The sequence below is a fragment of the Pollicipes pollicipes genome, unplaced genomic scaffold (assembly GCF_011947565.3).
Source record: "Pollicipes pollicipes isolate AB1234 unplaced genomic scaffold, Ppol_2.1 Scaffold_6686;HRSCAF=7923_pilon_pilon_pilon, whole genome shotgun sequence".
Taxonomy (NCBI): domain Eukaryota; kingdom Metazoa; phylum Arthropoda; class Thecostraca; order Pollicipedomorpha; family Pollicipedidae; genus Pollicipes; species Pollicipes pollicipes.
Window position 1 is genome coordinate 5,686,195 of NW_023596921.1, and position 70,357 is coordinate 5,756,551.

General features: G+C 52.3%; 4 protein-coding genes and 1 long non-coding RNA gene across 5 annotated transcripts; 2 read left to right on the top strand and 3 right to left on the bottom strand.

The window, feature by feature from the left end:
- Nucleotides 1–10,168: 10,168 nt before the first annotated feature.
- LOC119107348 (fucose-1-phosphate guanylyltransferase) lies at nt 10,169–16,499 on the bottom strand. Its single transcript, XM_037230774.1, has 8 exons — nt 16,325–16,499; nt 14,778–15,300; nt 14,020–14,268; nt 13,180–13,377; nt 11,805–12,008; nt 10,742–11,064; nt 10,551–10,684; nt 10,169–10,283 (listed from the first exon to the last, which is right to left on the bottom strand). The coding sequence occupies exons 2-8, from the start codon at nt 14,839–14,841 to the stop codon at nt 10,169–10,171; spliced, it is 1,287 nt and encodes a 428-aa protein (XP_037086669.1). The 5' UTR covers nt 14,842–15,300; nt 16,325–16,499.
- Nucleotides 16,500–17,093: 594 nt separating this feature from the next.
- On the top strand, nt 17,094–23,102 carry wrm2 (wurmchen 2 transmembrane micropeptide). The gene is made up of 3 exons (XM_037231298.1): nt 17,094–17,210; nt 19,986–20,172; nt 20,991–23,102. The coding sequence occupies exon 3, from the start codon at nt 21,180–21,182 to the stop codon at nt 21,570–21,572; it is 393 nt and encodes a 130-aa protein (XP_037087193.1). The 5' UTR covers nt 17,094–17,210; nt 19,986–20,172; nt 20,991–21,179; the 3' UTR covers nt 21,573–23,102.
- Nucleotides 23,103–24,132: 1,030 nt separating this feature from the next.
- SmF (small ribonucleoprotein particle protein SmF) lies at nt 24,133–25,929 on the bottom strand. The gene is made up of 3 exons (XM_037231297.1): nt 25,779–25,929; nt 25,127–25,255; nt 24,133–24,334 (listed from the first exon to the last, which is right to left on the bottom strand). Exons 1-3 carry the CDS (start codon nt 25,782–25,784, stop codon nt 24,203–24,205), a joined length of 267 nt encoding a protein of 88 aa, XP_037087192.1. The 5' UTR covers nt 25,785–25,929; the 3' UTR covers nt 24,133–24,202.
- An 8,413-nt stretch (nt 25,930–34,342) lies between these two features.
- Nucleotides 34,343–41,812, bottom strand: LOC119107349 (ras-related protein Rab-7L1). Its single transcript, XM_037230775.1, has 4 exons — nt 41,750–41,812; nt 40,187–40,310; nt 35,265–35,477; nt 34,343–34,593 (listed from the first exon to the last, which is right to left on the bottom strand). The coding sequence occupies exons 1-4, from the start codon at nt 41,810–41,812 to the stop codon at nt 34,343–34,345; spliced, it is 651 nt and encodes a 216-aa protein (XP_037086670.1).
- A 9,489-nt stretch (nt 41,813–51,301) lies between these two features.
- LOC119108457 (uncharacterized) lies at nt 51,302–60,583 on the top strand. The gene is made up of 3 exons (XR_005095294.1): nt 51,302–51,628; nt 60,028–60,170; nt 60,481–60,583. It is a non-coding gene; the product is annotated as an uncharacterized LOC119108457 (long non-coding RNA).
- Nucleotides 60,584–70,357: the final 9,774 nt, after the last annotated feature.

Here is a 70,357-nt window from a genome sequence, read left to right on the forward strand (position 1 = left end):
CTCAATGTAACCAGAGCAGTTTTATCCTGCATATCCAGTGGATAACTAGGGGGGAGTGAGAAATTTAGAAATCATAAGATGTTTGCTCATTGTAATTTCTGGATGGCCCCAATCACCAGGGAATAAAAGGACAATCATGAGATTGCACACTTTGGTACTATTACAGTCATGAATTTCCACAATTTAGCTTTGTTAAGTTAATGCATTGCTAAAGTAGTTCTCAAGCACTCATCTGCCCATATGAGGCATCTATCAAATGAACATTCATCTATTGATCATTAAGTGTACTTGAATAAGAAAATACTTTTGTGGTATCATGCTGTTAATAATCATGTGAATTATTTGCAGCTATAATGGCTGCCACTGAGCAAATTAAAAACTTCATCGCAGCTGCAGAGGCATATAGAAAAACAGAAAGCAGCAAAAACCTCACACACCTGCAGAGACATATTAAGGTAAATGTGATAACTACCATTGTCCACCTATATAGCTTGTTCATGCATGAAGGAGTATTCATTGGCATGCTTCTAATTCATTAAAAGTTGGAAGCTCATGGCTCCCATAGGGTATGTTTGTTTTATTCAGGCTAACATTTCCAAGCATTTTGCTCTGAAAAACTTCTTTCAGTTTACTGTGGCATTGCTCAACTGTCTGATTTTTGGTAAGCGATTAGTTATTGAGATTAGTGTTAAGTTATTTCACTCAACACTATCTGTTACTGCATTTTGTCAAGATATGTTTTCAGTGGTGTGTTGCTGACTGTCCATTTTTTTGGTAAGCTATTAATTATTATGATGCATATTAAGTTATTTCACTCAACACTATCTATTACTGCATTTTGTGACTGGATGTTTTCAGTGGCCTGCCAAGTGTCCTCAAGATGCCCATGCTCATGTTCTGACTCGCCTTTGCATACCCCGTCCCAGATTCTGTACGTGGTCTCGGACCTGGCCGTGTTCTCCGGCGACGACCAGCTGACGTGCGACTTCTACCTGAGCTTGCACCGGCTGCTGGCCAGCCTGGGCGTGACGTCACCGGTGACGTGGCTGCTGGTCCGGCTGCTGGAGCACCTCTGCACGGACGCGGACGCCCTCAGGATGCTGCGGGACCGGTCAGTCGCCCAGCCCAGCCCGGCCCGGACCGACGGTGTCTGACCGGGCGTGGTCATGATCACGCCGAGCCGACCCGTCTCTTGTCCCACTATTCGGGAGGATGCGTAAGGTCGAAGCTGATAGTGTTCTTGTGGGATCTAACACGTGTGTAGAGCTTGCTCAGTCATTGGTGGATTCAGGTAACGGGAGGTCACATGACGGTGCGCAAAGGGTGGGCGGTGCGCAAGTTTATACGCCATGGTGCGGACCCTTCACATTGTGAGAGATGTGCGTGCGTCGCGCCACACGATATATGTGCGTTGGACCAATTTGAGAGATGTGTGCGGCCTCCCCCAAATCGTCCACACCGACTGATGTGCTCACACTGCATTGCACCAGGCAATGCCACTGCTGTGTGGTAAAAAAGCCTGGCCTGATATGGCATGCTGTTGGTTCTTCGCCTACCCTTGCAATAGTAGCAAAGACTCTGGTATCCTGACCAGAAACCCTGTTACATGTTGTTTTAAGAGAGCTTGCCGATGCGTTGTGTGTGCTGCCGTCGCCGTCAGTGTATGGGACTGCTGGCTTTTGACTGTAGTCAGTGTGTGTGATGTGATGGGCATGTGTGATGGCAGGTTCTGTTTTTTGCCGCTGGTGGCCGGCCTGCTGACCTCGCGGCCCGAGGGGGACCGGACGGCGCTCCTGCTCGGCGTCACGGAGTCGCTCACCGCTGACCTCCGCCTGGACAGGTGGGTATTACCCAGACCCAGACCTGGACAGGTGGGTCTTACCCAGACCCGGACCCGGACCCGGATCCGGACCCGGACCCAGACCCGAACCCGAACCTGAACCCGGACCCGAACCCGGATCCGGACCCGGACCTAGGCCTGGACCGGGCCCTCCGGCCGACGTCACCGGGCTCCCAACTCAGACGCTGAGGCGGCTCCGGCTCTATGGTAGCATTGGCCGCCAGCTGCCGCCGGTTGTTCCCACCGAGCACCATGTATCCTACGACGGCCCCGTCTGCCGCTGATCGCGACTACGCAGAACGGCGCCGAGCCACCTCACTCAGCCACCAAGCCCTTGGTCGCCTTTTCAATGTGGGTATGCGAGTTCTTCGTGTCAGGTTAACCGCTAAAAATGTTCGCCTGCTCAACCTAGTGATTCGCCTCAGCATGAGGTTCAGTTGGTACGAACCGTGGGTTGTTGATATCCGGACCGAGCTGTCTGAGTAATAGACGGCACGATGGGGATCGCGCAAATCTGGCCACTCGACTAACTCTTTAAGCTGCATTACGCGCCAGAGTAATTTAATTGTTAATGAAACACTGCACCTTTGGTCAGAGCATGTTGCCACGCTCACGCGCCGTGACTGATGCGATATGGCAGCGTTCCCTCTGTGGTGCTGACTGCTCCGCCGTGTCCGTGTCGGCGGTCCCGGGCGGCCGATCCTGGAACGCATGTCTGCTTCGTGTCCCTGACACCGGTCTGGCCGGCCGGCGGTGCCGCAGGTACGAGCCGTTCGTGCGTCCACTGCTGCGCACGCTCTCAGACCTGCTGTGCGAACGGGGCGAGCCGGCGGCGGCCGCGCTGCGCGTGCTCTGTCAGCTGGTGCGCGCTGGCCCGCTGCTCTCCGAGTCGCTGCTGGCCGCCGGCCACCGCAAGCGGCTGGCCAAGGCGCTGGTCAGCACGGACGCCGACCTGCTGCAGCAGCTGCACGCCGCAGAGCTGCTGCTGGCCGTGCAGCCGCGCCGCCAGCCGCTGCCGCTGCAGCAGCTGCACAGCTTCGTTGACCTGGTGTTCTCAGCGCTAGGCGGCGGACTGGCGGCTGGCGACGCGCGCCTGATGGCGCAGGCCGGCCGCTTGCTCACCTCCGCGCTCAGCGAGCTGGCCGCCGACGGCTACGCGCGCCTGGCGCCAGCCGTCCGCGCCCTCCTCGACCAGGTTAGACACCGCCTGCGGGTGTCCCGGCCACCGCTGGCCTGTGGACTATGACCGTCATCTCACTTTATGGTGCTTTGAGCATGGATTTTGTATTCAAGGGTCCATGAGGTATTAATTTGCGTCCACAACGCAATGACGAAATGGGCGTGGAACAGCCTCATGTGAAATACCTCGAAAATGACCTTGCTTCTTCCAGTGTGTTTTGCTCACGTTCGCGGCAGATGCTCCTGTTCGTAACTCCCGATCATGGCGGTGTTGACCCTCGGATGGCTATAGAGGCTATGTTGGCGGCGACACCGAGCGTTGCTACGTCGCTTCCGCAGGTGACGCCCGACCGGTATGGCAACGCAGGCTTTATCTTTCGACCGCTAGAAGCGCTGGTGAGGCGTGGAGCCGGTGGCGTTGACATCTGGAAGCCGGTGGTGGCGTTGGCGGCGAACCTGCTGGACAGGTTAGGCCATGCTCCCTATCGCCATGTTCTGCAGACAATGTGCATGGGCTCATTCACAATTGGTGTCAGTTTGTCGCGCTCTGTGCTAGGTTGACTTACCCTGCCCGATCCTAGGTCGGAGACGGTGGAGTCAGCGGCCGACCTGCTGGAGGCGGCGCTGCAGCGTCAGCTCGTCTCGCCGGATGGGGAGGAGGTGGCGTCGGCTCTGCGTGCGCTGCAGACCTTCCTGGAGACGGCGCTCAGCCCAGCTGACTCGGAGACGTCCTGCCGACGGGCGCGCGCCGTGGCCGTCCTTCTCAGCAGTATCCTCTGGTCAGGCGGTGTCGGTTGTCAAGTCTACGCCGCCAGGCTTAGTTAACGCATCGGCCAGTGTACTCGTGTGATGGCAGTCAAGAAAATGTCCCACCATGTCGGGGTGGTCAAGAAAATGTCCCACCATGTCGGGGTGGTCAAGAAAATGTCCCACCATGTCGGGGTAGTCAAGGAAATGTCCCACCATGTCAGGGTAGTCAAAGAAATGTCCCACCGTGTCAGGGTAGTCAAGAAGGTGTCCCACCGGGTCAAACGCGAATAAAAGTTTCCGCGGTAGTCTTTAAATCAAAAACTAACATTTAGCACTTTGAACCACAAGCTAACATTGTCCACCACATTTCGAAGGGACTGCGATATATTTTGCTTGGTCGGGCGTTAGTGGATCGACCCCGACCCCAGAGCCAGCCAGACACGGAGCTTGTCACGTCAGTGTGTTTGATGATGCGTGTATTTCGTGGACACTGTGAGTGGCTTGATGTGAATAAGTGTAGTTTGATAGTAGCTTGATGTGAATAAGCTTAGCTTGATCGTGATGTGGCGCACGGTCATGGCACGCCCTCAGCTCCTCACTTATGTATGGGACGGGTACTGACGGATCCCCAGAGCTAAAGCCGGACTGGATTCCCATCATTCAGAAGTCCCCTCAGTTTAGTGAGATTAGTGGTGTGCAGCACGCAATCGCCGTGGTTTGTGCCTAAGCTGTGGCCGCCAGAAGGCCGCCTCTCGTCTGCTGTGACCGTTCCTTGACCGGAGAGCAGCCATCACCTCGCACTCGGCGTGCCGCGCCACGCTGGCCGAGACGTGGCGGCCCCAGCTGCTCTCCCAGCTCCTGCGGCCGCTCCCCAGCGCCTCTAGCGGGCGGCCGACGCACTGCACGGCCGCCGAGGCCGTGCTTGCCACGCTGGAGCTGGCCCGCGCCCTGGGCGCCGAGGTGGGTGGGCATGCTCTGCCTGCGCGCAACGATGGCGCCAGAAGGCGGTGTGTAATGAATCAGCTGGCGAAGCCGGCGTGCGTGCAGTCGGCCGGACTTAAACGTTTCAGAAATGTGTCCGCTCCAAGCATGCCGCACCGTGTGGACGTCGCGTTGGTCAATTGCCGTCGTGTGTTCTGTGCCCTCGCCCTCCGGAATCATTCGGTCGGGCTGCCGAACAGCGCCGCCAGTCAGTGATGGCCGCGGGGCGCCTGCCGCAGAGCGCCTCCTGGCTGGAGGCGCAGCTGGAGCTGGTACGCGAGGAGCGCGTGCTGGCCTGGCTGGGACACGCGCTGGCCGTCGACGACCGGGACCTGGTGCAGCGCGCGCTGCGTATTCTGTGCAGCGGCGGTCTGCCCTCCGACAGGTCAGCTAGCGCCGGACAGTGACGTCACGTCCCGCCCCGCCCCGCCCCGCATGCCGTTCAGACAGCGCGGGGAGTGAGGGGGGGGGGGGGGGGGTACGCTGTAGAGGGTGGACTGCAGGATGCGTGGTCTTGGGCTTTGTGGAGACTTGTGTGCTTACGGCTCTTGTGTGCAGTTTGCGCGGCTACTGATTGGCTTACTGCATCTGGTTGGCTAGTTCACTGACTGGTGGACCGGCATATGCTGCGGTTCAACTGTCATGGTATTCATATCCCTACAGGTGAAGTCGTTTTGGGTTGGATGCCAGTCCTGTGTCGCGCGAGGGTTGGTCGCGTGGGTACGCCTACAGTCCCAAGGCCGCTCGGCGGGCCGAGCCCAGCCGGTGTGTGTCGGCCGTCCCAGCCACTCCTCTCCACCGTCCGCCGTCCGCCGGCAGTGTGCCGCAGCTCAGCGACACGCTGGCGGCTCACCACCGGACGGGCCCGGTACCGACGGCGACGGTGGCGCCGCCGCACCGGCCGGCAGAGCTCAGTCAGGCCACCGCCGAGCGTGTGGACGCCGTACTGACGCGACTGCAACAGGACGCCGAGGTTAGGGGTCGGAGCAGGGAGGTCAGGGGTGGGGACGCCCACGGTAGGTGCGGGGACGCCGGGGTCAGGGATGGGGAGTGGGACGCCAGAGTCGGGAGCGGTGAGGGTGGATAAGAGCAGGGGACGGCAGGGTCAGGGACAGACGTCGAAGTCAGATGCAGGAGATAGCTAGGTCGGGGGCTTGCAACAGCGAAGCAGTGGCTTGGTCACCGACCTTGGACGTACTGACTTGCGCACATCGTGCATCAATGGTATCTAGTATCGCTAGCTTTGTGAACTTCAGAAATAGTCATGTCGTGCTGCGTGCCTCTAGCCCCATAAAGAAGTGCAGTGACTGGCAACGCGAGGTGGTGTTGCGACGTGCGTGAGTGGATCGCGGTCACAGCTGTGTCTGAGGGTCCGTCTTGTGGCTCGGAGCGGCGGCTGACGTCCGCGCCGCCCTTGTGCCGTCAGTTGAAGGACAGCCTCTCTCTCGTGGACGTGATGGAGCTGTACGAGTTCAAGGTGGCCTCGCTGACGGAGACGGTGGCCGAGCTGGAGCAGGCCCTGGACTCGGCCTCCAGTCTCCATATGTCGCTCCGACTGCAGGGCGCTCAGGCCAGCGCCGAGGTGAGCGCCCGTCTGACGGCGCCGGGCGGCCGCGCCGCTCAGGCGTCGCCGCTGACGGCTCCCGGCGGACAGACAGTGCTCTAGTGACGGCACCCCGCCCGAAGAGCACCCGATGTCTTGAGCGGCTGTGGTTTTCTCCCGGGACTGTTGGTATCCCGAAGTGGACGGCTGCCGGACTCGGGACGTACTACGCTGTCGTGTGGAGATGGCGTGGACCCGCGCACTGCCGCGCCACTGCTGGCAACTGTCCCCGCCTCCCGGCATCAGCCCGATGTCACGCCTCTCTCGCCGGCAGGGCGCGGCCGTGCGGCGTCTGCTGGTGGCGGCCGAGCGCCGTGTCGAGGCGCTGCGTGCGGCCGGCCGCGCCAGCGAGGCGCGCGCCGCCACCGCCGACTCGCAGCTGGCGCGGCTGCGTGACGAGCGTGCCATATGCGAGCGCGAGACGCAGCAGCAGCACGCGCACGCGCAGCGGCTGGAGCGCGAGCTGGCGGCGCGCACCGAGAGCCTGCGGGCGGCGCAGCAGGCCGTGGCCGAGACGGAGGCCCGCCACGCCCGACTGGCCGAGCAGGCGGCCGCGCTCACCACCGCCAACGAAGGTACGCACAGGGCCGCCCGGCCGGCGCCCCAGTCCGGCCGAAGTTGCAACGGCTGGGCGCACGGACACTGTGGTGTGTTTTTGAGCCATGTGTATCTCCATTGTTCATACTGGCGTTCTTGTCTGGTTTGCCAGTATGAATGCAACGTTTCTGCTAGTTTTTTTTTTTCTCCGGCTGCCGTTGAGTGTCATTGAGTTCTGAGGACTAGATGGTGGTCGGCTTTCAGCCTTGGTATCGTCACAACCCCCATTTATGTTCTTGCAATGGCTAAGATTCGAACCGGGGTTTTCTGTGTCGAACTTTTTACCAGCCGAGCTGACTTGGAAGGACAGTTGGTAAAGCGCTAGACTCGTCATGGGCCAACCTGGTTCGAATCTTATCAATTCCAAGAGGAGGGTTCGGATTTTGAGGCGTACGTAACTAAAAGCCAAACAATGTTCATTCGTTTTCAGAACTCATAAACACCACACGATAGCCGGAGAATTAACTGGCCGAAACGTGGTGTACACACTATCGCACCAGACGAGGTCGATAGTCTGAAGAATCATTCCATACGGGATGTATTAACCCCTCGTCCTCGCCCTGTAAAAGTCTATCGTCATTTACTTCCTCTGTTACTCTACGTCATTTTCATTTTGAATAACAGGCAAGACTGCGAGGAGGTGGAGACTTCTTTTGTGTCTGACATATTTTAAATGACAGGTTTTTCTGATGACTGATTAGACAAAGTCCAGCCCGGGTCAGGCAGAGCTCGCTGCCGCGCGATCGGTGGCATGATCGGGCGCCCCCCGCCCGTCGAGGACGCCACCCCTGAAGCTGAGCTCGGCCCGCGTTTCCAGAGCTGCGCGCAGCCGGCCAGCGTCAGGAGGCCACCCTGCAGGAGCGGGACGGTCGGCTGCAGGAGACGGCGCGCGCCCTCCAGCAACGTGAGCAGGAGGCGGCCTCGCTGCGCAACGAGGTCAACAACCTGGAGCTGCTCTGCAAGTCGCAGGAGCAGAGCCTGGCGGAGAAGGAGCAGGAGTGTGCTGAACTCTTGGACGACAACCGCAGCCTGCGCAAGATCCAGGACATGATTCACAGCATCAGCTCCAAGAACAAGGAGAAGAAGTGAGCGCGCTGGCGCCCTGGGATGAGACTCGTGGCCAGTGCGGGGAGAGGGAGCCGGGCCGCTGCGTTGGGGCGGACCGATCAGCAACGAAAATGGCGTCCGCCAGCTGGCGTCGTCATGGCAACGACCACGACCTGTCTTGGACTGGGCTGTCACGATCTGTCTGAATTGGATTTTGTTGATGGAGGACTAAGTGCATTGTCCGAAGGAAGCCTGTTACTACGGTCACTGAACTGGCATTCAGACGCGTTTGAGTGATGCAATATGCCTGCGGTCGTAGCCTGTCTAACGGTCATCGATGCGGCTTTCTAGCTGTCAGTACGGCCGTCACTGCCTGGTAAATGGTAGTAGTAAGTGGCGCTCGAAAGTGAAGGCTTCACGTGTAAAAATCTGCGCACAGATGTGAGCAAGCGAATAGTGACATTCCATGTGAAGTGTGTTCCGGTCAACCCCTCATACGGAGGTGCAGGTTTTTAATATCGCTTCATCAGGTTATTATGCGGGCTCCGGATTAAACAAATCTGTGCTGCCTCTTACTGCATTCAATAGCCTGAGGGAGCTCAGTGCACAGCGCCGCCCGCACACGGTCGTAAATCGTGCGCGGCAAGAATGAAAAGGAAAGTTGATGTTATCCAAACGTCGCGTCACTGCGATCATCCTGAGTCTGGAGCCTCATTCATGGAGTCTGGAGGCTTTCATTTCTGGGGCCGAGCAAGCAAGCCCCTTGTAAGCATTACAACATATACGATCCGCCATTAATATGCTGAGGCGATATACCGAATTCCATGGCGCTGTGAACTCACTGTGGCGAGCAGTTATGAAAAAAAAACAAGCCGCTGCGTGGCCATGGAAAGAACCGGCGCGCGCCGTGCACACGTTTCGGCCACGGACCAGTGCTTTTCATGGCGGTTGTCGGAGTGCGGCAACTCTCAGGTACGTGACAGTCGGTCTCCGGTGCCAACTGTCAGGTACGTGACAGTCCGCCTCCGGCGCCAACTGTCGGGTACGTGAGTCCGTCTCCGGCAGCAACCAGAGGAAACACACGCTGGAGGTCACCCGCTTGAGATACTCCCGGCCTTTCCAGAGCCACTGCCGCGACACGACATGCAGGCTGTCAGCCCCGCCGCTCCACAACCACGCGCACTACAACCAAACGAGCGAGCCGGAGACTCCCTACCAAAAGCGTGCACCCAACAGTGTGCGTGACCTCCAACCGTCTGTCGAATGCGGGGCGGTTGGCGCGGCGTTCACTGCTCGAGCCACGTCAGCTGACGTTTCGCCACCTGAGCCGACACATGAAGTTCAGTTTGTTAAAGTGACCGCCAGACCCTTTGGTACCGTGTCTTATGTTATCCACTTAAACGAGGACTTGCTCGGGACTTGCCTGGCCTCGTTAGGACAACCGCGAAGAAGTGATGCTACTGGTGTTGACGTCATTTTGGTGTTGTCATCTGTTATCCTTGCGGGCTGCGCGTGCTCAACAGACACGACCAAAATGGAACCTGCTGTACAATCCAGGTGCGTAACAGGTACAAAAACGCCACACTGTGATGTGCGTGTGGCAAAACTAAACTCTGTCTGCCAGGCCGACTTCTGCAAGCCAAGCAACCAAGATTATTTCAGAGCTGCTTAGTTGGGAGCTGGCCGCGACACCAGAAAACGGGGGGCTGTAAGGATGGTGCCAAGCAACTGCAACACACAACACTCAACTCAGGTCAGCCACCACTTGTTTATAACCATGGAGTCCATACATGATGCATTAATGCCCTGGACGCGCCACCTCCATTCTTGTAAACTATGCACTTCTCGAATATTCGGGTCTATCGTAAAGCAATAACTGCGGGTAATGAGACGCGTGTCCGCATTCGCATTTCGCACACGTTCTAACAATTCAGACTAATACTGACCACACGTATAATACGGGGAAACAAAATCCTACGAGCAGCATAAATAACCTCAGCTCACATATCAAGGGACGCCGCCACCTGGAATACGCGGTGAACAAAAAGTGTACCAAAGCTAATGTCAGAGACCACAACCAGAGCGCAAACAGCCGCATTGAAGAACACTTCTTTGGTGGTAACCCCAGCACCCCGCTGCGTCCCCAAACCCGCCCTTGACGGCGACCCTGCCTAGCCCCGGTCACCGACTTCCTCCGCTCCCGCCGCGGCGTCCAGCTCTTTGTCAATGATCTCCCGGAACTCGAGCATGGCCAGCGGGTCGCGGTGCTCCATGGCATCGGCCATGCTCCAGCGGGCGGCGTCGGCGCGGTACGGCGGCTCGGCCAGCAGGCGGAGCGTGGCCGCCGCCGCTTCCGCCATGTCGTCCGCCGCCGGGAACAGCCGAGTCGTCCACAGCGTGCCACTGGCCGACTCCACCGGCCGGCCCAGCAGCCGCGCCGGTCCCGTCTTCACCTCGTCCCACACGCCCACGGCCAGCGCCACGTGCTGGCGCCGGCCGCGCCACGTGACGGCCGCCGTGTGCAGCAGCACGTGCGCCGGCACGTGGGCCGGCCCGGCCACGTGGCAGTGGCTGAGCAGGGCGCCGTCGCCGGCCGTGACGTGGCCGTCCAGCCGGCAGAACTCTGCCAGCGCGCCGGCCGCCAGCCGCGCCTCGGCCGACAGTAGCGAGCTGAGCACGGCGGCCGGCTGCGGCGGCCCGAGCGCGCGGCAGCGCCGGCGCAGGCCCAGCGCCGTCGACAGCGCGCCGCCGCCGCCGCTCAGGTGCTCCAGGTACTCGGGCAGCGTGCCCAGGTGGAAGAACCGGGAGCGCGGCACCACCAGCACGCGCAGCGGTACCCCCTGCAGGGCGTCGAAGGTGAGCGCGCGCGCCGAGTCGGCCGCCAGCTGCGGCAGCACGTCCGACTGGTAGTGACTGGGCCGCCGGCGCCCCAGACACGGCAGGAAGTCGCGGTACGCGCTCAGCTCCTCGGTCAGCGGCAGCAGACGGACGTACAGCTTCTCAAGGCGGCGCTGCGCTGACGGGCTGATCCAGAACGCGCCGTCAATGTGCACCGTCTCCTGGTCACCTGCCGCGAGACGGAGACGACTGATGACGGGGCACGGACCGGGGCACCTGCCGGCGGCCAGCCAGGGATAACTCAGCGAGCTCGTCCCTTAACGTCTGTACAAAACCACGCCAATTCATCCCATCAGGAGCGAGAAATACAAAATGCTGCGCAGCAAAGAATTGGGCTTCTGTCCGCGTTTGATGCAGTCACAAGTTCAAACACATGTTTTCCATAGCCTGGCACTAAGCGGAACACTATCATGCCCGTGACAACTACGGGGTGACCAGCTCTGATGACGGACAGGGGCGCAGCCAGGATTCCGCCCAGGATGGGGCCAAATCGTGACATGGGGGCCGCGTAAGCCACGGGGCCCCGCTCGTCACCATAAGTGTCCTACTTTTGGATTGGAGACATTTTTAACTCAGGAGCCCACTTTGGTGCAACGGGGGGCTCGTTTCTGATGATTCGGACGTGTTCGAACAGCCAAAATGGACTGGGACCATTGGGTCCCGGGAACTCCACCTGCAGTGAGAGGGATGTGGCTCCAAAGAGCTGCCCTCCTCGGCTGCGGCGCCGTGAGAGGTAGCCGGGTATGTCACATGTACTGTGCTCGCCAGCTGAGCGCACCTGTATATGTGGATACTGCACAGATGCTCTGCCTGCACAATCCACAATGACCTCATCGCAATGGCAGCAGCTGCAATGAGTCCAAACTGTGATGGCACAAGTGGAAAGTGAACGCTCTTACAACTGCCCACCTGCCACGAGGACTGCTCCTCGTTCTCGCATCAGCTGCTCGCTGGGTTTCTGCAGCACCTCCTCACAAGGCGATGTGTACAAATGTTCATTCCCGTGCTTCTCGTCAGGTGGCAGCACGTACACGCCATGGTTGACTGCCACTGACACCGGGGCTGGGTGGGCCAGCGCCACAAAGCCTTCCATGCCGTCGGCAAACAGATCCTCTGCGGGCGAGAGAATCGAGGCGCATGGACCTCTGTCGCACAACAGCACTGAGGCGGACTTAATACAACATGCCAGCTACCAAAATTGTGAGACACGTGTCAATTCATATTTCATATTCGTAAACGCGTTCAGCGCTTTGCTCATATTGCGCAGCAATATGATACCTTCGATCTCGTGGGCGCTATGAAAATCAGCCATGCCGGGGAGGGGAAAATGCAACGAAATCGTTCACTGAAAATATACCAACTTCGAACCAACCTGTGTACGCAATGAGCGACCAGCAAAACACGAAACGACAAATCAAAAGGCTTCTTCTGCAAGTCAATTGAACTGAATGTTGACACCATATCTGGCGCAGTTAAGCTCGCATATCCTACCGTACCGTTTCATTTCCATGATGCGCCATTTTCACTACTTCATAGACTATGAGAACATTCACATATGACACTACGTTCGCCATTGGCATCCTAACGCTCTATTTATACAAGGTGAGCTTAACGTCTCGGTTTCCCGAGAGCAGCATTTGTTCACGAAAAGGATTGTTATATCTACCGCTACTCGCCAGTCACAATGGGTGACTGGCGAATGTGTATATATATATATATATATATATATACACACACACACATATATATATATATATATATATATATATATATATATATATATATATATATGGATGCTGCACGATCACCACACAATCCCCGCCCTCCCGTTGCAGTTCGTAACTGTCAATGGCCGGAGCCATGGCCTGCGGGTGCATGAGCCGTCAATCGTACAGGGTGGTGGGAGGAGCGGGAGCTGGCGGACGGTGGGAGGAGCGGGAGCTGGCGGGCGGTGAGAGGAGCGGAAGCTGGCGGGTGGTGGGAGGAGCGGGAGCTGGCGGGAGGTGGGAGGAGCGAAGGCTGGCGGGTGGTGGGAGGAGTGGAAGCTGGCGGGAGGTGGGAGGAGCGAAGGCTGGCGGGTGGTGGGAGGAGCGGAAGCTGGCGGGAGGTGGGAGGAGCGAAGGCTGGCGGGTGGTGGGAGGAGTGGAAGCTGGCGGGAGGTGGGAGGAGCGAAGGCTGGCGGGTGGTGGGAGGAGCGGAAGCTGGCGGGAGGTGGGAGGAGCGAAGGCTGGCGGGTGGTGGGAGGGGCGGAAGCTGGCGGGAGGTGGGAGGAGAGGGGGCGTACCTGGTAGCCGTGGCGGCAGCCAGGCTAGCTGGATGTCGTCGCAACCGGTGAAGAACATGCCAGCCGGCAGCAGCGCCGCGTACGGCAGGTACATGGTCAGCTTGACGTCCAGCATGGTTAGCGAACGGCCGCCCACCGGCAGCGGGCTGAAAATCTTGCCCAGCACGGCATGGTGCACCAGTCGCTTGCTGAAGCCGCCTGGGGGCGCCGGACGGACGCGGTATGCGGCTGACCCAGCTCGTCAGAGCGTGTTACACGGCTGGATACCAGAGATCAGAGTGGGCGGGTGGATCAACACACGGGCAGGCGCGACACAGCATAGAAAAAAGCCACGATAGGAAGATGTCAGGGTGCCAAGCATGCATCGTGAAGTGAAGATATATCCCAGTGTGAGCTAAATACACAAACACATAGGATTACGGATGACAGCAGGACACAATAGATATCAAAACACTGCAGTACATGCTTCAAGAGATCTGCCAACCAACTGCAAGGACTAAAGCTTCTTCAGTTTTCCAAAATGGCACATAAAAGCTACGAAGACGAAGAAGGCAAAAACTTTGCGCTGGACCATCACACGACGGTATCGTCAACTTTTTCATCGAGCTTAAGTCCCCAAACACAAGCATGACACCACGGCGGAAAACGCAGCGGCACAGGAGGGGCGGCGTGACTCGCGGCTGTGCGCCGCTGCACCAGGCGGGGAACGCAGCGGCACAGGAGGGGCGGCGTGACCCGCGGCTGTGCACCGCTGCACCAGGCGGGGAACGTAGCAGCACAGGAGGGGCGGCGTGACCCGCGGCTGTGCGCCGCTGCACCAGGCGGCGTCGGCTGGCTGACCTGCGTGGATGACCAGCACGCGCAGCGAGTCGAGTTGGTCGCCGAGCTCGGCGCGCAGCGTCTGCAGCAGGTGGAGCGTGGCGCCGCCGCACTCCACCTTGGGCCCGGGCGGGTCGGCCGCCACCCGGTAGGAGGCGGCCGGCGGCAGCGCGTGTCGCGCCAGACAGCGGCGGAACGCCGCCTCGACGCGCGCTTCGTTGGTGCAGCACAGCACCACCAGGTCCCAGAACGGGATGGAGTCATCGCCAGCTGTTGGCCCAATGGTAACGGGTGACCGAAGGCCGGCGACGAAACCGAGTTTAGTGGGTGAGGTGAAGAACAGGACCTGTGGGGGGGGGGGGGGGGGCAGCCAGCCTACACTGCAGGCGCCCAGCGTGGACAGCGGTGTCAAGTACAAACCACAGTTGATGGTATAGACAGCGCGTGGTAGCTGTTCTGTGTAACTAAATGCTTCCCACGCATTCTGGGAGATACTGCTAACAAGGGTCATATTACTGTAACGACACTTCGTCCTTTGAACAGTCGTTCAGTGTTACAATTGAGTAGAGATGTATGCGCAACATGCACAAAATGGATACTGCATGGACATACAGGTGCATACATATTGCAACAGCACACAGATCACAGCGTTCCACACGCACACCCGGACGTCCACAGGAAACCACATAAAAAACGAAACATAACTCAGTTGCATGTTAAAAGTAGCTTAAGACTGTGGCCTCTATTACAACGCCTCGAAGGTAGGAAAACAGTCTCACCTTTGAGCCGTTCATACTTCTCGAAAAGCTCGGCCGTGTACTCGGCTATGAGCTCCGTGGTCATGTCAGGAGTCGTCGTATGACTGCATGGGGTGCCAAGTCCCTCTAACGACCAGGCCGGCGTCGACTCCGACCGGCGCCACGTGGCGCGGTCGGTGGCCTTCAGTTAAGCAGCCACTGGCAAGCCGGTTCGTCGCGATCGATGGCGTTCAGCGCCGACTCATGCCTGCTGCCGTTGCCGTCGCACTTTCCCGGCGCCTGGACGAACGCTCTCGGCGACTGATCGTCTCTGGCCGACCTCTTCCGCCGCGGGGTGACGCCGTTCAGCGCCGAGCGTCGGCGTCCGCGCGCCCAGTCCGCTCCCGCCGCCGCTATCAGCGGCCCAGGCGGGAGTTATCAGCGGGAGCTGACGTGGCGCTGATACGGCAGCCGACAGCCGACAGGGCGTGCTGGCTGATGGCGCTGAGCAGCTGGCAGTTGATATGGCACACTGGTCGACGCCGCGTCTGTCTGCGTCACACACCTGCAACAGAGGTGACATGGTCAAAGGGCTGCACACTGACCAACAGGTGGGGGGGGGGGGGGGGGATCTGACATCTCTCACAGGCATAGATGTGGACTGGGAGTAGGGAGAGGGTGAAATTGCAGTGGTTACCATCTTAGACTCCCATGTGGGGGACCTGGTTTGAATCCTGGTTGTGCCATGGCCTCTGAGCACTACCATACCCAATGCTGCTGCTGGTGTGTCATAAAGTGGTGTGGCAACATGCATCATGCTGCCTTGTTATAAACAACACAAAGAAAGAACTGTGAGAAACATGGCCAGGACAAGTTAACAGTTAAATGTTGATATATTTTTGCATGCAGGACAGAAAAAGAAGTTTGACAAATTTACATGTGGCTATTGTCAAGAAATGCTTATCTAAATGTTTTCCTTGACATCTTTAAGGGGTTCTTGATGAATGTGGATTAAGGGACTTCCCAACCCTTTGGATCCCTAAAATGGCAAAGTTAATGAAGATATAATTATGGTTAAACTGATATAATTAAAAACTACACAAGCCTAGCTTCATTGGGTACCATTTAAACACTAACATCATATGCTACCGAAAGTTTAGGCCTTTCCAGGAGATGACTCAAAAGAACAAAAATATAGCTGGCCAAAATATGTGTGTTTTATCTGTTTGGAGTCTGGATGCACACATTTGGGGTGAGGTTAGGGTGTCAAGCCCTTGGTTCTAGCCTCAACTATGTATGCAGATCTATATCCCTGCTCTGAATGGCAAAAACAATGCATAGCTCAGAGCATCAGAGCAGAGCAGGATGTATTATGATGAACCACTCAAGGCAGTTTTGAGGGTCAGATGAACCATTTCTCCATTAAAAATGTGATTATTTGAGGTTTAGGGCATGCTGGCATCAGCAGTCATTAAGAATGAGGGTGTGAAATCTGTTAACACAGTTCAAATATTAAAATCCATTCAACAACAGCCATCTAGATATCCTTCTCTTGAGACAGTAAATTTCCCACCCCAGCATGGATGTACTTTGGTATATCTCGAAAATGCAACATATTCCATGCAGCAACAACCAGTCGGCATCGGCAATCAATATTAGTTTAACTATCCATGAATAAAAAATGGTGCGAGCAGACACGTGCCAAGATAAGAAATCATCATCGCCTAAATACAGCTGCAAGCTACTTTAGCATATCATTTCGAATATAATTGCATTTTTACTCTAACTGGCCTTGATTACATCGAAAAGCTTTACGATTTATTGCAACAGCCTCACCATAAATGCCGTTAGTTAGGCGCTACCAATTTTGGGTTATAATATTCTAACCCTAGTCTTACTCCCCGACTCTAGCATATTTATTGCATGTTCCAGCATATACTAGTAGATGCGTAGGAGCACGCAGCGTGTGTCGTTGCACTTTTGTCCTGCTTCTGGCAGTGCGGCTGTGGTGTTCAGCACCAGATGAAATTATAGCATTCAGATGAAACTATAACTGGTTAAAAAACCTCAGCTGGATTACGTACCGTTCGGTCTTGTTTAAAACAGAAACCACGCCTAGGCCTAGTACGAGAATATTTACTGAACCTCACCGTAACTTGGCTTCGCTAGGCAAAGAACAGTCAATCAATCTGTGTAATTTAATCACACAACTGTTTTATTGCGCCATGGCCATTGCAATCAGGAAAACAAAAACCTACGACACACCGAAAAGTCCATCACTTGCGGAAACGCTTCGGGCTAGTTGGAGACGCACGAAGTCAAAAGGTAGTGCTGCCAATTCACTGTTGCGAGCCTATCTTTACCTTCCCACCTGCGTCACCTGCGATGGTCCGCGCTCAAACTGGTGCGAGGCCCTGAGCTGTTGGTGGTCGTTGGGCTGGCGGTTGGGGTGATTGAGTGAACTGTTTGGGCCAGGTAAGAGATTGTGATGCGTGTGCAAAATGTGGCAGTCACCAAAAATTGAAGGGGCCATCGCGCCTGTATAGGCCGAACATTCCGATGCCCGATGCTAGTTGTTCCATTAGAGGCGCAAGGGCGTCGCCCAGGCAATTCAAATGGTAGCTGGAACCGACATCTATGAACGCCAAACGGCAAAAATACACACTGCCCCCAGTGTGTGCGGTGTGGCGGCAACATTGTGCAACACTTCTAGTGCATATATGCCATAAATCAGTGAGTGTTCAGTGTCCATGTGCTGTCAACATGAATGTCATTGCATGGAGAGCCAATGTTTCAAGTGATCTGCTGTTGCAAAGGGGTTGTGTCTCCTTCGATGCAAAGAGACAGGTGTGAGATGAAGCAAATTTTTAAGAAAATAGGCTTAATTTGGACATGTTAGTCATCTGGGTAGTGCATTTCTCTTAGACTAACTCCTTTGTTGCACTGTTGGCTATTACTTGTGCCTGGTTTGATTCATGGTGATTGAGGTTAATGAGGGACATGTGGAAAGAACATAAGGATGAGGGTCAGGATATAAGGGTGTTGGAAGCACCATTACAAGTTGGTTGAGGTGTTGGCCGATATGAGGGGTGTTCAGATAGTTTGGTTGGGTTTTGGTCAGCCATTATGAGTGCTACATTTAACAAGATGTACACACAATGACTGTGACAGTTGTTACACTCCTAAACAGCAATAACCAATAAGAGGACATGTGCAAAGAGAGATGAATAGGAATGTCTAAACTGAAGTTTGTTGACTACCTTATTTTTACTCAATATTCCATAGTCATGTTCTATTAATGTTGGTGAAGATTTTGATGTGGGTAGGTTATGTTTATTTCCCTGCCTTGAATCAAAATATATGTAGGATAGAAGCAGCTACCCACTGGGATGGCATCAAGCTAATAGGATAAAATATGATGTTCTGTGAAGCAAATGGCATATTCCTTTGTACATCCAAAGTATTACAATGATTTGAAAAACATTGCCACTTAATGTACTTGTTCTCTTCCTGGTTTAAATAAATGTGAGCTTTCTAGTGATCTAGTGAACTTGGATGTCATGTGGGTTGTATCAGCCATGAAGACAGCACTTTCACAGCCTGTAAACTGGGCAACTACTGTGCTCATGTGGCAAAGAAAAGAGGCTCCTTTGCTTCATTTAAATGTTGTGTTTTAATGGAGTCATTCTTAGCCAGGTAAGTATTCTCATGCTATCACAAAAGTCATGTTGTCTTTTGTGTATTAAGTATTAGCCAGGTTTTAAAAATGTAATCCTTTGTTCTTAAAAGTTGTAGTGTTTCATGCCCTTGAATCATTGAATCATTCACAGCTAAAAGAATTAAAGGCTTAAGTTGTATGTATGTGCTGTATTAACCTGTGCCCTGATGGGGGTCGCAGTCAATGTTATCCTGTCTTGTTTTTTTTCCTGATACCTGTGATATATATATATATATTTTATGTCTGTGGGCATGGCATGCCATGAACTCACCCCTAGATTTCCAGTAGCCCCTAGGGCACAACCAAGTATTTTGACACCAAAGTAACCAGTGATGTTTTTAGTCTTTGATCAGAGAAGGCTTTTTAAGAACACTGCACAGCAGTCTACTGCCTATGTGGGTGGCTGCCATGAATCTGGGAATCCGCGGATTGCAGGTGTCTGGGAAGCCACTGTCACATTAACAGAACCCAACATCCTCGATGTTTGCTCGAGATGTGCAACACAATGTATAAATATACTCAAAATTTAACAAAACACACATCTGTTGGAGTTTCATGTTGCGTCGCGTGGTTTCATATGTTTTGGGATGTGACGTCGAAACGGTTCGATTTTCGGGAAATGTCGGCGTTTGACCTGGCATATTGGGATTTATTATTGACCACCAACTGCAAAATGTAAGCGATCGGGAGGTCTCTCAGAGATGAATTCAGTGTTGTTTTTGCGTACGCTTATGATCGGGAGATGGCGGGGTTCGGGTCTCGAGGTTCGGGTTCGAAAAAGAACGGCGAATCTGGCCAAGGGTTTAGATATCATTTGTCGCAGTTTCCTCAGAAAGTTATGGCCCAGCTATTTCTGAGCCAGCCTGTGTGTCCGAGCATGTGAGCATGCTGGCACAGGCCTGAGCAGACAATTTTTAAACGGGTGGAATATGTGTTCGTTCGATCGTCGTATGCACCAGTATGTAGCACACTAAGTTTTGGCCAGGTACGTCTTAGGCCGCCATGTGTTGTTGAGTCTTGATAAAACTATGGGCGTTAACCTTTCAGACATGTCTGCACCCAACCATTTTTTCTTGGAATAGCTGGAGTCACGTGCGTGTCACAACCTGAATGTTCTTGAAAATGCTGGCACTGGAATCGCGCCCGCTGACTGCAAGTCGAGCGCTCTACCACTGAGCTAACCGCGGAGGGCTTCCAGTTAGTGCTCTTCCCGGCTTACCCAGTGGTAGGGCGCTGGACTTGCATTCAGAAGGCCCTGGTTCGAATTCCAGCAATTTCAAGGAGAAAATTCAGGTTGTGACGCGTACATGACTGAAAACTGAACAACATTCAGTTCTTCTCAGGACTTAATTACACCCGACAACGGCCGAAGAATTAGCCATCGAAACGTCACGTATGTGCATGCACTCCACACGGGGACGATTGTCCGAGCAGCGATTCCATGCCGCAGCCGCCTGTTGCACTAACTGCGGGTGCTGTCGAGGAGGTGGAGCTTGCGAGTGCGGTGGGTGAGCGTCTAGGTGCGTTGGCAGGACGTGCTGGCGATGTCAGCATGAGCGTGGCACCTGGCAACTTCACCGTCTACCCACCTGGTCATCCCGCATACGCGCCGGCGGCGTGGTCCGACTTCAGCGGCTTCTACATTGGTCTCGGCATCAGCCTGACGCTGCTCGTGCTGCTGGTCTGCACCAACTTCATCTGCTGCTGCTGCTGCACCAAGTACGGGTGCCTTTTGGCGGATAGTACCAGGGGTCAACACTCCCCAATGCGCTGATATTTTCATTCGATGTGATCTATAATAATGCTTAAGAAATTTAAGAAAATGAGCATCGGGGAAAACCGTTTGCATTGTCAAACAATATCTTTACCACCCTCCCCCCTTAAAGATTGGTAGTGTTAATTGGTTCCATCTTGTCACATGTACCCTTAAAGGGAACGTTCCACATTTGCGTGAGGTTTTGAACCAAAAAAGCTTCTTGAAGAACATTCGGTGCAGTTCATAGCCCTGTCCTTTAGACCTAATCCCTCTAGTTTGTCAGCTGCACGCCCGCGAAGATGCACAGACTATTTCGGGCTGACTGATTCAAGGTTACCCGGGCATTCATGACGTCATAATAACGTCGATCAAATCCTGTCATTCCATTGGCCATGCGGCCATGAAGGCCAAGAAAAATACTATGGTCGAGTCGTTTACATCTGGTGTTCGTGTGCACGACTTTCACAAATACCACCGTCAGCTGACCCTCAACCAGTGTTGTACAGGGTAGAATGACGAAATCAAACAGTGACACATTGAGGAGCATATTTACATAATAGAGAAATTGTGTTGTCTAGAGCAGCCTTTTCCACTTAAAAGTACACCAATAGTTATAAGTGCTTATTTCATCGTATCTGATGCTTGATTCAATATCATACAATGTGGAGCATTCCCGTTAATAAAAGTGCAAAAACAATGTTCCCTTGGGTCCAGGAACGCGCCTCTGCCAGATTGGAAGCCTCACCTAGGTGTGGTTTACATCGTTCATTATTATTCGCAGGTACAAACACTACATTAGGGACCCGAAGACGGGGAACCGCTGGGCCTACCCGCTGTTTATTATGACGCCGAAGCACGCCGAGCCTCTTGACATCTGATCACCTGATTGGCGTCGCGTCTCTTGTACTGCCGCTCAGCTGTTGAGGGTCTGCAGAAGCGCTGACCGCAGGCAGCTCCTCCCAGCTCAGCGATGCTGCACGCCGCATGGCCTCCGGTGGCCTGCCTGGCGCTGCTCGTCGTCGTCGTGATCGTGCTGATCCTCAAGTACGGCCACAAGTGCTTCGGCGCGCGCGTGACGACACTGCCGCAGCCGTGGGAGCGCCACGGCTCGCAGTACCAGTACCAGATGGACGTACTGGACACGTCAGCGCGCCCCGAGGCCGAGACGCCGCTCAAGCAGCCGCTCGACCCCAGCGACCTCATCGACACGCGCCAGCGCACGCTGCAGCCGGACGACTCGCCCGAGCCCGGGTACGGCCTGCCCGAGCCCGCCGACCTGCTGGAGGTCAGGTACGGCTCGCGCGAGCGCATGGAGATTATCGAGCCGACGCCGCGCTACGCGTCGCGCGAGGCAGCCGTCTGAGGGCGCTGGCCACGGAAGCGCCTTGCAGTGGCAGCGAGGCGAGCCGTCTGGCAGCAGAAAAGGACCGGACGGTGTGGAGTTTGGCCGCGATGGGATGTGCCTGACCCGTTGGTGACGTTTAGAGGCTTGAATGCGACGGTAGCGCGTGCAGCCGTTGAGGCGAGAGCGCGCGTGTTCTTCGGCGGTGTTGGTTTCGTCTGTCAGTCTTGTTAGACATAGATTCCCGCGCGTCCTGGTCTCGAGAAGGGCGTTTGACGGTGCCGAATGACGCAAACTTAACAACTTTCCGAGAGATGCTGCCCTATGGGAATGGAGTAGTTAACTTTTCTTGCACAGTCATTGTGGCGCTAGCGTCGCTTGAGATGGAGACCTCGAAGGACACTAGATCGGCCTTGTTCGCTGGCCAAGCACTTGCACGTACATATTCATGTTTACCCGCGCTGTTCGTATCCCCCCCCCCCCCCCCACGTTTGGTTTATGCTAATCCTGGGTCATTAAGTCCCTTGTGCCAAGCTCGCACAACGATTCAGCTGTTGCATGTTGTATCTAACCAGGTGTATCTGCAGGTTCGAGGTCATTTGAAGGCTGCTGTCAGTTACGAATTGTATCTTAAATGCGGTCTTATTCAGATCGTTTCGGAGAAGCATTATTTGCGTGTCAGCGACGTTAATTTTTACATGGGTAATGACAATGACCTTAACGGCATTTATCCGACATGTAATTTCGGCCCAGCGATGTATGTGTCATCACGTTATGGTGCGTTCATGTTTGAAACATTCCATTTGGATTATTCCGTCCACGAAATATCGTCCAAGCGGTGGTGGGTGTTGACGCCATGTTGAAATCCTGGTCCATTGGGTCAAAGGACCGAGCCCGCCCCTGCTACTGTACAGGAGTTTAACATTGCATTGTGTTACGCGAGTCCATGGTAACAAGAGTGCGACTATTTTAACAGCCCATGCGTACGAGTGTGAGCTCGGGTTCTTGGAAAGCGCGTTTAGTTCGAGCCGTTATCACGGTCTTCCACTTTTTGGCCCGAGCCCGTTAGTTTCCAAAAGGATCGCACAAGCCGGAGGCGGACATGGGGAGTCTGCTGAGTGGCGGAGTGCTGTGTCGTGGATCTTTTGGGCGCATGACCGTTTTGTGGCAGGTGGCTTTGGAAACAGCCGGGGGACGCATGCGGACATTTCGGCTACGGCTCGTCTTCAGCGCCTCTCTAGGTGGCTGCTGGAAGCGCTTCGCGGCCGGCGGTGTATACCGAGTCCCCCTGGTAGCATCCGAGAAAAGTCATGAAGGAGGCCCAGAACCGAACTGCCTTTATCCGGGACCCAGAGATGATTATTGATATAGGGTCAAATCACACGTAACCAAGGTCCGAGACCGCCCGGACTCGTATCCATGCATGCGAGACAAGCCCGTGTGTTAAAGTCTCGTCCGTCGTTAAGAATCTCATCCATCCGTCCGCACTCACCTGTGATGCTTTTTTGTACGAGACGTGCCGAAAATATATTTTGAACTCAGAGATGATAACTCTGGTATGTTTGCTATGATTTTGGACAACTTATGGCGACTGGCGAACCCGTCGGCTTAAGTCCAAGACAGAGCAACCTGGCCTTTTTGCTATTCCAGGGTTAGCTTTGTAGCTGATGTGAAGTTCGCAACTCCGTCACGAGTCCTGTCGGACACGGCCTTACACCAAACCTAGCAGCCTCGCTGATGCTTTATAGATACAGGATGTGCTGTAGCCCTGATACTCGCAGGCTTAAACGCACCATGACACGCGACCCTTCAAACACCTGGTACGTCACGACTTGTGATGTGTTGTGGCCTGCCGCGTACCTTCGTCTGCCGCGTTGCGTGACGCCTCATATTTGTAATGGCATTATCATGTGTGTGTGTGTGTGTGTGATTGGGGCTTTACGACGCACTCGGCTGCTGAGGCTATATGGCGTCGCCTGCCTCTCACCCTGCCAGGAAGGGCGGGCACCGCGGGGAATTGAACCCCGTACCTCTGGTTTCCCAGACGCGCAGTGGTTAACGCAGACGTGTTAACCACTACACTACTGGCACCCCTAATGGCATTATTATAAAGCATTTCATTGCTTGATGTCGGCACCCCTAATGACATTATTATAAAGCATTTCATTGCTTGATGTCGTCAGGGAATTATCCGTTCACCTGTTAATCCTTAAACGCTGTAGCCGGCGACATGCGCCTGCTGATTCTGCAATTGATGCGTCAGAGCTATGGTACGAATATGGCGGCAGTACGCTGCGGGGGGGGGAAAGGTCTGTTCCTTCGTGACGTCTAAGGCCACCTTTGCGGGTCAATACTCCTCATGGTCGAGCAATCAAGCAGGGCCAAACAAACATGCTTTAAGCATGAAAGGCCACAAACTTGTGGTTGCGCAGCACGTCACATTTCTTTTGTCTCCTTTGTCGCATTTTAGTTACTTCACAGCGCCAAAGCTCGTGCCCTCATAAGCCCTAAAACGTGTCTGTTTCTCCGCACCATATCCTTGGAACCTCGATTCCACAACGCCACTGCCAAGCTAATGAGCACAGGGTAATGTGACACGTATATTAGCAAATGGATGGGGCACACATGTGAAGCAATGAAAATGTATGAGGTCACTCGCGCATCTCGCCTTCCTCGTCGTCGTCCTCGCCGCCTTTGACGTACAGCACATTGTTGCAGCGGATCAAAACCTCGCCCAAGCTCCCTGTGCAGTTGCCGTCGATAAATTCCTCTGTGTTGGCCAACTGTCGACAAAAAGAAGCCCTGCATTAGTCAACATCCACAAACATACCACGTTGACAATGGCGCTGTAATATCTGAGCAGCTTACACGGCTAGGCCTCCTCCAACCTGCAGACGACTTCCTATCCACACCAAATCACCACATTGTTTGATCAGTATTTTGAGAACACAATTATTAAAATAATGTCAATTTGAGCTTTGTCTCCTGCACAACAAACTGGATTCAAATGCTGACATGCCAGTAGTAATTACCACCCAGCACACCTGTGCTAAGGCCAGGCAAAGCCAAACATAATAACCACATGATGGGATAATTGTGGTTTTGTGCTTAAGGTATGAAAACATTTTAAAAAAGTAAGCAGAAGTGATAATTAGAACCCTTTGCACCTTTAGCATGCCAATGGTTTGAAAACAAGTGGTGGCTGGAGGTGAGCAAGGTGAGAAGGGGTGGCCAAATTTTATGCAAACTGGATGTGCTGCAGGACTAACAAATTAACATGTGCATATGTGGCAAACAAGGTAGTACATGACACCAGTGGAATCTCACAAAGAGTATTAAAGACACCACTACATCAGCTTGTTCATCATCTTAAATATGGGTTGCTTCTATGACACCAAACCGAAGCTCAGCAAATGATGACCTTTATTTGTTGGACTGTAGATGATAAGTAAAAATCTATCTCACATGCACCCCAAGCAGAAGTGGTCTGGTGCCCATTTATCCCCAACACAAATATGAGCAAGTATGTGAAAAACACTGGTCTGGATATTCCAGAAGTAGACGATAGTACTTGCCTGAAGATTCATGTAGCCATCCACAGATACCAGAAATCCTTTGTATTCTTGTCCCCACTTCAGTTTTACAAGCACTGACTTTCCAGTTAGGTTGTTCAAGAAGGGCTTGGGATTGATGGGCATAGGGGCCTGCAAAGACCAAGTACAGTCAACAATGTGGCCAGCCTTGATCAGATTGATGAACAACACATGACCAGACCAACTAACAGAATCCATCAGGTCACACTGCATGTGTTGCATGTCATAAGATGCATTTCCTCATGTTGCCCATCCAACTCTGTCTGTCTGATCCCATCCAGTCCAAATTGTCAAATTTTCAAGAAACATCTGCTTGAAATGAAAAATGGGCTAATTGGCCTTGGAATATATCAAGCAGTGCCCCAGGTTTTTTAAATTGGTTCCTCATTCTATGCATAGAAATTGGTAGTGACTGAGCATCTACCCAAACAGCCCCGCACATACTATGTGCACCCTGACCTTGTTACCACTCATTGTTGAGCCAGACGCGTTGGTCGTAGCATCTCCTTTTGTGCAGTCTGTCTCACAACTATCTGTGTCAGCCCCTGAACCATATCACGCGAAGCATATACAGAACCCATCATGTCTGTTGTTCTGCACATTCGGACAAGCCCATCCTCGCTGCCAGGCTTACCGCCATCTCTTGTCCTTTTCGTAGATTTTCTGGGACGAAGAAGTGCAGAAATCAGACGAGTACGATCTTCACGGCTCGTTACCAATACGCCCAACCAATCCCCTAACCAAGGCTCTCGCGACTAACCAGCCGTACCGGCGATGTTCGAAACGTTTCACCGGTTTCGCCTAACCAGGAAATGGTGCGCCATTTACGAAACACAACGTGCCCGCCTTTTACTAAAACACTGTAGTGGTCTGAAGGAAAAACGAAAGAAAGCTTTTTGAAACATACTGGAGTCTGATGGCAAAAATCAGCAACGATGACGGGTACTAATTAATTCAGTGGTGACCAGTAGCATGAGCAGGGTCAGTACAATGGCACGCTTCTCTCTTAGGTCCCGAGGGGCTCGAAGGGCCTACGACACCGGCGATATAAGGCCCGATTTGGGAGTTCGAAGGGCACTAAGAGATACTGGAGGCTCACCGGGTTCAATTTTGGGGCTGGGCCTCTTAAAAGTGTCCATGTAGCTGACAATTCACACTCCAGAACCCTGGTAGTATAGGGTTTCTCAAACTTTAATCACACTGCCCACATCGCATCTGGTTGTGATCTGTGACTCTTCTCCGACAGATTGCACCAACCTTAGGGGATAATAGATCGGTCAGGTGCCGGTTCCGTGTATTCTTACCTTAATAAAATGACTTATGGCTATTTATGCTACAAGACCTGTTCACCATGGACTCCACGACCGCAAAAAGGACGCCATAGCCACAGCTCGATAGCCACGCATAGCCACAGCTCGATAGTTCACCGAAACACTATATTATCGCATACGGTACACATCATGCGGTACAAATACGCATGGGTGTAGGAAGAGGGGGCCAGAGGGCTATGGCCCCCACTTTTCAAGGTGGGGGGGGGGGCAGCAATGTTAACTGCCCCTCCCCACACACACACTTTTCAAATTAGGGTTGCGTTTAGCTTACCTTTGCACTACATCAAACATCCATGTCGATTTGCCCACTTCACCAGTCATCCTTCTCAAGACGCGTCATCTTTTTCGTTTGCCTTTTGGCCATCGCTTAGTATCACGGCCGCGGGCCGACGCCCCGCGGCCTATGGAGACTGCAACGCCGGGCGTCGAGGCTGTCGTTGTTGACTTGCGAGCGCGCATGTTCAAAACCATACGACATAGTTAATCAGTTATCGATTCTGACAGAATCTTGAGCGTTTTAAAACGAACATGGACTAGCCACGTTAACACAAATTTGGGACCCCATCTCATCTTCAATATACGTCCAGGGGTCCTCCATTTCTCTGAAAAAACATGGAGCTGGAGTCTATGTGACAATTATTGGACCACCTACGGCGATCAGGGATGCTGTCGCGTCAGTGAGGGTTACTGTGCTAATCTGGGGCCAACAGCGCGGGTCGGAAGGCATTCCGTGTCGGGAAACGCTGTAATGTGATATATCCTCTAATGGCCTCCAGATTGACCAGAAGATCCCGCCCAGTGTCGCTAGAATGACAGCCAGAATGACATTCGCGATGGGACGGAGCGGCCCTTCGGCCCTTGACCGGAACCGGTAATGTGCCCCTGGTGTTCTACTCAAGGGGCCCCTTGCCCAGAAGGAAATAAGGGTTGCATTATTGTTTAGTGGAGTGGTGGTCTCATTATTGTTCAATAGGGTGGGTCGAAATAACATTTAAAAAACGAGCAAGGCCATTCCATGTTTTCCTGAGAACGCTCATTTTTCAGAATGGCTCGGTGAGCAAAAAAAATTATCACCAGGTTTGAACATGCCCGCCCCCAGCCTCGAGAGCAAGGACAGCCTGGCTTGCAGCTTCCGTAAAACGGAGCGGCTTCGGCCACTGCAAGTGCCACGAGACGGCGGGCGCCGTGTTAATCTGTCTCCTGGACAGATTAATGACTACAGAAACACGAAAAATAGAGATTCTACCTTTACTCTCCCAGTCCCATCGCCAGATTCCAGCACCCCTTCACGGTGATTTAAGGGCCGATCCGTCCTATCTGTAGAACTATATCTGTAGAACCCAGATAAACATTCAGTCCAAAAATCGCACACGTAAAATATGCACCCATACTGCCTTTCAAATTAAAATTTGATGTCCTGGAGCGCTCAGAGGTACTTCTTTCAGAAGGGTCTTCATTTTCATCCGACCGTTGGCCACGACCCAATATTTGCTGCTGGCCACCGCTGCAAGCCCTACGGAGACTGCGACGTCTGGCGTTGAGACCTTTGTTGCTGAGATTTGCGAGTGCGTATGCCCAAAACTACGCCACATAAATCGTCATCAGTTTCGTTCACCGGTGGACCACGGCGAAGAGTTAAACACTGAGCTAACGCTCCGTGAATAATGGAGACTGCCACCCACGCCTGGTGTCGAGGTTTTTGTTGTCAAGATTTGCGAGCGATGTTAAAAAGTCGTGTTACAGTAAATGATATCACCTATCGATTCTAACCGAATGCTGCACATTTCCAGACAAACATGGCTTGGCCATATTAACACACATTGTTGACCACTCGATCTACAATCAAATTTTCTTCTTCAAATTTCAATCAAACATATCGATCTACAATCAACCTTCGCGATGTTCTTAATATCTGTAGAATCTAGATAAACATTCCGACAAAGCTCCTGAATTACCTCCATCTATAAAGAATCCACTACGTCATTGTAAATTACGGGCACCGGTGATTTATTCCATGCGGTCGTTCAACGCCTGGTTTCTGCAATTTATCCACTGCAAAACACAAACACAATTGATCTCACGCTAGTGTCTGGTTTCTGTTCTAGTTACAAGGTAAAAATAGCAATGAAAGGAGGAAAATCACGTCCCTTGTTCACAAACAAGCTATATCCAGGGATTTTTTTTTGGGGGGGTCACCATAAGAGGGCTTTTTGTCAGCCACGCCCCCGCCTACAAACAAAAGCAGATCAAGCTGTCTACATTGAATGATGGGCAGTTGTCCGTGGTCCGTTGGGCCAATTCATATCTAAGGCAGACAGATTCCCGGAGGCTTTTTTCTGGGGTAGTGTGGCGTAAGAGAAGATAATTTGGAAAAAATACTCTTGCAGGTGTCCAGCATATATTTTACACACTAATTAGTAGCAATGCCGATCCAGAAATATGCGACAAAGCAGCCATACGATCAGTTTGCAGTCAGTCACGCGGGAGGCGGCCAGGCCAGGGCAGTGGCCGTCGCCGACGGCGGACAGGAGCAGTGACCGGATAAGAGTTATAGGGCAGAAGGACTTTCATTCTGGGGCTTGATTTTTAAGGGAGAATCTTCAGTTTCATGGTTCTTGTCGCATTGTTCTTGGGAGTTTCAAGCTGCCGAATTTGTTTCCGCCTAAAGTGCTGCGACAAGCCTTTTCTCTTGAGAAGCAGCTAGCGAAGAGAAAGCGCATGTAAAATCTGTCGCACTGTGAGCCTTCGATTCACTTTCAAAGTTCTCACCACTCTATGTCCAGGCTGTATTTTGGCATCTACTGTGTGGAGGCAGATGCCTCCTTAATGACCTAAAAGGCCCACTCGTTCGTACAATTTCGCCCCCCCCCCCCCCCCCCCCCCCAGGAATGACAACGATGAAATGGACGGACAATCTTGGGAAGCTGAATAGCCTGATTTGCCGAATGACATAGATGAGCCGAATAAGCAAGATTGTGCACCTGTGAGAAACAGCTTTAGATGCACATCTAGCACAGCAGCTATAACATATGAATAAAGTTTCATAACAACCTCCATCTCACCCCCCCCCCCCCCCGGCCTTCGGGCTTGCTTTCTAGAAAAAGTTCCTGAAGTACGCCCTCAGCTTGCCCGCCCCCCTACTTTTTGAAACGTACCTACGTCTATGCAAATATGTATGTATTGGCAATGTGCCTCAAATTCTGATAACGGCAATCTCTGCACATGCACACTGAGGCGCGCCTCACGATGTCCGCGCGTTTGTTGTCCCATGCGCAGCTGTTTTTTACCCGTGAAACGCATACCTTGAACACGGGTAGTCTGCACCTGCGCGGACACCGATTGGCCGCCACACAGAGGGCGTTTCCGCATCGAGTCACAGCTGCATGGAACCGTCTGCCATCGTACGCCTATCATGCCATAACGCTGAACGTGTTTAAGACCTCCATACGTGCTGTGGTCTCGACCACGGACCATTGACCTTTGATCTGATCCGGTCATAGTGCGTAGGTAGGCCTGTTTAACTCTCTGACCATTGCCGTATCACTTTATTATGTCTTTTGTGAGTGCTGTTAGATACTGCACCATTCGATCTGTTATATGAAACACAGTCATTTCCTGAAACTGTAAAAGCCACTTTGTGGATGGTTTCCAAAATACTGGTTTGATGCGATACACAAAGGACAACATAGTACGTCGCCTGTCGCCAATGCCTCGCCAGGCACCTGCTAAAGCCAAGACAAGATACAAGTTTCAATGGCTTCGCCACAAGACAACAGTTTTACTACCCATCTTGCCATGCAATGTCAAGCGTTCCGCCAAACATTATGACTTTTGACGAGCGTGTTTCTCGGTGCGAGCCAGCAGCTAGTTTCGCACGACCCCACGGAGTTCCGCTCCCGTGATTCGGTCCGGTATCAGACCGAAGATCCCGCTGCGTCTCTGGGTCTCGAGATGGCGCCCAGCTGCAGGTCCTGTTCTGCCGATCTCTGGGCGTCTCCGAGCTCCGCGCTGCAAGCCCGCTTCAAGCCGTCTTCTGGTGAGCGTCTGACGGTGGTGGGTGGCGCGCTCCGCTCGAGCAGCACGAGGGGCGCGGCCGGTCGGGGGCGCCCCCTGCCTGGTTCAGGCGGACCGTGCTGCCAACAGCGGCTAGCGGGCCCATCCTGGCACGCACCACCCGCAACAGGTATCTGCCGACACACCGTGTGGACAGGTAGACGCGGCGAAAGATAGACACGGACGCTGCGGTGGGTTCCAGGGGGTGCCGCGTTAACGAAGAGGACAAATATCAGCAGGCTGAAAAATTCATTGACTGTACACTGATGTCACTAGAAAATGTCTTCGATATTGCACTACGCCTGACCACTTCTGATTGACGCATTCGTCGTTGTTATTCGGGCTTAAGGGCACGTCGACAGCCGCAGTCGTTTTACGCCCACAACGCACCCGTCGATAACATTATCATCAACATCGCCGTCTTTATGGTCATCTCAGTGTACCAGCTTCATGTTATAACCGTATTCACTGACAAATGCCTGGCTTGCGCGATGCATTATAAATTGATACATACACGAAGCACAACCGTGCATGCGGGTACCTTCCTAAACAACACGGACTTACCGAATGGCGTCCTCGATCATGAAGTCGTATTTGGCCGACACCTCAATCCAAGCGAGGAAGTCGGCTTGCTTCACCACATCCTCTACCTCGCATTGCGTCACCGCTCGGCCCCGCGTGACGTCACACTGCAAAATCCGTATAAAATGCAAGACGCACTAGGTTCAAGCACGCGACTGAGATAGGGATGCTCTTTAAGTCGGGGGCGCTACTTCACATTCGGTGCTTTTTAGGCCATGGGCCAATCTTAATGGCGTTCGGGCTGTTCTGGCTCACTTTTTACCCAACCATAGCTTTGCAATAATTGAAAACGCTGTAAGTACAATGCGACGTTACAGTATTACCTGCTGACAAGTTAGTAAATACTGCGTGACAAGCACGAGACAAAGAGCGAATAACCACGTTTTGGCACATGCGTGTGTGCGGCAAATGCCCGAGTACAGTCTTTCAACACAGATATGACGGATACCAGTTAGAGGTGTTTTGGGTTTTTAGACGAGCGAGATTGTGTCATAGGGGAGAGTGGGCTGAGCTATATCATGTCCAAGCAGCATCAGGGTGATTGATTGCAAATGTTTGCAACGGATGGCCGTCTTGGGTCACTTAGCTGACGCGCAGCAGCTCCCTCTACCTGTCAATGCACCTTCGATCGCATGCCTATGTGTATGCGGTCTTGGGATAAGCGCAACAAACACATTTTTTGCACATCGTTGACAACTATAGTGATCGGTCTGAATGTGTGTTTAACGGCTTGCAGCATAATCAGACCAATCTAAAAGCCATACTGAATAATGGGGAAGTGCACCTGTCGTATACACTGCAAAACATTTGGCATGCGTTTTCCAAGGATTTCGGGGTGGGCCGAACTTTCCTCCAAGGTTTCGGGCGGTACGTGTTGTATCAGCTGTGCATGGGGCATGCTATATCGGGGATATAATTCACCGAAATCATGGAACTGACTGACTTACTGCCAATGATTGACCGACATGATTGCCATTACTTCTGTCACCTAGAAAACAAGTCAAAGGTCCCCATACGTATGCAGACCCAGTATTTCTACATGAGAAACCGAAAGCGAGATGGCGGTGGCCGCAAGACAAACTCTGATAAAAGTGACAAAAAGTACCATGTCGCAATTACGACAAATTACAAAATAGCACTGACGAGCGCATTTTAGTCTGCATGTCGTAACGCATCCAGCTCGCCTGTGATACAACTAGCTTTAGGACGAAATAACATTACAATAGCTTTTCCCACGACATGATACAATTTACCGCCAGGATGCTACAAGTTGTCTGATTTATAAGGAGGCCATTGAAAAGTCAGTCACCAAAAAACGAAGGTGTGCTTCACAAAGTTTTGCCCGCTGAACATGAAGCTGAATGATGTAGCCGTCTACAGATATAACGGTCTTGGTCCTATCCTCACTATTTACAGCAGAAGGGAGTTCAGAATAAAAACTGATCCAACTTTCCCTTCTCTTCCCTGTGTGATCAATGTTACCAAGCCAGTGATGGCAGGCTGCATGTTTAGGTGCCTAAGCGTAAACGAGTGCAGGCCGTGTTTTTTTTTGGAAATTCACGAGAGTAAGACATCAGCGCAATTGAGCATTCTACTCTGCTGAACTTAGCGGGAGTAGGTTAGCTCTCTCTCTCTCTCTCTCTCTCTCTCTCTCTCTCTCTCTCTCTCTCTCTCTCTCTCTCTCTCTCTCTCTCTCTCTCTCTCTCTCTCTCTCTCTCCTCCTCTCTCTCTCTCTCTCTCTCTCTCTCTCTCTCTCTCTCTCTCTCTCTCTCTCTCTCTCTCTCTCTCTCTTCTCTCTCTCTCTCTCTCTCTCTCTCTCTCTCTCTTCTCCTCTCTCTCTCTCTCTCTCTCTCTCTCTCTCTCTCTCTCTCTCTCTCTCTCTCTCTCCCTCTCTCTCTCTCTCTCTCTCTCTTTCTATATATGTATATATATATATATATATATATATATATATATATATATATATATATATATATATGCCTGCGATGCCTGTTAATCGACGAAGTGAATGAACTTAGAAAAGTAACGTTTTTGGTGATGGTGTGGAAAGTATAGCAATATATATATATATATATATATATATATATATATATATATATATATATATATGTGTGTGTGTGTGTGTGTGTGTGTGTGTGTGTGTGTGTGTGTGTAGCTAATGCTTTGGGCGAACACTGAACACAGTAAACTGGGCTTTGTCTAAGTCAGAGATAGCTGATATTGTGTAAGGTGGGCTCCACGCTGCAGATATCTTAAGGTACTAATTTTCAGTAAAATCTGAGACATGGCCGTGTTAAATCAGCCTGCCGGGGCTGCGCTGTATGGGCGACAACGGTTGAATGAGGTAAAGTACATAGCCCATGCTCATACGAAGAGAAATCAAAGTTCCACATCTGTATGGAGCCTTGGACCGAAATAGCACTCTAGAAGATCTTTCAGTGCACTTTAGAGCCCTGACATTCTTAAGACCTAAACCCACTTAGTTTCTGAGCTGCACGCCCGCAAAGATGAGGAGACCTTTTTGTGCAGACTGCCTCAAGGTTACCCAGGCATCCATGGCAGCATAATAACGTCATTCAAATCCCACTGCTCTACTGGCCATGTGGCATCCAAGGTAAAAAAGCAATTGCCAAGTCGTTTATATCTGGTGTTCGCGAACACTGCTTCTAGATATAACGGCCGTCAATTGACCCACATTCACTGCTGTACAAGTTACGATGATATTATCAAACAATGACATGTTGAGGAGCATATTTACTATATACCAATGGTTGAAAGTGTGCTTATTTCATCACATGGGATGTTTGCTACCATATCTTGAAATGCAAAGCATTCCCTTTAATTCGTCGTTCACTGAAAAGTGCGAAGCACAAAAACTGTTAAAAAAAACTGTGCGCGCGAGTTAAAAAGCCATTATTGTGCGCCCCGCATTGTGCAGTTTTGACCGGCTTGGGATGTTTCAGGAAACACAGGCATAATGTGCCCAATGATTCAAGGGTTCTGTGTTTACAGTTTCGATCAACCCACAAGGAAATGTGTGTTTGTCACTTGTTTGTCACACAACTAAAAACAGCACAAAAACCGTGCTCACGCGTCCTGCTTACACGAGTGGTCCATGTGACACAGCCATGTGTCGTATGCACAGCGGCATGCCATGTCACTGTGTCGGACATGCACTTTTCCTGCCCGTTCACATATTTGAAGCCTGCGTTGCCAGTATCTCTGACCGGCATCAGTCCACACGCATGAGGTCGGATACGCTGTTCGGTCTGTGTCGGGCCGCGACCGGACGGCTGGTCACCTTGTTGGCCAGCAGCAGGCTCGGGACGCCGCCGCCGCCGGGCAGACAACACAGCTCGTCGATCCGCCGCTTCCACTGCAGAGCGCTGCGCAGCGACTGCCGCTCGCCCAGGTCGAACACCACCACGCAGCCGTGCGCCTCCTTGTAGAACACCTCGGCCATGCCCTGGAACGACCACTCGGCTGCCGCGCCACGGACGGTGACGTGTTAGTGGAGCGTGCCGCTGCAAGCGCCCGGAGGCGCGTCATCGAGACGGACTGCAGACACTGCTGGCTAGCAGGCGGCTACCCGGTACGAAAAGCCCCGCTCGGGTGGCTGCGCACCGCTGTATCCGACTCTGGCTGTGGAACGGTGCAACAGCTGGTCATTCTGTGACGGCTCACGAATGGGTCGTGTCTTTGTGCGAGCATCCTCGTAGTGGCACGCGTTTTGCGCGTAGTAATATCGTACCATGTGGATGTGATAAGAGCCCACTGGTTTGCGAATACTCACGTGAATTAGGTCGATTTTTGGCGTCATTTTGGAGGAGGCATCGCCGTGTCAGCAGGGTTTTTTTAATAACAAAATTATTGGCGAATCGTCACGTTTGCTGACCGCAAAGAGCTATTCGCTACATTTCAGGGTTTATAATTAACCTATGCATTCACGACACACATTTTTTCATCCACCTGCTCACATGACGTGATTATTTTAGCTCGCGCACCCACCGACACATCCACTGACTTCGTCATCACAAATCATTCATTCATTCACAGACATTCACTCACTTAACCAGCCTCGTACCCATTCACTCACTCGCCTCCCCCCTCACACACACTCGAATCCTTCAGCAGCGCGCGCTGTCCCGACCTACGGCTGAGCTCGGTGATTTGCACGGTGACATCCGCGTCCTCCAGCGACACAGCCGTTTTGGTCGAGCTTCGCACGCCCGCCGTCGGCTCGTGGCACGTGCAGAACGCGTCGCAGACGTAGCGCGCCACAATGGCCGACTTGCCGACGCCCCGGTCGCCGACCACCAGCAGTTTGTATGGAGGGCCGCTCAGCGTCCGAGGCCGAGGGGGCTCACCTGAGGCAGGTCGGGCCCGGCCGGGTTGGCCGTCAAGGTGCTGGTGGCGCCGCGCGAGATGCGACAGGGGTGTTGAGACAAAATGTCGCCGTAAGCTACATATAACTCGCTTTCGAAAAGGCGTAACGTAAGTTATGTTAAACGACAGCGGCTTGGCAGAGCATAGCGGTCCCATGCTCCCGTCAGCTGCATGGTCAGTCTCGGAGACACGGCGGTCGAGTTGAAGCCCGTGCGACCCATCTTACGACGCCGTCGGTCTGCGCGGTGACGAACGCATCTCAAACTGTATCGGTGCTGTTGAGAATGTTTTGTCACAAGTGAGGCTATTCATCCTGCAACGTCAAACGATCCTGCCCTGAATATGGCTGCGCACGAGCATTGTACACCTGATTCATGGACTGTGGACTGCGCCAAAGAGAAGTAATCCGACAAAATAGGGCAAATTAAAAGACAAGCACGGAAAGTAAATACTCCCTGCCTCCAAGCGAAAGTGGTCGATTAAAAACGTATTGCATAACATCCTATATATATATATATATATATATATATATATACATATATATACATATATATATATGTATATATATATATATATATATATATATATATATAATTTCATTTATTCTTAGATGCTTAATAGCTTCAGGTCCCCTTCGGTGCTTGGTAAGTGATTTCATCATGTGTTCAGTCGATCTGTCATGTGACAATGTGGAAACGGAGTGAGTGGAGACAATGTGAGTGGAGACATCAAAGCCAATAAGTCCGATCTGACTCAGAATATCCAAACCTTTCTGTCTCCCAACGTACCAACTGCAGGAAATACTCAATAAGCTCATCCACCGCACGCATTCTTTGAAATCGTAGGCGGACTCTACCGACTCTGTATAAAATTTAAACTGGCAGGTGTCCCTTGGTTGTTTGCACCCTTTACATGAAGACGCCTGTAAAAAAACATCAAGTCTTTCGCCGGTTATGTGTATTCCCATGAGGCCCAACCAGCGTCATAAAGTCCTGTAATCAGATTGTGCAACACAAGAGCACGCTCCAGGAGCCAATATGGCAAGATGTACTGTGGCGATCCTGATTTGTGTGAGCATCTCTGAGATAGCATTACGGCCACGTTCGACCTCAGTAGGCCCGGCACGGTAAACTTAAAAAAAACGGGTTATCACTTGCTGCGTGCCATTTCATTAACGGTTACAAGTCTGGTGACCTTCGAATAAGCCGAGGTCAGGCCACGCGGGTTGTTGCAACAGCTTCTAATCTCAAAAGCTACTAGTCTGGTGTCTAAAAAAGAGAAATCACTCAAACACGCAGAAATACACAAAAAAGGGTTTTGTAAGAGTTTTTCGTCTGTTAACACACACAAACACACACACACACACACACACACACACACACATATATATATATATATATATATATATATATATATATATATATATATATATATATATATGTAGAATGAATTTGAGCCTGATTGAATGAATTTGCGCCTGGTTATGCTTATGGATTTGTGAAAACTCACAAAAACCGCAACAAGGCGCCTTCTTGAACAATTACTAAAAGCCTGCACATTGGAAGTTCCTTTCCGCGGGCCTGATGGCCGAATGTATTGCCAAATTGAGGGTGATGCGATGGGCTCACCTCTAGGACCTCCATTCGCAAATTTCTTTATGGGACAAAGAGAAGCCGACATACTACGAAATGACGACATAAGACCGGACATTTACTGCCGCTATGTAGACGATATTTTTGTGGAAGTTAGGGACATTAACCAACTAGGACATCTCAAAAACACCTTTGAAGAACGATCTGGCTAAAAAAAATTCCCAACAGAGCTATGTGCAAAACGTAATACCCTTCCTTGACGTGGTTGTCGATGGACAAGGACAACAATTCAAAACGACTGTATACCGAAAACAGACTAACAATGGACGGTGCTTAAATGCTGACAGTGAGTGTCCTCGACGCTACAAAATTAGCGTAATAAGGTGCTTCATTAGACGAGCGTTTAAGCACTGCTCTGATTGGACAGGACTACATTCAGAATCGATAAAAATCAGACAGATATTGGTGAACAACGGTTTTTTCAAGTTCTGACGTTGAAAACGAGACACAACGACATTTGACAAGACACTTTGACGGCAAACCAAGGCAAGACATCCAACCAACCGGCAAACTGTATTATCAAAATCAAATGGCATCTGCTTTCAAACAAGACGAAAAAGCCTTACGGGAAATTATCTCTCGACATGTTAAAGGCAAAAACGACCACAAAATAGACATCGCCATTTACTATTGTAATAGGAATATATCAAACTTTCTTGTGAGAAACAGCCCAGACAAACCCGACAAACTAAAATGCACTAATGTAGCGTATCAATTCCAATGGAGCATCGAAGGCTGCAAACTTCGTTCCATACGCTACATTGGTGTGACCACAGCGACACTCTCACGACGCCTGACAATGTACTTACGTGACGGAGCACCCCTGGACCACATACGGCAGGAACACGACATGACATTGACACGACAACAACTGACAGACAGCACTGACATTTTACGGACGTGCAGTGACAGGAGACGCCTTCAAGTTTGGGAAAGAATATTCATTAACGAACTCTCTCTGGCCTTAAACAGACAGACAAATTCTTGCAGAACTCTTGAACTACTAGGTGGTGGGCGGTGAGCACTTCTGATGTGATTGTGGCAGTAGTGTTCCCATTGTGTCTTTGTGGTGTTCCCATCATGAGTGTTTCTTACATGTATGAAAATGAAAATAGGATTCCGTCTTACTCCAATTAGTTATGCTTCATTTATGTTCTCCGTACCAAAAGATATTTTCCAACAGCACAAGTTTTCATCCTTTAAAACTCAAAACTTATTTCTTGTGCAATTTAGTCCTCTCCGACGATGAGATAGGATCTCGAAACGTTAGAATGGAAGGAGTAATGAATATATGAGTAACTTTGTGCGAACCATCTTTAATCTAAACGATGACGCCAAGTCAAAGTCCCGAAAACTAGAACGATGCATCAAAAAGCTCGTCAATGCTGAGTCAGCAGATATTTTTGATCCAACATGTATCAAAGAAAGTATTCTGCCAAAATATTCATATATATATATATATATATATATATATATATATATATATATATATATATATATACCATATATATATATATATATATATATATATGTGTGTATATATATATATGTATATATGTATATATATACATATATATATATATAGATATATAGATATATAGATAGATATATATATATATATATGTATATATAAATATGTATATATATATATATATATGTGTATATATATATATATATATATATATATATATATATATATATATATATATATATGTGTGTGTGTGTGTGTGTGTGTGTGTGTGTGTGTGTGTGTGTGTGTGTGTGTGTGTGTGTGGTGTGTGTGTGTGTGTGTGTGTGTGTGTGTGTGTGTGTGTGTGTGTGTGTGTGTGTGTGTGTGTTTCGCCCTGCATTACACTTTTCAGTCCCACATACTAAATTTGTGAACAGCAGGTTGCTATGATTACCTTCAAATGAGCAATGATTGCGCAGTTATAGCGAACATTACAGTCATCTCCTGCTTTAAAAGCCACAGGTCATGTTGAAAGTCTCGTCGTTCGACTTGCAGCGTGCGATTTCATGAGCTGTTGTGGACGTGGTGAACCCAGGTCACCAGGGCAGCGGTGCTCAGGGCGGGTTACCATGGGACGTTTCAGAACTGCCTCGATTGCAAGATCTTCCGGCCTGCCGAATTTTGAGGGGTCGCCTTTGAGCTAGTGGGTAATCGGTGTGGCCCATGCATATGTCCCAAAAGCTTTATATTATTTGCTGCAACGTAGGACCAACTGGTACGATTTTACGAAGCCTTCGTCATAACACGTGCAACACAAAGATTGTGTTACTTACAATTTAAGCAGCTGCTGAGAAAGAGACTCTTCTGTGGGAGACGGCTGCAATGTCGCCTCACCGTTGCCTTTTCATTGAATTGTCGCTTTCAGTAAGGCGACCTGATGACATGTCACATTCCCTCAAGGGATTTATCATTTTTCCCCCAAGGGAGCAGAAAAGGTGTTATAAGGAGTTTCCAGTATACAGTTTTACTACAAACGTACTGAGATGCCGTTTTCATCATTCCACTATGACAGAGTTGGGCACATGAAGCACGGGAGCGGATCTAGCCTGGAGTTTTTTGTGGGGGGGGGGGGGGGGTCAACCGTTGGTCGCCAGCTAGCTGGTGTGGGATCCGAGGTTCAGCGCATGACACCTTTCGCGATTACCTAGTAGGGACACCATTCAAAATCGAAAAAAGCACCGAAATGCTTTTGAATCTTGCACAGAAGTTAAAACAAAACAGTCAAAGCAGTTAAAGTTAAAACAGACGGTAAGTAGACGAAACTTTTATGAAGTTCTGGGAATGTTTTTTGGGTGTGCCAAAACATACTCCCAGAGGTTTTAGGGGGCCATGGCCCCGTGCCCCCCCCCCCCCCCCCAGGATCCGCCTATGATCAAGCAACAACAACAAAAATCAACACCCATAGTGCACAAACGTAAGGACGCAGAGGCATGCAGCTCATTTGGAACTCTACCCCCACCAAACAAGGTACAGAACTATCCTTGGCCATTTGACCTCGACCTGACCTGACCTGCCCGCCGGTGCGGACCTGGCGCGCCGGGAATGGCGGCTGCCTCCTGAGGCGTGGTGGGCGTGTCCAGCTCCAGCGAGCCGGACAGCTCGTCGCGCCAGGTGGCGCTGAGCGGCCGCTCTTTGGGGCTGATGGGCGCCGGCTGGCAGGGGGCGCCGCCCACCGACGGCAGGAACACCAGCCGGAGCCGCGTCCGCTCGCCCATGGTCCGGTGCCGCGGCCGGCCGGCCACCCGTCCGCTGGCCAGGTGAGGGCGGCTTCAGCGAGCACCCCTTTCCGACGGAGGGCACGACGGCGTCCGACTCTGTGCGGTGAGCCCAGAGTCGGACCGGGCTCCGACTCCGCCGCCGCTGCCCCCGCGCCTATGATGCACTAGTCCTGCTCAAAGGCTGGGATTAATCCTGACGGTGCCAGTAGCGGCTGCCCCGGAACGCAATTCAACGGAGCTGAAGAGGTTGAATTGGCTCCCCGGGCGTTTCGTTGATCGATGTGAGTGGCGACACGTCGGGAGTTGGCCCACCGAACACTCCCCAGAACGTCTCCCCGCTTCGAACGAAGAAAATACAGCGCCGCGCCAAGGCTCAAATACTGGAAATATTACCCCTTTTGCGCTTTGCTTTCCATCGCAACGCTATGGACTAAGCCGCCATCATAACGACCTTATGTTACTTAGTCCTTCGCGTCACTTTTGGAGCAATGGCCAACTCGCGGTTCGATCATGAGAAGTCACCCAACTGCTACCACACTGTCATTAGCCCGCGCTGTCGTCACCACTTCGTCCCTGGCCGCAACACGCACACCGGACCCGGCTGGTGCCGGTCGTCCTCACACACACTTCGCACACCGCAGCACCTGCCAGGCCCCGGCAACGGCAACGGTCCGGGAGACCCGCTCGGCGACGCCGCGCTGCGCTGCTGACCACGTGGCCGGAGCGTGTGTTGTGACGCGCGGCTGTGGACCACGCCTGGCAGCTGGTGTACGGCTTCACCTCCCGGACCCGGCCCGTGTGGGGTTTCTGTGGTGTTCGTTTTTGCGACAGGTATAGCAGACGGCCTACCGCAAACCGCGCTTCAACCAGGAGGGTACGTGGTCAACGGTCCAAGGCAGAGGTCTTCCACGAGCGACCAGCTCACGCCGCGTGCTGATGTGCCCCAACGCCCTGCTCAGACCACGAGCCGCAACGGGCATCCCTTAGCTTACAGGGCATCTATGGCGACTTGTTGATGTCAGTAGCATCAGGCGTGGGACTATGCTGAATTAGTCAGTGTTATGTACGAAAAAGTGCTAGTATAGGTAGCGCTACTGGTGCAGATTTTGTCATTTGTGAAGCTCAGGAGCTGTGTGTCGAGCGAGCGTTTTCCATCGGCAACCAATCTCGTCATAAATATCCCCAAAATCCAACCGAAAATTGGAGTCTGTTTCATCTGCTGTTTGGGAGGACCGGCTGTAAAATGGCAGCGCGCATGAGCCCAGTTACAGGAGGGGGGGGGGGGGGGGACACTCTGCCAATCGTATATGGTAACTACTGATGCCTGAATAAAGGTCTATGCGTCATAATTGTGTGACAACGCCAGCACTGACCGAGCACTGACCGGAGAGCGTGCAGCCCACATAATGCCGAAGCAAACACTGACCTTGAGTCATAGCTGTTCAGTGCTGCGGAAATTATCGAGTTACTCGTGAAATAATTGACAGTGTTAGGAAAAGTTGCCGTATTATAGTATGGGCTGCTGCTATATCGAGAATATTTACGTTGCTTTTTCAACGGTAAGCCTACGTTTGCAAATGCATGCGGCCCCATTCACCATTCTATTGAGTGTCGTTCTTAAGGGAGCGTCACGCCTAAGGGAAGCGCAGAAGTCACAGGCCGTTGACCCCTTTTGATCCCTTTTATCCGTCAGGATGATATCACACTGGACCGCAAAAATGCGGATTCATATACAAACGAGCATGCGATAATGAAAGAATGGGCATATCTGGTTCCGTGACGTGTCGCTGTCGCGAAGACAAACAAAACTGCTGACGTAAAAGGTTCTGATTGATGCAAAGGTCACGTATGTGGAAATGACTTCGCTTCATTGTATCACAGAGCCAAGATCCAGCCGACGTGGAAGCGGTAGCGCATGCGGACGACGTGGAGGCCATCTGCCAGCAAGCAACCCGATGCTTCCAGCGCCCGTCCTGAACAAAGCCGAAAGTGACGATGGAGTCAACCAGTAGGACGAGGACAAGCTCCATGGCAGTGATGGCAAGAGAAACGAAAATGACCACTGCGGCGACGAGCTGGACGGGGTTAACACCGAGCACGAGGTGCTGGCCTTCGTTGCCGGGTCCGTCACGACCAAGTACAAACACCTCGACCCGAGCATAGGAATATCAAACCGAAAGGCGCCGCCATCTGTGTGCGAGACAGCTGGATGCGCACGATCAGTCGGGGTGGTCTGATGGTACCGTCGCCGGCCTGGATGAGCATTTTCAAGGCTTTCGAGGCTGTGTTCCTGCTACAATGGGCCTGCTGATTCCATGATTGATGATTCCAGCTGCTAATGGAAAAATGCTCCGTGTCGAACAAGAGGATCGCATGGCAGTAGGTGACGCGCGTTCATCTGCGCTTTGGGTTGCTTTAAGGGAGCATCCCTCCTGTTTTGTAATTTTCGCCTATTGTTTCATCAGACGCGTGCGGTTTGATCAGCAATGTCAGGTTTCTCGAAATAGTTTTGAATAGCTCAGAATTTCGATTTGAAGTGGCCGACGCCGCGGGAGAAATCTCATTTGACTTCCTGTTCACCTCTGCTTAAGCAATTAAGTTTATTTACTTCGTTTTTACCATGCACAGTCTGAAATGTCTGCAACACGCTAATGTGTCAAAATGTTTGAGTAATCAATGCTACGAAAGCTTGAAAAGCTCGTTTAAACAAGGAGATATGCCAACAGTTCAACCCAGTTCAGCTCAGTTCAGTTTACTGCGGTTTCATAAAATGGCATGGATGGGTGCGGACATGGATACTCGGTAAATTTGTGTGGTGCCGCATGTTCCGTAAATGGATATGCAGTAACGAGTGAGAACATCACGAGTCCTCCCACCACTTGCCGCAGAACACAGCGCGGAGCGAGGCGGCTGGTGTGGATGAGACCAACGAATGTACCAGCACACTTAGCTGTCAGTTGGTCAATGTGTCGTTGAAAGGTGAGGTTTTTGTCAATTGTTAGACCAGATTCTTGATAGCTCTGGCTTCAGTCCCCATCGATGTCTAATTTGGATCGTAATTTTGAGAACATCACGAAGCATAGAATTGTTCCAAGTGGCAGAAATTTATTTTTCGCCGCATTAACTTTCATTTTATTCTGGTTATACCAGTTAACAAATTCTGTGAGAGCGCTTCCCAAACGAGAAAAGAGCTGCTCTTTACAGCCACAAACAAGCAGTTGGGTATCGGCGGCAGACTGAGCCACTGTAGAGCTGCCGGTACGCAGGTTCATTTCGTTCGAGAATATGGAAAACATTTAACATCTCAGGCCTCTACCTCGACAGGCTCCGGTTGTGTTTGGCTGTGGCTCTTAGAGGTTCACTTCCGTCCCTCCGAGCTATTCTGACCTGTTGAGTGTGTCTTTTAAGATGGTTATGTAGCCAATGGCTGTCCACGCCGTGCATATTTAGTTTGCTGAGTAATTTTCTATGATCGATGACGTCAAAACATTTCGAACAATCCAAGTACACTAAAAGAGCAATTTTACCAGTCCATGGCACGATACATACGGCCAGTCACTAGCGTGAGAGCAGTCTCAGTTGAATGATGACGTCGGTATCCGTGCTTGGAGGACGAAAACAAATGTTTATTTTCGAAATAAACGCTTACCTGGTGATGCACGTGTTGTTCACCCCTTTAAGTCACAGCGGGCGGAATGGAAATTGGTCGCCAGTTCGACGCATTGGCTAAATTCCCTCCTTCCGGTATTGGTGTTACAAGGGCATGCTTCCAACCCGCTGGTACCGCTCGTGTGACCAGGCTTGCACTGACGACGTCCAGCAACACGTAGCACAGGCCCACTAAAAATCGTTGCAACATACATACATTTACTCCATCGGTTCCGGTCGACTTGGATGGCTTCATAGATCCTATTTGTATTGCACAAAATCATCATAAGTTACGGGGCCATTTCGCACGGCGCATGCAGACACGCGACGGAGCCTGAGACACATCACGTCGCGGCAGTGGTAGGCTAGCAGCTGTGTTCGGATCTACACATAATACAGAAATAGGAGTTGATGGCAGCAGCTGTGGTCTGCTGCGTTGACTGGTCTTTTCTTGGTTCCGATGATAGGCCGCAGTACCTGCCGTGCGGCTGGGGCCGCCTTCGTTGAGCTTACGCTGAAGCTGTTCACGGTGGTCCCAACGTATCGCAGCGCGGCTGCCTCGGCTCAGCTGACGGCGGAGGGCCCGCCCAGTCGGTCCGGCCGCCAGTGCGGCACGCCGGCCGGCCAGCAGCTGGCGGGTTACCGCGGACAGCGGCAGGGCGCTGGGCGCAGACAGACTCGCGTGCCTCACAGGGGCCACCTCGACCAGAAGAGCTATGTAAACCCGTGGGAATGCGTCCCATTTCTCTGTCGGGTCACCAGTCCAGCCCGCGTCCAGTCCAGTCCGCGTCCAGTCCGCGTTAGCAAGCGTCTTGTTAAAGCTGTTCCTGTATCTCGGTTCAGACAGCGCGACGGGGCGGCTCCGCTGCGCTGGAACGACGGACCACTTTGCCGCAGCAGCACACGCGAAAAATCATGCGGCCCGCCGTGGTGGCTGTCGTGTGTCACAACCGTGTCACGCCGTTCCTTGCCCCGAGCTGCCGTCTGTTGATGATGACCACGTCAGGCAGAGCAGCGGCCGGCCGGTAGGTCGGGGTGACAGTGCTGCAGACGTGTAGTCCGTACGTGGACGTCAGCTGACGAAGCCGGCCACCGGGACAACTTGCCGCGGTCACCGATGGTCTCTTCAGCAGACAGGCAGTACTGCAGACGTGTAGTCCGTACGTGGACGTCAGCTGACGAAGCCGGCCACCGGGACAACTTGCCGCGGTCACCGATGGTCTCTTCAGCAGACAGGCAGTACTGCAGACGTGTAGTCCGTACGTGGACGTCAGCTGACGAAGCCGGCCACCGGGACAACTTGCCGCGGTCACCGACGGTCTCTTCAGCAGACAGGCAGTACTGCAGACGTGTAGTCCGTACGTGGACGTCAGCTGACGAAGCCGGCCACCGGGACAACTTGCCGTGGTCACCGATGGTCTCTTCAGCAGACAGGCAGTACTGCAGACGTGTAGTCCGTACGTGGACGTCAGCTGACGAAGCCGGCCATCGGGACAACTTGCCGTGGTCACCGATGGTCTCTTCAGCAGACAGGCAGTACTGCAGACGTGTAGTCCGTACGTGGACGTCAGCTGACGAAGCCGGCCACCGGGACAACTTGCCGCGGTCACCGATGGTCTCTTCAGCAGACGGGCAGTACTGCAGACGTGTAGTCCGTACGTGGACGTCAGCTGACGAAGCCGGCCACCGGGACAACTTGCCGCGGTCACCGATGGTCTCTTCAGCAGACGGGCAGTACTGCAGACGTCTAGTCCGTACGTGGACGTCAGCTGACGAAGCCGGCCACCGGGACAACTTGCCGCGGTCACCGATGGTCTCTTCAGCAGACAGGCAGTACTGCAGACGTGTAGTCCGTACGTGGACGTCAGCTGACGAAGCCGGCCACCGGGACAACTTGCCGCGGTCACCGATGGTCTCTTCAGCAGACAGGCAGTACTGCAGACGTGTAGTCCGTACGTGGACGTCAGCTGACGAAGCCGGCCACCGGGACAACTTGCCGCGGTCACCGATGGTCTCTTCAGCAGACGGGCAGTACTGCAGACGTGTAGTCCGTACGTGGACGTCAGCTGACGAAGCCGGCCACCGGGACAACTTGCCGCGGTCACCGATGGTCTCTTCAGCAGACAGGCAGTACTGCAGACGTGTAGTCCGTACGTGGACGTCAGCTGACGAAGCCGGCCACCGGGACAACTTGCCGTGGTCACCGATGGTCTCTTCAGCAGACGGGCAGTACTGCAGACGTGTAGTCCGTACGTGGACGTCAGCTGACGAAGCCGGTCACCGGGACAACTTGCCGTGGTCACCGATGGTCTCTTCAGCAGACAGGCAGTACTGCAGACGTGTAGTCCGTACGTGGACGTCAGCTGACGAAGCCGGCCACCGGGACAACTTGCCGTGGTCACCGATGGTCTCTTCAGCAGACAGGCAGTACTGCAGACGTGTAGTCCGTACGTGGACGTCAGCTGACGAAGCCGGTCACCGGGACAACTTGCCGCGGTCACCGATGGTCTCTTCAGCAGACAGGCAGTACTGCAGACGTGTAGTCCGTACGTGGACGTCAGCTGACGAAGCCGGTCACCGGGACAACTTGCCGCGGCCACCGATGGTCTCTTCAGCAGACAGGCAGTACTGCAGACGTGTAGTCCGTACGTGGACGTCAGCTGACGAAGCCAGCCACCGGGACAACTTGCCGCGGTCACCGATGGTCTCTTCAGCAGACAGGCAGTACTGCAGACGTGTAGTCCGTACGTGGACGTCAGCTGACGAAGCCGGCCACCAGGACAACTTGCCGTGGTCACCGATGGTCTCTTCAGCAGACAGGCAGTACTGCAGACGTGTAGTCCGTACGTGGACGTCAGCTGACGAAGCCAGCCACCGGGACAACTTGCCGCGGCCACCGATGGTCTCTTCAGCAGACGGGCGTTGAGGTCTCCGGCGATTGTCGGTGTGGTATTTGGGTACGTTGCCAACATACGCTGCAGCTACCCTTCGAGGTTATGGAAGTCGGCTATCAGTTGTCGACTGGTGTTAGCGGGATGCCGTTGGGTAGACGCGACCAATAGACGTTTTCGTTTGGCTGTTCGGACGAGGCACCACACTGCCTCCAGGTTCGATGCAGCAGCAGTTAGTCACCGTTGAGGTCGTCGACAACGTCTGCACTTCATAGTGGTTCCGTGCCAGAATCACCACGCCACCATGACCCCCTCCCTCCCCCCCCCCCCCCCCCCCCCCGGCAGCCTGCTGGTTCTAGAGTGATCCGCTCTGTACACGTCGTGCCCGTATATTTTCAGTAGGCGAGCTGGGACGCTCGAGGTGAGCCACGTTTCACTGAGGGTTCACAAGTCAACTGGCACATGCCAGATAGATCTTGATGCAGATCAGCTAATTTTGGCTTGACTGAATGCATGTTCAGTTGTCTCATCAGTACATCCTTGGAGCTGACTCCATCGTGCCGGCCCCAGCTGGCACCGCCCATGCAACCACGGTAGTTTGCCCTCCGGCGCAAACGCCGAAGCGTCCCAGGGTCAGCTGGTCCGGGTTGGCCGGGCGCTGCGCCACGGTTCATAGACGGGTAGGTAGATCGACTACCGTTGTCTGACTGGGCGCGGTCGTCAGCTCCCCTCGGTGGTGACGCGCAGCCACCACTGGCGCGCGGGCGACCGCCAGCGGCGGCACGAGGGCGCCCTCAGGGGTGCGGGCTAAGGCAGCCGTCCTCAGCACGATTGTCACCGCGACCCACAGTATGCTTAGATCTATAACCACTCTATGCATGCGTACATGTGTTGCTGCGTGCTCAATTCGTCGTGATCTCACCCACTGTTCTGGTCACTCGCTCACTCGCAGTTAGCCAATCACTCGGCTTACACATGGTCTCAGTCACACGAGAGATGGGAGGAGCACCGACCCGCGCGTGCTGTCCGAGGCGCAGCGCAAGGTTAACTGACAACATGACATGAAAGCCATTATTCCGCGAATTCCACGAAACGTTATGCTATGACTTTGATTTGGCACCTATGGCACTAGCCACAGAGGCCCTTCGAGAGATGCACCCCGGCTTTGGGAATGGGAACATCACAAGATCCATGTGACGCACTGGTTCAAGCTTCAATCAGCCTGCTTCTCGGCAACATGTTCTTGCCCGCTGGGCCAACCACCAACGCTCTTTTACTCGGACCCGTAGAGGTTCCGCACGGTGGTCGTCATGGCGACAGTCACCGCGACTGAAGGGAGGAAACGTAGTGCTGCTACAATGCATTAACAGCGTCATTTGGACTCGAACTTCCTTTAATCAGGCTAGGGCTGAGCGGGCTGCTACCAGGTGCGCACCTGAACGGGTGCGACAGCATGTGGGCCGTGGAAAGTGAACATCGTTGTACCCCGCTTTTTTGGTTTCCGTGCTTGTGTATCTGTCTGAGGCACGGACGCTGCCCTCGGAGAGAAACGTTTGGGCTGTTTTAGAACGGTGTATTATGACGCATATCTCTAGAACTGTGCAAAAAAATAGTCGTGCTCCCTTAAAGTGAGTTATTTTGGCCAGGGCCAGGGCGCAAGAACAAATGTCACACATTGCTGTTAGTTTTTCAGTGCGTTTGATACTGTCATGTTGAGCTAGGCTGGATGGCGTGACAGATCTCATCTTGATTAACGTCGTGCACCACGATCTTCGGAGGCTTCGCGGCATAGTTAACGTTATATGAAATACTGCAATGTCCACGATTTTTCCTTTGAGGCATGAGGCAGTGCGCCACCTCCGTTGTCTCAAACTGCCTCAATCGCTCGCCAGTGCGACCCGGCGTGTCACTACGTACAGCACTGGGGTTCAGTGTAACCGCCCAGATGATGAGTCTGATGTTGATCAGCTCCTCATGTCGCAACGGTTCGATCTTCGGCGCGCCCGCCAGGCCGAATTTGCAACTGCAACTGCAAGCCAGCTGCACCACGGCTGCAGCTGCTGCTGCAAACAGCTGCAAGCCGGCAAATTTCAATACCTCACCATAGACTTAATGTTCTGCATTCTCCGAAAATGAGAATGTCATGGCACACGGATTCCCGGTTCCTTCCCTGCTATGTACCCAGACCGCTGCTGTTGTGCACCCAGATTGCTGCTGGTATGAGCCCAGATCACTGTTGCTGCCTATATCTGCTACGCGCTCAGCGTGGCAGAAAATTCCCCCTCCCTATTTCCCCAGAAGACTTCTTGAAATGCCCTGCGGCGATCACCACCTACACACGTTCGTGGGTATACCGCTATGGCAGACGACAAGGTGATGCAGGCGAAGCGGCAGATTCCGACTGCGACTTTGTGATGTCACTGCAGTAGTGAGGGGGATGCCCCAGAAAATCCGCGGATGATCACGCCTTATCGTGAGGCCTTGTACGATAAGGCCTTGGGCTTTAAAACCAATCCATAACGGTGCTCGTATCAGCAGTACGTGTCATGATATCAGCCAGAGTGTGATCATCGATCATACTAAAAACTCACCATGCTTACACTTTATTCATATATATGATACAGCATTGCATTGACAGACAATTGATAGCTACGCGTCAGGAGAAGTCGGGCACTTCTCCCTGGAGTCCAGCCACCCCTAGCAGCTGTCAACACGGTCGAATCGAGCAGCGCTTAGGAGCACAACCGGTCGCGGCCTAAGTTGACGGTTACTGATTTAATGGCATTTTAGTTCCGATAACGCTACTATCGCTTTCCTCGTCTGTGGCAATCTCCATTTACTTTCGTCGGTAAAGGGGGCGTTGCAGTCGCAGTCATGAGGGAAATCGGAACTCATCGAGTATAATGGGGCGGGAGGAATACAGAAACCATCGGGTTGGTGCATACTATCCTGTAACATTTCAACAATTTCCTCGACCCTAACTTAAACACAATTTCTGTGCCAGTAATCACACAAAATAACAGACCACACGATGATCCGCAAATTTTGACAATAAATCAGAAGAACCTTCTCACTGGTACAAACTATAAATATCATATATCGTTAAAGGGGATGCTCCACAATTGAAGAAATTTTAGCAAAATCAGGATATGATACAAATCAGATCACTCAGTACCATTAACATATTTCCATGTGAAAAGGCCTGGTCTTGATTGCATCATCATGCTTTGCACAATACTGATTGAGAGCCCATTGATGCCCATTAAATCTCTCCATTGTGCCCACATACACCAGATATGACAGACTGAACAATTATATTTGTTTTCCCCACAACTGCTGTGGCCAGGACACAGGATTTGAATGAATTATTGTGGTGTCCTGGATGCTTGGGTGACCTAAAAATATTCCCTGAAATAGTCTGCCTATCTTCATGAGTGTGCAGATCAGAACCTAGAAGGGTTTAGGTCTTAAACAGGGAGGGCTGTGAACTGCACCAAATGATCTGGGCTGCCTATTTCGGTTCAAAACCTGGCGCAAACGTGGACCACTCCCTTTAATGGCATAATACGTCACACACATGGCAGTTACAGCTCTGCTATCCTGTAAACCTTGCAGGCAGATGCTACCATAACACTGGTCAGTCACCAAATGTTGATGATAACAGACCTCAAACTTGAAAAAAGAGATCATTGAACATGGTATCAGTTTCAATTTTAATTTATGTTCAGTCACTGACAGGTGACTGAACATCATTGATGTCAAAGATGCACTGGGCATGTAAACAAACATCATTTATGGAGATGATTACCACAATTTATTGGCCACCATTTATTGAGATGGCTCTACTAGGTTTTGTTATTTTCCTTAAATCAGCATCTTATCACACATGATACTTGACCAAAAGATGGCACAACTGCCATGTCACAATGGAAGGCTTCAAACATTGGACCACCAGTGTGTCAAATTGGCAGCCACAGATGTGTACACCAGCACCTGATTTGTACACATCAAAGTGAAGACATAATTTATGCTTTAGCAATATAATAGTATATCCCTGGATTGAGAATTATTCTGATTGGAAAGTATGGGCAAAAGGATAGAATGTCCATGAGCTTCATCACTTGCTGAACATGTGTTTTGCAGAAGAATGCTAGGCTCCTAGTCAAGCAACACTAGGTATGACAGCCAGAATAAGTATCTGTCTGACACAGAAAGGGCTAATGGCATATGGCAGGAACATCATCCATGGTTGCTACAAGCATATGTCCATCTTGGTCTGCCACTGCATGGAAAGAATTAACTCTACAATCATGTATTAAGCACTGTGTGAATAATTTGGCATGGTGCTAAATAGCTTTTATCTTATACCCAAAATGAGATCAATGTATTTTAGTTCAAACATTACAGGGTTAAATATATAATGTCAAACGATTCGGTGACGTCAATTCCATCCAGCTGACAGACGAGGGCGGGAGCTCATCACTTCTCTCGGTCAAATTGGCGCATCTCGGACGAACCGGCTGTCGCGATATACAAATAAGGCGATAAATCTAGTGTTCACCATGAGAATCCCCACGTCCCTATTCGCAATATCTTTGACACTTATCATAAGCTATATTTGTATCACTTTATTCACGCTTGTTAAGATCATGGAGTGGGATCGTTGTTTCACCACTCCGGGACGTGATTCACAGCTCGCTGGCACCGACGCGGGTAAGTGGGCGGGTACCACTCACAAAGACGCCGATTTTGAGGATGACATACTCGTACAACTATATGATTGTCCAAAAATCCGGAAAACGTAACAGTGCAGTGGCCTTGACGGGAGAACAGTATCTACCCTGCACTCCACGCCTTTGTACTCGTCGACCGACACTGCCTCCTCCCGTTTATTGCTGGTGAATGTGGCGCAGCTGGTCCTGGAAGTCTGTGCTGCTTGTGCGGTTATGCCAGCCGATGACGTCAGTGAATATACTTGGTGCATCAATCGAATGGCAATCGGACAAGAAGCCAAAAGCCAAAAAGTTCAAAGGATAAAACACAAATGGCAAAAAGCCAAGTGGGATCATATTCAAATGGCATAAGGTCAAAAAGATTAAAGAGAACTGTGAAAGTCAAAGAGGAAAAAGTAAAAAAAGGGCGAATTAAAAAGGTGAAGTCAAACGGGCAATAGTATAAAGACATGAAAGTCAAGTAAGCAAAAGACTAAAGGAGATAAAAGTCAACTGTATATTTTAGAGGAAGGGAGAATGGCTTAGTAGTTATAGACCCGTGCCTCTCACGTGGGAGGCCTAGGTTTGAATCCCGGTTGCGCCATGGCCTCTGACCATTTATCATAACACAGCCGGTGCAGTCGCTGGCGCTCCAGGCGTGATGACGCGTGCCGTATTTTCATTCAAAGCATAGGCGTAGGAATGTTTCAAGAAGTGGGGACCAAGTTCAGGTCGCACTTCAGCAACTTTTTTCTGGAAAGCGAGCCCGATGACCGGGAGGGAGGGGGGGGGGCGGGTAGGGACGGAAGTCGTTATCGCTCTTTTTCAAATGTCACGGCTGCTATGCTAGATACGCATCTAGAGCTGTTCCTCACTGGTGCAGAATTTTGCCTTTTCGACTCATCTGTTATTTGGCAAATAAGGCCATCCAGCTTCCCAAGATTATTCGTCTATTTTAAAATTGTCTCCTGGGGAGGCGGAATTCCACGGGCAGGCATTTTCGGTCATTGAGAAAGCATCTGCCTCCGCAGCAGTAGATGCCAAAATACGGCCTGGATATAGGCTGGTGAAAATTTTGAAAGTGGATCGATGGCTCACAATGCGACAAATTTTTCATGCGCCTTCATGTCGCTGGCTGCTTGTCAAGAGACTTGTAGCAGAATTTTAGGCGGAAACAAATTTGGGAGCTTGAAAATGCCAGAAACAATGTGACAAAAGTCATAAGACTGGAAACTGTTTTAAGGAACCAAGCCACATAATAAGGCCCATCTGTCATATGTTCCTTATCTGGGCCCTGCTCCTGTCCGCCGTCGTTGGTCACTGCCCTGGCCCGGATGTCTCCCGCATCACTGACTATGAACTGATCGTATGGCTTCTTTGTCGCATACTTTTGGATCAGCGTTACTACTGCATGGTGTTTGAAACATGTATTGGACACCTGCAACAGCATCCTTTTCCAAATCATATTCCCCTACACCACACCATCGCAGAAAAATAACCTCCGGGAAGCTGTCTGCCTTAGGTGTGAACTGGCCCACGGACACTTCGTTATCCATCATGCAACGTAAACGACTTGATCTGCTTTTCTGTGTAGGCCGAGGCGTGGCCAGGGCCTTGCCAAGGAGGAACACAAGGTTGACAAAAGCTCATCTTATGGTGTTCCCCGCCCCCCCCCCCCCCAAAAAAGCCCCCGGTATAGCCTACTTGTTATCAAGTGACACGGCTTTCTTTGTTTTATTGTTATTTTTACCTTGTAACCAGAGCAGAAATCAGGAGATACAGTGAGCTCAATTCTGTTTGCATTTTAAGGTCAATAAACTGCAGAAATCAGGCGTTGAACGACTGCATGGAATAAATCACCGGCGCGCTATTAATTTACAATGGTTAGTTGACTCTTTCTAAACCGATAGAATTCAGAAGTTTTGCCAGAATTTTTTATCTGGGTTCTACAGACATTGAGGACGTCGCAAAGGTAGGTTGTGGATCGATATGTTTGATCCACATTTGAAGATGAAAATTTGATTGCCGATCGAGTGGTCAACAATGTGTATAAACATGGTCAAGACGTATTCGTCTGAAGATGCTCACCATTCAGTCAGAATCGATTAGTGATACAATTTATGTAACGTATCTTTTAACATGCGCGCTCGCAAATATTAACAACAAAAACCTCGACACCAGGCATTGCAGTCTCCGTAGCCCGCGCATCGTCGGCCCGGCAGCCAACATTAAGTTGTGGCCAACGGATGGGCGAAAATGACAACGCTTCTGAAAAAGTATCCTTGAACGCTTCAGGACACCAAATCTTACATTTAGAGGGCAGACTGGGCGCATATTTCATGTGTGCAATGTTAAGACTAATGAAAAGAACGGGTTGGCCCTTAAAGCGCCGCGAAGTGGGACTGGAATCCGGTGGTTGAACTGGAAGAATGAGGGTAGAATCAAGGCTATCTGACGTAGGTTAGAATCTAACGACGGTAGAATCTCTATTTTTCGTGTTTTGCAGCTATTTATTGATTCAAATGACAGATTAACACGCGCCCCGCCGTCTGGTGGCACTTGCAGTGGCCGAAACTTTTCGGTTCTACGGAATTCGCAACCCAGACCCTCCTTGTTCTTGCTCTCGAGGTTGCGGGCGGGCATTTTCAATCCTTTTGATGTAATTTGTTTCAATAATACATTCTGAAAAATAAACGTTCTCAGGCAAACATGGAATGACCCTTCTCGTTTTTTTAACCTCATTTCGAGCCATCCTTTTCAACAATAATGAGACTCCCACCCTGCACAACAATAATGAGACCCCTTATTTCCTTTCGGGCAAGGGGCCTGTTGAGAAGAACACCAGGGGTACATTACCATTTCCTGTCAAGGGCTGAAGGGCCATTCCATCCCTTCGCTAAATGTCTCCTGGCCATCATTATGGTGACAGGGGGCGGGATCTCTTGGTCGATCCGGAGGCCACAGAGGATATATCACCATACTGTTCCCATTCCTGATACGGGAGGCCTTCTGACCCGCGCAGTTAGCCCCGGATCAGCACAGGAACCCTCAATGATGCAACAACATCCCTGGTCACCGCAGGTAGCCAACAATTGTCACATGGGCTCCAGTTCCGTGTTTTTCTGTGTTATTCAGAGCTATTGGGTTCTCCCTGGCCGTAGATTAGAAATGATTTCCTAGTCCCTAATTTGTATTAACATGGCTAACCCATGCTCGTCTTAAAATGCTCAGGATCCTGTCAAAACTAATTGCTGATAAGAAAACTACGTAATTTGGCCTTGAACATGCGCGCTCGCAAGTCACAACAGCCTCGACGCCCGGTGTTGCAGTCCCCAGGCCGTGCGGCATGGGCCTTGCGGCTGTAGCACTGAGCGATGGCCAATGAACGAACGAAAAAGATGACGCATCCTAAGGGATATGACTGGTGAACTAGGTAAATCGGCATGCATGTTTAATGTAGTGCAAAAGTAAGCCAAATGCAACCCTAATCTGAAAAGTGTGGGTGGGGGGGGGGGGGGGGCATTTAACATTGCTGCCCTCCCGCTTTGAAAAGTGGGGGGACCATGGCCCCCTGCCCCCCCCCCCTGTTCCTGCGCCCATGATTAAAAGTTATATTATGTAAAAGGCAATAAGTGAAACTGAACCATAATAGAGAGATAAAAGCTGGGACGACAGAGGTCAAAAGCCAATAAGTCCAAATCGCAACAAGTAAATGGAGATGAAGGCCAGGGGAATACATGGAAAAGAACAGAGTTCAAACGAAAAAAAGCCAACGAAATGCACGCTTAGGGGATAGCATTCAAAATGTAAAAAGTCAGCTAGACATAACATCAAAATGTGTTACTTAAAAGGGTTGCGGGATCCTGAATTATTGGGCTGCGCGGGGTCCTTTGCGGGCTAAATTTGGGGAATTGCGTTACCTCCGCCCAAGCACGAGGCCTGTTTGTCTGACTTACTTGCGGGCTAGAAATGTTTTACGTGTCAGCACGGCGGCCTAGCAGACAAGCGAAAAGCAAAAGGACCGTTTCATTATGAGCGGAGTCGGGGCGTCGCACCGGGAGGCGGGGGTGGGGGGGGGGGTGGGGGGGGGGGGGGGGCAGCCGTTCCGCTCTGTCGGCAGGCAGGGGGACAAACACATGCATTTGCCGCCCTCGTTGATTGATGCCCCTTTAAACCAAGCTGAGATTTTTAAATTACACATTTTATCAAAACTTCAGATTGAAAATTACCCATAGCTGAGTAAGGAGGTTTTTTTTACTAAGGTTCAGGACGCCCTTCTTTGTACCAAGAATCAGCTTTTCTGGCTCAGGAACCCCTAAATGAATTAGTCAAGTCCTCGTTTGGTCTGGAGTCCTCGTTTTATGTAAGAGGGCTGGCTCTGGACCCCCCCCCCCCCTAAGAATCGGGAGGCCGCTGTTCTGGATTATGAGACACCCTCCATAAATCGGGAGGCCCTGTTCTGAATCAGAACTGTCCTTAAAAACGTAAGAAACATGAGTATGTTCAGCTGAAACTCATCTAACCAGCCAAGTTGGGACCCATACAACCAGCTCAAATGGGACCGATACCCCCCCCCCCCCCCCCCCCCAGATGGGTCCCAGTTGGGCTTCACCGATCTGCCTTTCATCAGTTCATTGATGGCCTGGCGTAATTTCAGGCAGCGTGCTTCATATCATCAAACATAAGCCAGGTCAAGGTTTATAGGCTTAGCCTATAGGTCAAGGTTTTACTCTGTACTTGTTCGAAATTGCCTCGGCAACAGCACCGTTACATAAAACGTGCACTTCTCTGTTGTGCCCAATGCGACAATCACTAAACCATTCAACGGATACTATGTGTTGCTGTTGCTGCCGGTGGTAACGTGGTGCTTCCTGCCGTCGTCGCAGTCTCTTCCGCCGAAACCATTTTCCTAGTATCTACTCCGTTTCGTTGCGGGAGACACCGTAGCGCGATGTGTTGCGTAGAACGGTCCCTGAAATGATGTTTAATGACTCGGAGGCCGCTTCACGTCCTTAGTCTGAAAGATCATTCACGTACACAGTTTTGGTACTGAACGAATTTATTTTGTGCTAAGTCGTTTACTTGTGATTGATAAAAATCGGAGCAGCTTTGTTGAATGTCGGTGTGAAGATGCGAATTAGAGAATGTATAAGCGGCTGCTGGGGGCGACATAACTTGGTGTCACGACCCGTTTGAGAGTTATCCGTATCAATTATTATTTATCTTGTCCAAGCTCATGGCAGCGACTCGTGCCGGGATGTGGCGGAGGTGAACTGTGGACTAAGCCATATCCGCATGCACGTGCGCTCTCTAAGAAGTTGTATGGAAAACTTTAAGTCAGGTTATTTACGTAAAGAACTTGCATGACAGCTGTCGTAAGTTATATCCTCCTGTGGTCATAATAACGACGTCGTGAGACTTAAATGGGTAATTTCTAAGGGTAATCAAGTGAAGCGATTATATCTTGTAAGGAAGAAGTGAAGTGTTGTATTTCATTATGGAAGGACGATGCTTACAAGCTTATCACTGCTGCCATTACCAAGGCTGGAGCAAAGTAGCTGCGAGCCAGACGGGAATACGACGTCGAACTCGATAGATTATTGTTCAGGGAGGCTGCGTACCGATTCACGCATTTATGGAATGGAAAAGACCATTGACATTACATTACAGACCATGTACTGTAATTACACGGCCTGAGCTGGGTGATCATCGCGACGGAAGGCGACGGTCTGAGCTGGATGACCATCGCGGCTGAAGCGACGATCTGAGCTGGATGACCATCGCGACTGAAGCGACGGTCTGGGCTGGATGACCATCGCGACTGAAAGCTGCAAACAACTGGAACGGTTGAAAAGTAGCCATGCAAGGCCATACCAATGCCATTGTTAGCAATACGCTGATTTGTTCAGAAGGTTTCACATTTCGTAGTTAGGAGTCTCGCGGCCTTTCACTTCTGTCATTCAGTGACTCATTCCGATATCAGTGTAAGGTTTTGCGCTCCACGGCGGACAGAGGCGGGTCTCCCGGTCAAATGTTGACGGGCGAAGGGTAGGTAGAATATAAAAACATAGGAAAATGCTGTATAATACACGCGAAAATGTTGCAAAAAAGGGAACACATCCAAGCTTGTTGTTCATATGTGCACCAGATCACGTACTACCATCGATACAATTCTTCAGTAACACAGATAACTTGCTCGTCCATTAAAAAATTGCGTGACCAAAGGGATGGAAAGAAAACATGGAGAGGTAGGCTTGGTAAGTCGTGTTCTATTTACCCCCTTTCACCCCAGCCCAACTTTAAGTCGTTCCCGTCTCCCGGTTTTTCATTGTAAGCAGGGCCATGCAAATTTCGAAAAATGTCGCAAAAAGCGGGGCTGTCAAAACCGAATAAAAGTCATTTATCTCCATGTGTCCCCATGGGACTGCTCACCAGCATTCTCGGGAAGCTGTGCGCCATGGAATCCACGAGTTCCCTGTTCCTCTGCTTTAAAACCATGTATGAAATAGATCGTGGGCAGTCCTGAGCGGCATTTGGGCCGCTGAGCACCCAGAGAGGGATTTCAATAGTCACAGGACTGTTCCGCAGCTAGAATGTCTCCTCAGGAATCAGAAAGGCCTTTCTTAGTTAAAAGAGCCTCTGGGTGACGAAAGGTTAGGCTGGAGAGAGTACAGAGGAAGGCAGTTAGGGATGATAAATGGTATTGGCGGCTTAGAATATAAGGATAGGCTTAAGGCCTTGGATTTGTATTCACCGAAATAGCGTTGACTTTTTTTTGGGACAACGCGAATAGAAATGGCTGTATTGAATGAGAAGAGCGCAAACAGCGTTCCTTTTTGCCAGAATAAGACCCGAGAGTTTCGCACTGCCCTTCGGAGGGGATCTGGTAGAGGTATTCAAGGTTATGAGAGGGAAAGACAAGGTACATCTACAAGAAGCACTGGAAATTAGGCTGAGACTTAGAGGAAACCGGTTTCAATAAACAAAAGGTAGGAGTAGACCTATGAAGAGGCAGCTGTCATTTAGTTAAAGAGCAGTGAATCATTGGAACGGGCTTCCAAACGAAGTTATAGGAAGACCCTCCCTAGCAACGTTTAAAAATCATTTGGACAAGCTCTATAGGCCTAAGGATCTCATCTATAGCCAAATTAAGGCAGGTCAGGTGGAAGGGTTAGCTCAAGGATGGGTGAGGAACCTAGGGTAGGCCATCCTCGATGGGCCCTTGTGGCTCTTTGTTGGCCTGATGTCTATATGTCCATAGTCTATAAGGACTCTTGAGCGACCAAAGTGTCCCTGGCCTCCAGGCAGGATGCAACGAACGACCACAGGAACCCCGGAATGGCCGAATAGGGTTCCTGAGCATCCAAACGGGCTTTGGTACTCTCTCGGGGCTTATTCTGGCAAAAAAGGACGCTGTTTTCGCTATTCTCATCCAGTGCCGTCATTTTATTCGCGTTGTTCTAAAAAATAGCCTTCTTCGTGGCCATTTGATCCCCCCCCCCCCGGCCCCCACGGGATTGCCAGCCATGCCCTTAGCGGCCAGTGGAGCACAGTAGCAGAGAGGCGTATTGGTGGTTGGGATGTTCCTCTGTGACGCGGAGTAACGTTCCTTAAGGGCTTAACAGTCCCTGAGCAGCTAAAGGGTCCCTGTGCGGCCAGAGGGCAACGCAAAGATAGAGAGTCTCAGGCGTCTGGCTGCGATCCCTGGGCGTCTAGAGAACTCTCGAACTGTGAAGGAACCCACGAACAGCCAGGAGGGGTCCTTGGAAGGGAGGAGCTCCGGAGCGGCCAAAGAGACCCTTAGAGTTGATAAGGCCCTAAGTACCCAGAGGGTCGGGATGATGCGGCCAAATGGCTCTGGTCACCAAACGAGCCGCCAAGCCGCCAGAGGTTCATCTTAGCAATCAGATGTGCTCTTTGGCGACCGGAGGTGCCCTGCGCGGCTGGCGAAGCCCCCGGGCAGTCCGAGGAATCGCCACGGGCTACGGACTCCTCTCGTGCCGACGAGACATTGTGACGCTGAGGGGCCGAAATCGAAATGCCTGGATCGCTAGGAGGAGGGACTACGCACGTAAATGCGACACAGTGTAGACGTATAAAAGGTCGTACGAAGTGCCAAAAATGCAAAGATACGTAGACTGTGAACTCAGAATCGGAACTTTTCAACCTGGACGGAGCTGATGACTGTTACTGGCATTTGAATCACTACTTCGTGAACTGAGTCTGTGCGGCATTGAAACACGACATTCGTAGAATTGCTTTATGAAACAACTCTGGAAATTCGTAGCATTATTGCCTGCACAGCGTTTGATTTTGACAGAGGCAACACCAGCAGCATGCTAGTCATCGCTGCAGGTTTATGTTGCTTGGTTTGAAGGTCAAAGGCTGGTTATCTTGCAGATCAGCTGCCTGCAGTTTTTGGAGATACACACGGAAGCCCCCGGTCCTCAGCTAGTGACGGAGAACATAAACAGATCGAGATATGGAGCAAGGCAGCTGTGGGGTGGTACCTCTGGAACAGTGTCTTCAATGCAAGACTGCAGGTACGTCTGACTTTTAACACTCAACGGCTGATGCAGTTGCAAGCAACGATCGATTGAGTACATTGTTGACTAAATGTAGTAATAAGTAATTGAATACAACTCCTTGTGCACGATGTATTGTTGTCTGCGGTGCTCCGGTCTGTTTGCAAGGTTTAAAAAATGCCCCCATCGACTCACCGTCGTCGACTGTCAATGGTACCTCTGGTCTGTGATCAAGCTCATCCTCGCTAAATATGGGCGTCTTTGGTGGTGCTACGGCCGAGAACGCCGCCCCAGCATCCACTGGCACGCCCTATCGGCCGCTCCGCAGGAGAAGCCGGGCGAGCCGTGGAGCGTGGGCACGCGCCGTTTCTCGCGCTACACCTTCACGTTCCGCGCTGGCCCAGGCGTGGTGCCCAACACCGTGCCGGCGGACGTGCAGTACCTGGTGCTGGTGCTGAACGGCCGCACCGAGGAAAAGGTGGGCGCTCGCCGGTGCCGGCCGACCTGGCACACTACTTGCGCAACATGGTATTTTAGTGCTCATTGACGTGTGTGACCAAATGTTCCGGCCGCTGTCGGCTTTCGAAGGAATATCACTTGTGCATTCAAAGAAATGCACATGCAATGCGTGCAGTTTGAAACCGCAGGACCATTCGATTAAACATGAAGCCATGAGCCGGCGGCGCCGCGGTCGTTGCCCGGCGTCTGACGTAGCGCCACTAACCCGGGCTGTCCATTGCGATGGTTTACTTCGGCGGGGTCAGTTCGCTTGTTCGCGCCTGTGTAGGCCTGTTGACCCCGCGGCCGACGCTGTTGGATGCGCTGGGCTGTCACGGCCCTGCGGTGGCCGGTGAATACCTGAGCGACGGAGTCCGGCGCGAGCATGTCCCGTCCCCCACACGCGTTCGTCGAGCCGCGCCCGACTGACGCCGCGTCGCCAGATCCGCGCGGCGCGCGTCTGGCTGGAGCTGCTGCCTCGGCTGGTGCTGCTCCGCGCCGCTGCCGTCCTCCTGCACGGCGACGAGGCGTGCGACAACGCCTGGATTCGGCCGTACTTGCGCGTCGCACGGCGGCCTCGTGGACGCCCTGTTCGTGGTGTATGATGATCCGTCCGTGGACGACCGCGACGTGTTCCAGTGGCCGCTAGGTGTCGCCACGTGAGTGTTGCAGGAGGCTGGGAGTGGTGGGGAGGGGGGGGGGGGGGGGGGGGGGAGGGCGCTGGCGATCATGTAAGCGGAGCTGAGTGGCGATGTTCACCAGCGTAATCCGGATACGGGACACGGGGATTTGCTGGCGTATCCGTCCCAGCAGGTGGATCCAAGATCCAAGCATCGTGTGAAAAGGAAACAGCCGTTTGGGGTAGTTTTCATGACCTGACTCGTGGCTCCCAAAGCCGCCGTGCGTGCCGCAGGTAGAGGAGTCAGCGGATGTTGGCAGGTCAGCCTGCCGGCGCTGGGGATGACCACCTGGGGCCGCCAGGTACCGTGGCTTCCCGCAGGGTCCGTTCTCGGTGGACGCGGCGGCCGCGCGCCGCTGGAGCTGCAACTTCCTAGGTACGGTGTACCCCAACTCGTCGCGCGAGGCGCTGATGGACGCGCTCAGCTCGATGTCCGACCACAACTGTCTGCTGAAGACGCGCTCCGAGTGAGTCAGCCGGTGGCCCTCCCGCCAGGCGAAGCCGCGCTGCCAGATGCCCTGGACTTACTGATTCTGAGGGCCAGCGGTCGAGGTGGTGCATACATGTCGTGATGTGGGGGCGATGTCCCAGGGACACTGCCGTGATGTGGGGGCGATGTCCCAGGGACACTGCCGTGATGTGGGGGCGATGTCCCAGGGACACTGCCGTGATGTGGGGGCGATGTCCCAGGGACACTGCCGTGATGCACGGGAAACCTTTCCCAAGTCGATATTCTGTATTGGGAAAAAATGATAGTATACGTAATCGTAATAACATACGACATAGAATGAAAAAGGTGTGAAATTGATTGTCCAAGTTGGCACATTTCTACTTACAAGAGCAAGAATACTATCCACATGTTCGATCATGGATATGTCCAAAAGTCACTAAACTCAAAAAAATAATTTTGGAGCGTAATATATAAAATTTGGTGTACATTGAAGGTCTGTTGCCGTCCAGCGGTCTTGATCGTGCCTTAGAAGTCACCGGGCAGAAAGCTGCAAGCGGCGCTATAGCTGGGCCGTATGAGGATGTCCTGCCAGTGGGGTTGTATCGTTATAACATTCCTCGCATGCCACGAGAGCTGGCGAACATTTGAGGCAGGTCACAAGCACACACAACATTTGGAAACACTGAATTGCACTAGAGAAAAGTATGAGATCCGTTTGACCAGCACGAGCTGAGCTGGCGACGGTGTATGGTAGCTTCTGTTTAAACCAGGTGGGCTTGAATTGTAATGCAAAGGTACAGCCGTCCTTCATGTCAGGCATTGTCATACAACGTTATGACGGCTGCCTTTCGCCATCTCGCCCAGTGATACTGCCTTCCGGGCGTATGACGGGACGGACGGCCCGCGCACCGCCCCGTCTCGGCCGCCCTCTGAAGCCACGCACCTCGGTCGCCAGGTGGTCGGCATCGGAGAGCCATCGGTCGGCCTCGGCGTACCTGGAGGCGCTGCTCGAGTCGGAGCTCACGCTCAGCCCGGCCGGCCGTAACGCCGAGTGCTACCGTCTGTACGAGGCGGCGTCGCTCGGCTCGGTGCCCGTGCTGCTGGAGCCGGCCGCAGACGCCGCCGGCGCTGCCGGCTGCGCGCCGGACGCGCTGCGCCTGCTGCGCCGCCACGGCGCCCCGTTCCTCTGGCTGCGCGACTGGCATCAGCTGCCCGATCTGCTGCGCCGCGAGGCGGCGCTTAGTGCGCGTCAGCGCGCTGCCCGCCGCCGCCGCCTTCTCGACTGGTACGAGGCCTTCAAACGTCGGCTGCGCAGCACGTTCATCAGCGTGATCGTGCGGAAGTTCTTCCCGCGGGAGGCGGCGGTGGGGGCGGCGGAGCGCGGCGCGGGTCAGTAGCTGTGGATCCGGAACGGCAGGCCACCGCCGACGGCCACCGTTTGCGAGAGCTCGCGGTGACGTCAGCACCAGCGTCGGCTGTGCTGAGACGGCTAGTCCTAAGGGCGCTGCCGTGTTGGGCACGCCGTTTAGTCCGGGTTTGTAGCACGCTGTGATCTTGACATGTATGCTGAGCTGTGACTCCTGAAATGCGACATTTATCGTGCCTCATATGGGCAAAGTTGCGTTCCAAGCCGAAAAAGGCTCACATGAGCCAAACTTCATTCTCAGAGAAGTGTATTGTGCATAACCTCGAGAATAATCTGTGACGAGTTCGCTCTCATATTCGTCGGTTGAGTTCCTATTGCGACAACCCCATGCCGAACCGCTTCTGCTTCATTTTGGCTGCCAAACTGACTTTGACCTGAAACGTTCTGTAGAGACGACGTTTTAGGCTTGACAGTCACCCTAATGTGCCAAACGATGCCAAACGTGGCTCGCCTATATTGCCGTGTATTCTTTTATCATCACATTACTGATCTGTAATGCGGATCGTGAGACTCTGACTGGGCAGAGGGGCCGACCTCAGTCTTCAGTAGTGATTATTGGCTGCTGCTGTGCTTTCTTGAGGCGGTGGAATGTGTAGAGATGGAAGATTCCGCAGTTGTGGGCTGAGAAAGTTACGAGGCCATTTGTTCGCTCAGTGGCTCGTGTTTGCAAATCCCATGTCTTGTGATACGTGGTAACGGCTTTGGGTGAAATCGCAGTGCAGAACCTTGAGAGGTGCACATATCCGATAGTTTCCAGGAAAGTCGGCTGGTGGTGCGAAACATAAATGCATTGAGCTTGGATTTAGTGCCACATTTATGACTATGCATGCAAAAGGTTCAGGAACGATGATGTAACGCTAAGGGCACTGAATGTACGAACTGTAAGACTGGGTGGCCAGGGATGACCCCAGACGGATGTATTATGCTGTTGCGTGTGCTCGCCGTCACGGGGCGCGGTGGTTATTCTACGGTTTGCTTGGGCAGGTCCGACAGTGGTGTCTCCGCGTAGTGGTGTCTCAACGACGACGCCCATTTTTGTATTGGCGTGATACGAGGCGAAGGTTAATATCCGGCAGTTGCCGAACAATTATTCATGCATTCATATCTTTCGCGAGACACGCATGCTACTGGACTGTTCCAATAGTTTTTATCGGTGTTTTTTTTTTGGCAGACGTCTAGTTTGTTGTTTGCGTTGTACACAGGGGACCATCATATCCTGCTTGCGATTGGCTTTGCGATCTGCATCAGGACTGACTCGATTGTACCGCTGCCGATGTGCTGTTTCAGGCGATCTGTCTGTCGATACGGCACTGCCGATACGAAAACATGTGATATGGGATACTGTTTGAACACCATTGGCAGCCATCAGGGACAACAATGTCCAAGCCGGGGTGGCAGGGGCGCCGGTCGTCCCGCAGAGCAGTGGCACTCACGGGCGCGAGTCGACAGGATGGCGGGCTGCTACAGGCAGGCACAAGCCCGGCAGCCGCGCCCGGAATGCCGGGCGCGGCATTTGCGGCTCGTGCGGACGAAGCACCGGCTCGTGTGGAAGGGACACCCGCTCGTGCGGACGGGACACCGCCTTGCGTGGACGAGACACTCGGCTGGTGCAGACGGAACACCGACTCGTCTGGAAGGGACACCGGCTCGTGTGGAAGGGGCACCGGCTCGTGCGGACGGAGTACCTGTTCGCGCGGAAGGGACACTGGCTCGTGTGGACGGAGCACCGGCTCGTGCGGATGGAGCACCGGCTCGTGTGGAAGGGACACCCGCTCCTGCGGACGCAGCACCGGCTCGTGCGAACGAGATACCGGCGCGCGTGGACGGAACACTGGCTCGTGCGGACGAGACACTAGCTCGTGCGGACGAGACACCAGCTCGAGCGGACGGGACATTGGCTCGAGCGGACGGCACGCTAGTTCGTGCGGGCGGAGCACCGGCTCAGCTGCGGCCCAGGTTTGTGTCCGGGTACCACGGGCCCCGCCGGTGGTCCAGGCAGTGGCGGTGCGACCTGTTGCAATGCCTGTGTAGAGAGAATGGTGCGAGGTCGGGGATTCGAGGCCGTAAACCCACTCCAGTAAAGCTCGGGATGTAAGTATTCCGTCTACCTGCGTCTTTCGCTTGGGAACGAGGGTGGTCTTTGGACCGATTGGCCGTTGACACTGCGTGGGGTGGCTGCTGTGCGCAGCCACTCTACGGCACTGGAGCTCGCCGTTTATTTACTGAAAATACGTCGGTATCAATGCAGGTCTGTACTTTACAGGCAAGTATCGAATGCACGTGCGGAGTGGCAATATGCTAACAGCATTGTTTTTTATATGAGCGCAGAGCACCTGCCCGAAAATAAGACTTCCCATTTATTACAAGAGCAGGACAAGTAGCAGCCTTGCGATGGAGAGCAACCTGACAGCAGACCAGAACCAACTAAAGTGCTCCAATATCGTGTATAAATTTAAATGCCACTACGGAGACTGTCGGCTGCACAATTCGGTCGATATTGGAATGACCACGACATCTCTATCACAACGCATGACTGTGTGGCGGCGACAGCGACTCGGACGGTCTGAGCGGCCCCGAGAACTCTGACGGTCGGGGCGGCCTCAGCGGCTCGGGCGCCGCGGACGGCTACGGTGACTTGGACGGCCTGGGCGGCCCCGGGGCTCTGACGGTCGGAGCGTCTCCGGCGGCTCCCGTGGCCCCAGCAGCTGGGGGGAGGGGAGGGGCTCGGTTGTCCTGGGTGTCTACCGGGGCTCTAGGAGCTCCGGCGGCTCCTTGGCCTCCGGTGCCTTGGGCGGCACTGGCGGCTCCAGCCGGTCCGGCGGCTTCGGTGGACTTAGCTGGGCTGTCCGACGGCTTCGGCGGCTCTGGGCTGTCAGACGTCTTGGGCGGCTCTGGGCGGTCCGGTGGCTTGGGCGGCTCGGACAGCTACGGCAGCTCGGCCGGCCTGTGCGGTACAGAGAGCTGTGACGGCCGGGGCGACTTCCGCGGCTCCGGCGGCTTGTGGGGTTCAGGTGGCCCGGACTGCCTGGGCCGCTTCAAGGGCACCGGGTGCCTCGACGGCTCTAGCGGCCTGAGCGGCTCTGGCGGCTCCGTGGGGCTCTGGGGCTCCGGCTGCCTGGGCAGATCCGAGCCAAAAACGACCCTTCCGACACGTGCCACGCCCGAACCTCTGACCGCAATGGCTCACCATCTACTCGTGGAAAACTGTCCCGTGCGCCCGCGCGTCGTGTCCATTGAGCTTTGAACGCTACAAATTAAGTCCGAAAGACATTTGGCACCATTATTTTACGACGGTTGTTCCCGCACGCACAGCGCCCGCCGCCTGGTGCTGCTCGCAGTGGCCAGCGCTGTTTGGTTTTACGGAAACTGCAACCCAGGCCATCTGTTGGAGTTGTTCACGTATCTTTCCGCTGTCGTCCATCCCTACGACTGGCTTTCCTTTTCGGGTGTTCAGACACCCGACTGGAAGGAGATTACAGCACATTCATAGATAAACATACATTGTCATACACGAAGTCTGCTGAAAGGAAAGGTAGCGTGTAGGCAGGAAAGGGCAAAATGTGGCACTCTCAACCCACGAGAAAAGAAACCCAACGCCTAGACAGTGACACATACACAGGAAATTGCACCATGGTTAGTCCGGGACGGAAGGCATGTGTCCCCACATGTTTAAAGAGCGCGGTGGAGAAACGGTAGCAGCAACGTAGGCAGCGCGGGCCCTCGCCAGCCCTGGCGGAAGAGTAACTCAAATCCTTTAACTAAGCCTCTTATACCGCCGAAAAGTGATCGGTCATGGCAGGGTAAGGTCAGCTAACCCGACGCTGGCGGGTAATTTCGTGAAGACACCCGGCTCCTGAGCCCGCGGTCGCGTGGCCTCGGGCGCTGCGGTGCGTGGCGCGACGCGATTGCCGTATCGCCGCTGCCAGGGGACGCTGTGACGTCCGGCAGGGTGACCCGTCCTCCTCCCGGGCGGGCAGCCGTTGGCCTTGGGCGCCGGCCCCCGGGACGGGCCGGTCCGGCGGGCACATCAAATCACATCGATTCCCTCGCTGACCAGGGGCCTTCTGACCGGCACAGTTGACCCCAGATCGATGCAAGAACCCTCATTGGTGCAACAGCAGCTCTGATCGTCGCGGGAGATTCCGCAATCGGCACATAGATTCCATTTCGGCTCAACGGGCCCATGCTGGAATTGGGTTAGGGGGCCCACCGCTCGGTGCAGAGGGTCCTGTCTGGCATGAACCCTTCCATTGCTTGAATGCAAACACTCAGCATAAGTTCTCATGTTTCCTTTCATTGTCAGAGGTTCCCGACAACGCAGGAGGCCATCTGTCATTCAGGGTCTCGTCTTCGTCCCTGTTGAGCACATTTCCCCTGGCCGACTCGAGACCCGTTGTTGACACCGAATACCCTGTTAGGCATTGTCGGCCCCTGAAAGATACAGGATCCCCACATTGTTGCAGGGGCACCGACCAGTGTAAATCGCAGGGCTGATGTTGTCTCGGTGTTGGTGATGTCTGGCCGAAATAGAAGAACGCTCTGTCTCAGGTGTCCCCAGTGGTTGCAGGAAGCCTTCTAGCTGACATTTGAGATCACGGCTCTGCGGGCGCCGGTCCTTAATGCGGCCTACAGCCAGCCCTCCGGGCCCTTCAGCCTTACAATGGGTCCTTGATCTTTGGTCTCGAGAGAGAGCCCCTTAATCTTCGGTGATGGCTGCTCAGGTCCCTAACAGTCAGGCATCCCGCGCTGTGCGATTTCACCGTTGGAGCTTTTGTCATTCTCAGCCCTGAATTTATCAGCGGACGCAAGCGGGCCAATCTGACCTTCGGCGGATGAAGTTGCATGGTCAGCGTCGAACTAGCCGCATGCACTGGCCTCGGTGATCGCTCGCCCACTGCGCGAGATGTGCCAGCTCCTGCGTAATACTTGAGACCTGCAGCACGGCCGGACCGAGGGTGTCTTCAACCAGTAGCGACTCAGTCGCTCAACTTAGCAGTTCAGTCACCATCGACTGACCAGGGGTCGATGAGGGATTGGAGGTTGCCAATGTTGTTGCAACATGCTTCATCAACCGAAAGGCCTTTGCATTTGTCCGGCATGTCATGAACGTCCCCTGTCTTCAAACAACACGCTGTCAAGGTGGGTGCGTGGCTTCCAAGTCCCAGCTCGATGCTGGCATCATCCATGCGGCACTCCGGCTGCTAAAACCGGCGGTGGAGACCATGGACACGCTGGAGTGCATCTGATCCTCTTTCGGCGTTAGCGAGATGACATGGCACGCTCAGTAGCCGTATAACTAAAGCTTGTTACCAAACGAGGAATATCGTTGTTAATTCATCTGCTGCATTCAATATGAATAGCTAAAAGGTGATGGGCATGGTTTGTGTTGCGCTCTTAAACCGCATTTACCCTTAGGATCAAATAAGTCTTATCTAGTATTTGCTGGGCAAAGGTGGAGCAAACCAGCAGCACCTTTTGCATCATTAAACTAGCAGCTGCCAGGGCCTAGCCCTGGTGAATAACTAGGCTGGGCCCAGTAGGCCCCAGTTTACATTAACTTGACTGTTCCCGTTAGATGGATCAGGGGGCGGGAGACAAGCCCGCACTCGTCCCAGCACACCGCCCTAGGCTACATCGATGCGACCGTTTTGTCCCGTCGGGCGATCTGCCAGACCGGGGCCCAACCAAAATGCCAACTGGTGGCCAAAAGTTCCATGGATTGACTTGGGTTTAGTTCCCCGGGGGATGGCAGTTGTGATGCACCGAATAGACTGGTAACGGGGATGTAGTTTTGAGTCCATCTAGTGCTTTCGAAGTCATTAATTGATCACTGTGCTTAGTGCTTGTCTGGCGTAAAACGCTGCGAATTGTCCTCGAATTGCTTGCTTCCTGAGTCCTACATTACCGCCGCGGTGAATGAGTTACCTTCAAAATTATGCTTAAAGGCAAACTTTTGCATTCATTAATAGCTAATTTTTTTCTTACAAATCATTCCACCCACCAACTGCGCCGTGATACATGCAATCTTTCATGTCTGTTAGCACGCGTGGGGCCGTCCCAGCGTTGAAGGTGTACCCCTGTGGGCGTCACTTAGTGGTCTTCGCTGAAAAGTGCGTTGTCGGTACAGTTCCACCCGATGTATGTCGCCTTGCCGAAATAGTTTTGGTGGAAGCAGAGCAGGGTAGCGTTGGAGTACTCTGTCCACCCATTATGAACTCATCCCATCGTTTTTTGAGGGGAGCGGTGGGAGGGGATGGACGGCAATAAACCATTCGTCTGCGTGGGGCATACGCTGTTAGTTTAGCAAACTTTGCGACTTCATTTGGTTGAACACCACGTATCCACAGCCGCTGAATTCTAAGCTCGTTTTGGGAAGTGCCGTAGAATACTATTCCTAAATGTACTATTTTACTGTAACCATAAGCTCGTGACGCTTTTGTTTGTTTTTTATGAGCATCCATTTATTGACCCTGTGTTTCCAACTTGAAGGTTCCTGATCGCCGCCAAACATGGGCTTAACCCCCCCCCCCCCCTCCAACCCCCCCCACCCCAACTTGGGCTTCAGCCTCCCTCCTAACATGGGTTCCAGCCCTGTGCCAAACTGAGAAGTTAGGGATGGTGGCATAGATTTTGGGGTGGGCATAATTTTCCATTGGACCTCCTGGGAAGTGTCTAATTTGTCGGGGGGTGCGATAAGGGCATGTGCCATTATCAAATTGTTACATGAATTGTATCCAAGTAAGTGAATGATATCAGTTAAAAGTCTAGAAAGATGCATTCTGATTGTCAACCAAGGGGTCTTGCTATCCTCGAACAGGGCCTCCTGTTCCAGAAATGGGGTGCATGATAAATATAGGGCATCCTAATCCAGAGGGGTAGCTTCTGATTGATGAATGGGCCTTTGATACCAGCCAAGGGGTCTCATTATCCCAAAACAGACATACCAATCTGGAACTGGCCATCTGATCTATGATAGGGTATTCTGTTCCAGAAGTGGGGCCATTAAATGTAGAGGTTGCCTCTGAACTGCAAACAGGGGCCTCTCATTTTGTAATTGGGGGCCTCTTGAGCACATAGTAAAGCCTGCTTACAATCACATTGGGCCATATCCTGAGCATGAGCTACCTTAATTATCAAGGTGGCCTCATGGT

Excerpts from the sequence above, each read along its gene's own strand:
- LOC119107349 (XM_037230775.1), bottom strand. The coding sequence starts at position 41,812 with ATGACTCAAGGTCAGTGTTTGCTTCGGCATTATGTGGGCTGCACGCTC. Across the intron at positions 40,311-41,749 it reads CGCTCTCCGGTCAGTGCTCG|CCGGCGCCCATCAGCCCCAA; the intron begins GTCAGTGCTGGC and ends GCCCCCTGCCAG. Across the intron at positions 34,594-35,264 it reads GCAAATCACCGAGCTCAGCC|CCGAGTGGTCGTTCCAGGGC; the intron begins GTAGGTCGGGAC and ends GTGGCGCGGCAG.
- wrm2 (XM_037231298.1), top strand. The coding sequence starts at position 21,180 with ATGCTGCACGCCGCATGGCCTCCGGTGGCCTGCCTGGCGCTGCTCGTC.
- SmF (XM_037231297.1), bottom strand. Across the intron at positions 24,335-25,126 it reads ATGGCTACATGAATCTTCAG|TTGGCCAACACAGAGGAATT; the intron begins GCAAGTACTATC and ends TTTTGTCGACAG.
- LOC119107348 (XM_037230774.1), bottom strand. The coding sequence starts at position 14,841 with ATGACCACGGAGCTCATAGCCGAGTACACGGCCGAGCTTTTCGAGAAG. Across the intron at positions 14,269-14,777 it reads GAAGTATGAACGGCTCAAAG|CTGGCGATGACTCCATCCCG; the intron begins GTGAGACTGTTT and ends TTGGGCCAACAG. Across the intron at positions 11,065-11,804 it reads AGGAGCAGTCCTCGTGGCAG|GTGACCAGGAGACGGTGCAC; the intron begins GTGGGCAGTTGT and ends GTCTCGCGGCAG.